The sequence below is a fragment of the Excalfactoria chinensis genome, chromosome 3, assembly GCF_039878825.1.
Source record: "Excalfactoria chinensis isolate bCotChi1 chromosome 3, bCotChi1.hap2, whole genome shotgun sequence".
Classification (NCBI taxonomy): Eukaryota; Metazoa; Chordata; class Aves; order Galliformes; family Phasianidae; genus Excalfactoria; species Excalfactoria chinensis.
Window position 1 is genome coordinate 1,792,685 of NC_092827.1, and position 55,062 is coordinate 1,847,746.

General features: G+C 43.6%; 2 protein-coding genes across 2 annotated transcripts; both read right to left on the minus strand.

Moving 5' to 3' along the window:
• Positions 1-9,857: 9,857 nt before the first annotated feature.
• On the minus strand, positions 9,858-40,464 carry CDC5L (cell division cycle 5 like). Its single transcript, XM_072331672.1, has 16 exons — positions 40,306-40,464; positions 37,966-38,069; positions 36,307-36,468; positions 35,426-35,553; positions 34,638-34,737; positions 34,162-34,380; positions 32,628-32,772; positions 31,671-31,859; positions 30,616-30,764; positions 28,443-28,605; positions 26,947-27,111; positions 25,596-25,676; positions 25,028-25,273; positions 23,051-23,248; positions 12,368-12,580; positions 9,858-11,201 (listed from the first exon to the last, which is right to left on the minus strand). The coding sequence occupies exons 1-16, from the start codon at positions 40,348-40,350 to the stop codon at positions 11,097-11,099; spliced, it is 2,412 nt and encodes an 803-aa protein (XP_072187773.1). The 5' UTR covers positions 40,351-40,464; the 3' UTR covers positions 9,858-11,096.
• A 432-nt stretch (positions 40,465-40,896) lies between these two features.
• LOC140250395 (uncharacterized) lies at positions 40,897-47,018 on the minus strand. Its single transcript, XM_072333097.1, has 3 exons — positions 46,771-47,018; positions 45,997-46,587; positions 40,897-45,406 (listed from the first exon to the last, which is right to left on the minus strand). Exons 1-3 carry the CDS (start codon positions 46,814-46,816, stop codon positions 42,822-42,824), a joined length of 3,222 nt encoding a protein of 1,073 aa, XP_072189198.1. The 5' UTR covers positions 46,817-47,018; the 3' UTR covers positions 40,897-42,821.
• Positions 47,019-55,062: the final 8,044 nt, after the last annotated feature.

The following is a 55,062-nucleotide window of genomic DNA, read 5'->3' on the forward strand; positions in this document are numbered from 1 at the left end:
CTCTGTTGGGTCTCCAAACTCTGTGGCTAGTTATCTGACCACCAAACTGTTGTGGGGCTTACAGAGATTTGGGACCACCATAGAAATATGGGTCCCCTCTATGAACCATGGCCTTCGGATAACTTTAAATACTTAAAATTTTCATTCCAAGGCTGTGTGAGCTGGCAACCTGCCCCCGTGTTGTTTGCACACAGTTAATGGACTAATTAGGTGATTCAGCAGCCGTGGATGGTCATGGATGGGGCTTGCACTGACGGCAGTGTGTGCACAGCGGCGAGCACACGGGCTTTACATGCAGTGTTGCTTCTGGCTCCCCAAATCCTGCTCTGTTTAAAAAGGCCAAAGGAAGCACAAATGACATTTTGTTTCTTCTCTGCGAAAAACACTTGCAAACTCCGACCGGGCAAGAATGGATTGCATTTCAGAGACTTGTTTATTCATCCCGAGCTCAAAAGATTTAAGAGTTTAAATAAAATGTCTGAATGAGGCTCCGTGAATGGGAGCCTCTGAAATGCTCTTTTTAAGAGACAGACGTCTGACGCCTCGGAGCAGCTTGTCAGTGGCACAGAAAGCTCTGGCGGCTTCAGTCGTGTGTGCAATTAAAGCTGATCAGGGCTTCGGACTGGTTGACAACACAGCAAATCGTGCCCAGCACAGCCCTCCAAAGTGCTTCTCTGCTCCATGGATTCCTAACTGCTTCAGCTTCAAATTGCAGTGTGAAATATCGGGCCAATCACCAGGTTGAGGAATAAAAACGTTCCTAGGAATTCACAAACATTACCAAACTGTTATTCTGACTGCTTTCCAGATTCTCCTTTTTTCCCTCTTTTCCCCTCCCCTTACAAATATATATATATTTTATTCTCTCTCCTTCTTTTGGTTTCTTTAATTTTCTGGAGGAAGCAAAGGCAAATAGTTTAATCATAACCATCCCTAGGGGCAATTTAGAATCATTTTCTCATTAGTGCATATAATGTGCAGTATAAATAATCTTCAATCAGATGGCTGCTACAAATGGCTGAGCAGACACTGGAACAAAATGCATTGCAGGGCTATGAATAGCTAGATGGGATTTATCTTGTCTTTTTGCATCTTGCTTCTTTGTTGGTGGGTGAATGAGATCTTTCCTGTTTTTCCTTCTCTTTCTCCCCATCTTTTTTTTTGGGGGGGGATGAGTGGAATCAGACTTTCTTCTGAGTGTAAGCAAAATCAGATTATAAAAGCAGAGGGACTGCCAGACTATTTAAACTGCAGGGAATTCAACCAGGGGCAACCAAATGCAGGGAGCACTTGAAGGGGGAAAAGAAAAAGCAGAATAAAGCAGGGAATATGTGCTCCATCAAGATGGGTAGAATGGGAGACGTCCCACATCCACACATCAAACCCACAGAAAGGGTTCAGTGGGAGAATTTAAGGATATTTTTGGAGAGGTAATTGTTTCATAAGCTCCTCCTGCCCCAAAGTTATTTGACACATGATGCAGCACCTCCCCAGTTTCATCATCCCACCTCCTTCTGTGGGCCAGAATTTAAGCTGGATCATGGAAAGGTGGAGGGAAGCTGTGAAGAACAAAGATGGTGGGGGCAGGAAATTCTTGCAGCTTTTCTCCTACCAAAGCTAACACAGCTCAGGACTACAGACTGGGTTTTAGGTAAGCAATAGTAAAATGCTCATTGGTTGGATGGCTGGGCAGGTCCATGTTCACCACATAGCATCCATCAGCTGGGTTGGGCTGCTCAGGGACAGCTACATCCCATAGTCAGTATCTCGTGGAATCATAGAATCACAAGGTTGGAAAGGACCTACAAGATCATCTAGTCCAACCATCCTCCCATTACTGTTGCTACCACAATGAAGACTACACTACCATACAGACGACTCCAGAGCCCTGCCTGTGATTTCAGATGAGGAAAGTAAATGCTTTCCTCTTTCCAGAGGGAGGCAGTAGGATTCCCAGCTCTCTGCATCTCCCAGTAAGCTCTACTGGTGCTCAGGGTGGTACCTGCTGCCTTTGGTGGACCCTTCCCAGCAGAAGGGTGGACTCTGGGTTTTCCAGTTTTCCAGCTGGCTCCAGGGCAGTGGCTGGGATTGGGTGGTGTTTTTGGGACATGAAAGTCTTTGCATAAGAATATACGGCTTCGTGGTGGCTTCACTGGCCTGTTTTTTGTGTGTTTTTTGGTGTTGTTTTTTTATGTAGGTTGGAGGAGACATGAAAGCTGCTCCCAGCATCTGCCGAGATCAAAGGCATGAAACAGGACTCCAGAGCAAGGGGTTTTGCAGATCGTTTTTCAGGATCATTCAATGAGGGTTCGAACCTCCCAAGTTTCACTTAATTCTTCATAACGGAATAAAACCGAAAATTCAAACTGAAATTCAACCCAGGAATCCACGTTCAGCTCGGTTTTGGATGGAAACCAAAGGAAATCATTTAATCCCAACATGGTTTCCACCAGAAGCTCCGTATTGGTTTGGCTTTGGTTGAAGCTCAGCTTTTGCTTCCCTTTGCTGAACGGTTCTTGTGAGCTATTGGATAAGAAACAAATTCAGGAAATATTTGTGTATTTTCCCTTAACGGCTTTTAAAAATCTCTCTTTCTTTTCTATCAAACACACCAGTTCCATGAAGCTCTAGGAAACGCATCGGTCCAAACGCTCTGTAAACTGAAAGCAAGAAGAACTTGTCTCTATCTTCAACACAAAAGCAGACATCCCAGCACTGAACAAATGCAGCAGTAAGCAGCCTGCAAATTTCTCCTGTAGGTGGAGGAAGAAAAAGGGCAGCTCCAAAATACATTCTTTGTTTAGATAAACAAGAACAAAATGCCCCAAAAACTAACTATTCTCTTACTTTGTGGAGGAAGAAAAAGCATCGCTCTCGTTGCTACAGCAGACCTGGATGATGTCCCGTTGTGTCTTATGGGATAGTTTGGATGTTGTGCTAATACTGACGAGTGGGTACCAAAAATAGATGCTTCTTATTTTAGGATGTGCAAATCCTATGAGAGGCTGTCACTTTATGGCAAGTTTACTAGACAGGCTTGTCTAGCTTATATCCTCTAGACCATGAGAACATCATGTTTTCACAGGAAGGGACGAGAAACCATAATTTATACTTATAGGATGAGCAGTACCGTGCAGAAGCATTTTGTTAAGCCAACAATCAGGGGTTGCTTGAACTCTCAAGTATTTGCTCCTTGAAGCTTGTGGATGAGTTTTTATCAGCACGTCTGCACAGCCATCCATCAGTATTTCCCTTTAGGCACGTTGGGTGACAAACATGAGTCACCAGAGTGTGGGGGATGGTTGTTACCACATGGGGAGCGATGGACATCTGCGAGCTGTGTGCAGGGCAAGCTCACAACCTTGGAGAGGTTTCATGGGGATGTCATGCTCAAAGACTTCCTGGTTGTTTCTCCTCAAATTGGTCGTTCACATATTCTGCACTAATAAATCTTTTCATTGCTCAACCAGCCCTGGAGAGATGCAAGTACTGCTGGGGGAGTGTTTGACTTTTGTGTAAAAAAAATGATTATTAGCCAATAAAGTTGGCAGTTAAATACTGGGAGTGGGTGCTTCCTCATTAGATCCTCTTGAAAAGACTTGAATTAGGTTTGCTTTTGTTGTCGTTTGATTAGCTCTTGTTTCAAAACCCAGACAGGTGGAGCAGTGGGCCCATCTGAACCTCATGACAATCAACAAGTCCAAATGCAAGGTCTTGCACCAGGGTCAAGGCAACCCCCACTACCAATACAATCTGGGGTATGAAATGATTGAGCAAAGCCCTGCTGACAAAGACCTGGGGGTCCTGATGAATGGAAAGCTGGGTGTGAGTCAGAAATGTGCCCTTGCAGCCCAGAAAGCCAACTGTGTCCTGCACTGCATCCAAAGCAGGATGGCCAGCAGGATAAAGGAGGTGATCCTGCCCCTCTGCTCCACACTGTTGAGACCTCACCTGCAGCACTGTGCCCAGATGTGGAGACCTCAGTGCAGGAGAGAGACATGGAGTGCATCCAGAGGAGGGCCACAAAAATGATCCCAGGGATGGAACAGCTCTACTACAGGACAGGTTGGGCTGTATATAAGCGTATACATAAGCATATCTTACAGACATGTAAAATAGGAAACATAAAAGATTAAAAATACAGCCATGCACACATGGTGCTGTTGCACTTCTCTCCTTACTCTGTCTGCAAGAGCACGATGTGCTTTGGCCAGACCATTGTCAAAACAGACAGAGATTAATTACCACGGCCATTTGTTCTCTTATGAAAGAGACAAAAATAACTCATGAGTCATGACAACAGCAAATACTGTGGAGCCAAATCCTGAGTCCTGTTTGCCATTTTCTAACCTCCGTAACTTGGGGAAACGATCTGATGCTATCTTTAGTACCTCTGCAGTGTTTACACAGCGAGGGCAGGCAGTGTCTGGCATCGCCTCTACCACTTCTGAGGCTGCTGCCCTGGTATTGCTAGCAAAAAGAGGATGAGGAGATGATGGGTTTCACCTCTGAAGCTGTTCCATGGGTACAGATGGACGATTTTGCAAAAGACCACTGAATTCCCTCAGGACATATCGCCATCTTCGGTCTTGGAGCTCAGAATCCATCAATGTTGCTAGCTACAGAAATGCAGAAATGCCATAGAAATATCAGCTGGTGAATCTGTGTCCTACCACCGTGGGCTTCGTATGCTGACAGGAGGTGGGACACAGTGATGGTCTGGAACAGGTTGCCCAAGGAGGCTGTGGGTGCCCCATCCCTGCAGGCATTCAAGGCCAGGCTGGATGTGGCTCTGGGCAGCCTGGGCTGCTGGTTGGTGACCCTGCACACAGCAGGGGGTTGGAGCTGGATGAGCACTGTGGGCCTTTGCAACACAGGCTGTTCCTTGGTTCTATGATCCTATGATCTTGGCCCAAGGAGGCTCCTTGGCAGGTGATGGGCTCACCACAAATTGCACAGGTCATCCCCATCCCACCTCCTCTCTTCTGTAGGAGAGTGATACCTGACTTACTGAGCTCCAAGTCATGGAATATTCTATCACTGTTTATGTTTTATGGGTGATTTTTGTGGTTTTTTTCTTAGGGGGCTGGAGGGGGTGTGGAGAAAGAAATCAACCAAGTCTCAGGCAGGTTGCATTAAGCAAATGGGCTGATTATAATAGCGGCATTTTAAAATGTAGGACAGGCATGTGTGAAACCAACAAAAGCCTCTAAGCCACGCTAGGAAAATAATCCAATGCAGTGCTTGATTTTGACAGTTCTAGCTTTCTAACAAGCATCAAAAACCATGCTTTAAAAGAGCTGAGTCTATCAGGAGTTGATTGTGTGCATGCTACCTGCATGCAGTGCATGATCTGCTGAGATGGACAAAGATTGCCCATGCTGTCCCTTTGGCAAATACAAACACCATGGGAGCCTCCTAACCTCTTCCTTCCAGAGTCTGGAGGGAGGAGGATGAGTTGAGTGCCTTGTTTATCTGGTTTAAATTGGGCAGGTCCAGGTGCAGGCATTGCAGTCCAGCAGATTGCTCTCAAGATGAGTCTGTTTGAGCTTCATGTCCCTCTTGGACTCTACAGATCAGGTTCTCCACTGAAGAACTTGAGCCAGAGACGACCACAGACCATATGTCACCCAAGTCCCATCAGCTCTGGGGGAGTGGTGATGCTCGACAGAAGGCACTTGAGGTCAGCCCCGCTCGTGTGACACGAGCAGAAAAGCATCGGGATGCACTTTTAGAAGCGTTGTTGGCACACATCTCACGTGTCAGGTCATTCCTTCACACCTACACACGGGTGTGCTTCATTACAGCCGCGTGCCTCCCTGCCTTCCCCTGCTTTCCCTGGCTCCCCTGCAGCATCCTGGGGTGGCACTGATGGAGCCGTGTCTGTCCCTGTGCATTGCAGGGAATTGGACTGGATGACCTCCAAGGGTCTCTTCCAACTCAAATGACTGCTGGTAGATTGAAGGATGCTTTTTGCCTGGACTTCCATAGCACTGCTGTTTCTAAGACAGACTAAAGTCTTTTGAGTTGTAGCCAGGATGAGCTAAGGACATGAAAGAAGCATGGCTTGGAGGGAGGGTATCTTTGAATGAAACAGCTGGAAAAGGGAGGTGGGGTTCTAGTTTCAAAGTTCATAACTTCATAAATATCTGTGTTTTCCATGTATACGGTCCAATGAAAGAGCCCACCTGCCCCTGAAGCCTTGAAAATCTTTGGAAGAAGATCAGGCCAAGGAGAGGCAAATCCTGCCCTAAAGATTGATTTGGTTGAGTTCAAATTAAGAACAGAAAGGGGGGGGTGGGATCATCTAAGGAATAATTTTTCTTCTATTTATAGCCACCTCATGGTCTGCCGTGCAGATCAATTAATGCAGCCAGTCAACTTGTGCTTTGAGATCCAGCTACAGTTCTGGTCCTGCCCAAGCCTTAAGATAACTCATGAACGTGAATAGATAAGAGAGAGACAGCTCTGAAATCAACGCTTTACACGAGGGTTAGATATGATCGAGATCAGTGCAACAATTAGTTACAAAAACCCATAAGCTGGATGACTGCGGGGTGCCTTTCTGTCTGAGGTTCAGCCAGTGGATTCAGCCCCTTCAATCAGAATTAGCCCTGGAAAAGCTTTTGTTGGCCATGTAGTAGAGATGTAATCCCAGCTGGCTGGTTCAGCTTCACTCTGCCTCTGTGACTGTTTGTCAGAAGAGGATCTTTTTCTTCTCCCTACAGAAAGGATCATCCAGTTTCTTTTGAGGAGGATGGAAGGGAAACGGCCTCAAGTTGTGCCAGGGTTAAGTTTAGGCTGGATATTAGGAAGAACTTGTGTACAGAAAGGGCTGTTAAGCACTGGGATGGGCTGCCCAGGGAGGTGGTTGAGTCACCATCCCTGCTGTGTTTAACAACCCTTTGGATGTGGTGCTCAGGGCTGTGATTGAGCGGAGGGCTGTTAGTGAGGGTAGGATGGTTGGGTTGGGGTTGGACTCGATGATCTTGAAGCTCTTTTCCAACCTGAGCAATTCCATGATTCTAAGTGAAAGAGAGAAGAGGAATCCGGTGTGCTCTCTAGTCTGATGCTGAGGCATCGGCCTGCAGCATGTATTTGGCAAGGGATCTGATGTATGAGCTGTGTGAATAAGAAAATAGTCTGTGTCTCCACATGTCACAGTTCATAAATGCTTTCAATGCACATCAGTGATCTTAAAGGAAGCACTTCTATCTCCTTTGAGGAGTCTGAATGCATCAGAACCACAGTTGTAACGTGGAAACCTGAAAGTGACTTGATGAGGCAGACCTGTCTCACCCAATATGCAAAAGATTGTTGACTTGGGAGATTTTTCTAACCATGAAACTAAGGCATCTCTTAATGAATTGCAGAGAAGACCAAGAAAACACATTCGCTGTTCCCTATCACCTGGGGAACAATCCAGAGGAGAGGGGCCAGAGGAGATTCAGGTTGGACTTTAGGGAGCTGATGGGGTCACCCAGAGGTGTTCCAGAACCACATAGATGTGGTACTGAGGGATGTGTTCTAGTGGGTGAATAGCGGTGGTAGGTGGACCTTTTGTGCTGGATGATCTTGAAAGCCTTGTCCAACCTTGGTGATTCTGTGCTTCAACACTGAGGACCCTCTTCTTACCCCCTGGCTCCTCTCCTTCATTTCAAAGTCATGAAGGGCCTTATTCAACATGGTCCACATGTAATTTTTAACGTGATCAGACAACTGTATGCACTACAGGGGAGCTGCAGTGATGGGTTGCCTTACATCCACTTTAAGCACGTGCTTTATGTCCTTTCCTGAGTCAGGAGCTTCTCTTGCTCCCATGGGAGTCAATAGGAGCACAAGACTTCCAGACAAGGAGAACCACATCTTCAGTTGTTGGTAATCAGAAAGAAAAGCTGCAGCCCCAGAAAAGCAGAAAACACAAGTCTGGAACCACTTATTGGGACACTCTGCTTTCGGATGAGTGTCTGGCGATTTTTCAAAGTGCATTTCAGTGAACTAAGAGAACAGGGGAAATGCTATTTAATACTTTGCTTTTAAATCGTGCTCGGGAGACAGGTGTTGCTTTGAAGCCGCAGAGTGGAAGACAACTACATGCCGGATTCCTGAGATGGATGCGAGGCAGATGAAGTCCAGACCGCAGTAATGTCATCTTCCCCAGCACTATCGCTGTCCCGGGACACCGAAGGCAAGCCAAAGTTCACACACTGCTTGAAGGCAGCGCTAGCTAGTTTGCAGCCAGAGCTGAAAGATCCATCATGGGTTTTGACACCTTTTATTTAGAAATCACCGAATGGCCTGGGTTGAAATGATCCACAGTGCTCATCCAGCTCCAACCCCCTGCTGTGTGCAGGGTTGCCAACAAGCAGCCCAGGCTGCCCAGAGCCACATCCAGCCTGGCCTTGAATGCCTCTGTGTTCAGGCCATGTTTGCAAAATGCATCGCGTCTCCAGTATTTACCATCAGGGGCTCAGATAGAAGTGCCTAATTGTGAGCATGTGCTTCGTATCAGCCTCTTGTCTGAGGGCACTGAAGACCCCACTTCAGTCTCTTTACCCACACAACCAAGCGGCACAGCCTCTGGAAGAAGCAATTCTGCCCCACTCTCACAGCCATTTTCCCACTTTCAACCTCAAAAGTTGGCCCCAGCTCCTGGCTTTACAACAGATCAGACACCTAATTTGGATCAACACATTTTAAGGGCTGCTCCAACACACCAAGCAAATGAGGGTGCAAAAACAGAAGCAGCATCAAGGGGCAAGGAGAAGATGCTGTCTGGTGGCACACAAACCCTCCGCTCCACATAAGCGGGGAATCAGCTCATCCAGGCATTACTGGCTGCAGTGACTCATCACAAGGTTAATGGGATGCTCCTTTCTTTGGATGTTTGCCACGTTCTGGGAGCTGGCTCCAGCTCTGTAGGATTTCTCACAGAGAACCTCCTGTATGTTAGAAGCCTCCCCCTTTCTCCCAGCACATCTTTTTGCTGTTATCAGCCACGCTAATTTATGCTGTCCTATTAACTTTCTCAGGTAACTGAGTCCAATTTCATTGAAGTCCAGGACAGTCGTATCAACTCCACCAACTTCAGAAGAGCTCCAGCTGCAGGACTGATCCAACATGTGAGCGCCGGGTCCTGTTCCAGGGGAGGGAAGCAAATCATTGGCTGAAATTCCATACAGACTTGCAGATATATCCTGTGTGCCAAATGGACGCTCCCTAACCAGGGAGGTGGTGGGGTCACTGTCCCTGGGGGTGTTCAAGGAACATTTATGTGATGTAGTGCCACAGACACACCTCATCCTTCCCACTTTACTGTTAAGAACTACCTGCTAAGGCAGAACACCAAAACACTTCTCAAGTTCTGAAGCTGTCAAAAATATTCAAAGACATCACAGGTTCTCCTGCAGCCTTAAAAAGAAAAGAAATAATTGTAGTTGTGGTGTTGGTAAACCTACAAGGGTTTTCTCTTAATACTTCTAGCTACCACACAACCACGAGAACTGTCATGATATGCATTTTCCCCTTTGGTTATAAGCCATACAAGCTATCCCATATGCTAAAAGATTGATGCTTAATATCTTTTTCCAGATGTGCCCTGGGTTAGCTACGTATTTAACACATACGCAGTCTATAACTGCACTAATACTTCACACCCACGTCCAGGTGAGTAAGGCTGCTTGCATCACCTGCTCCCATCGCTGATCAACAGGGATCTGACAGGTTGCCCTTACAAACCACCTCTCAAACCTCCCCGACTGCTTGCTGATAGCTATGGAGAGCATTTAAGCAGCTACACATCCCCAACCCTGCTGATATGTGCAATCTGGTGTTTAGCTGCTGAATTCAGTGCTGTTAATACACAGTTTTACCTTTTTATTTCCCCCATGCATTTCCATAAACATCCAACCTGTAAGAGCTGAATTGGAAGATCGATCCCTGTAACACCTTTACAAAAACACAGCACACCAACTCAGCTCCTCTCCAGGAGGGACACAAAGTACAACCAAAGATCTCAGAAGAACTGTGGGCTCAGCATGTAACTCCATAAAGCCCTGCATAGTGGTGTGCAAGGCTGAACATGAGCTATGGCACAGCATGGACATATCCACACAATTCAGCCAGCAGAGCTGCTCAAGTTGTCACCACTGTACCTTTCACTGGTCCACCTTAACTTACACAACACGCCTAAGAGATGTCTGAAGATGAGCATGGCTTGAAAGAAAAGGCCAGTTCTTAAAACTGGACAGAAGAAATAACTGATGATGATCGGAGAGTCAGTTACACTGACTCACAGCATGAGCATTTGAATGTTCTGACATAAAGAGGAACGTTTAGCCATATGCAAAGCAGAGAATCAAAGAATGGCTTAGCATGGAAGGGACCTTAAAGACTATCAAGCTTCAAACCCCCAGCTCAGGTTGCCCACAGCCCATTCATGGCCCTGGGCACCTCTAGGAAAGGGGCATCATAACTCTGGGCAGCAGTGTCAGAGCCTCACCGCCCTGAAAATGCTGTTTTACACAGACCAGAATTACCCTGCATGAGCCCTACCTGGTATAAGACACAGTTTTTGTTTTTTTTTTTTTTTGGGGGGGGGGGGGGAATGAAAAAGTGGAAAAGAACGATAATTAACAATAATTAATTCAGTAGTATGACTGAGATCTGGCTTGGGGTGGATTCTGTTTTAGTCACGAGACAGACATTTCGTTTCATCATTCTTTTTGACATTCCAGGTTTATTCAAAAGACATTACTCTGCAGGCATCTACCTTACAGATCTTAAGACTGATGGAACATCAGGAACAATGTGATGAACCTAGTAAATGAAGACATGGCTAAAATCATACCACTGTGATGTTCTCCTTTTAATGAAGCGTTGGAGATTTCAATCCTTTTTTTCCCCCCTTTCCTTTAAATCCTTGATGAAGCCATTCATACCTACAGCATCAGAAGTAGTCCAGTAATGGAAAAAAAAAGTGGATGAGATGCAAACAGCAGACTACGTTTGCTTTCTGCAACTGATGGCAAAAGCTGCTGGAGGAGTATCTGCATACTTGAAAAACATTACATCAGTGATGAAAGGAATTTTGTGCTTTAATACTTGGATTGAAAAGTCTCTTTATCCAACATGAAATCAGCAAATCTCTGCTGGAGCTCCTTTTCTCTCTCCTGCTGTCGCTGCACATCTTCCTTCAGACACTGAAAGGAAAACAATTAACCAGTCAGTCATACCTATGCAGTTCTTCAGCAAAGGTTACATTTCAGTTCCTTCAGAGGAAGCTGAGATACAAGAATACAAAGTTACTTTAAAAACTACAGCATTTAACATTCTGGTCATCTTATTTCAGCATCCTGTTTTTGACAGAAGCTGATATGAAATGCTTCAAAAAGGGAGGTTTCATATTAGAAACCAGCCACAAGCAGTTCCCTGTACATAACAGTTATCTATTATTCTTCTCTTCCATGTGTTTGTTCAGAACCTTTTTTTTAACCAGCCCTTCTCATTAAAATCCTGCAGTACTGCCTTCCACAGGCCCTGTTCCACTAATGCTGCAGTGTGTGAATGACAGCTACTGCTAGTTCTGAAACTGCCAGCTGATAGCTCATTTTATATCCTTTCACTCTTGTATTGCTCTTTGGAAGCTCCTCTTTCCTCCTCAAAGTCATGCTGATCAGTTAGAGCCAGCAAGGCTGGCTGGTATTACTCAGGGGCAATGGTCAATATTACAAAAGACAGCCAGCCAGGAACAGGACTCCAGGCAAAGAGCCCGAACTCTGAGGACAGCTCAAAACTGAAATGACACGAGTTATTCAGCTTCTGAAACTGTGGGCCATGTTAAAAGCCAGCTCCAAAATGACATCCTGGTATCAATTCATAGAAGCTCATTTATCTGCAGATCTGACACCACCACAATTTAAGAGAGGAATACAATCAAGGTTTAAAAAGAAGACTTTCACCATAAATTAGGGCTCACTGACTTTTAAGGTAACAGAAAGCTTGACATAAGAGTAGATCTGCAAGTTAAGTTCTAGCACTAATTAAAAACAAAACAAGCCAAATTAAGACAGACACAGAACCTTCTGCGTAGCAGAAGATTAATAAAATAAACCACACGAGGATATAAAATAAAAAACAAAGTTAAAGAACAAGCTAGTAGATTAGTACCAGCTTGTAATATGTCACACAACCTTTGATAGTCAAATGTGCAGCAGAGGAGCCTGGTAACAGGCAAAAGTATAATTTAAGACGACCACTCAAAACTTGGTACAAACTCAGGCTGTGAACTTCAGAGTTTGCTTTGTAAAAATATCCCCTCCACAAAATGGCTGCGTTTGATCTAAGGCATCACACTGAGGAATCTCACCTCCAGTCTCCGTGGAATAGCAGCATCTTCGTGTTTCTTCAGTTCCTCAAAAGTACGCAGCTCCAGGTGTGCCTGCTCTATTTGGTCCCACAAATCATTCAGCTGTTTGATGAGGCCCATTGCTCGAGACTGATAACCGCCAAGCAAAATCTTCAGCTTCTTCTCCATCTTGGCAGCCCTCTTTGCTTCAGTTGTCATATGACCTCTGTTTATCTGTCAGAACGAAACCAAGAATTGTTTTAATTACCCAGAATCCAGAAGTTTAAAAAGGTCAGAATCTGCTGCACAGCACGGAGTTGGAGTCCTTTTGATTCCTATTAACACATCATCCACTGCACATTTTACAGCAACCTAGAAGAGATTTCTAGATTAACATCTGTGCAGTGCAAGCAGTCTTTGAAGGAGCGATTACACATTAAGAGTACGGCTTTAGATAGGAATTGTTGCTGTTGTTAAACAAGCAGCTAAGACACGTATATGACAGCTTGTTATGCCACCCCTCAGTCACACAGGAGATGCTCTGTGCCTCAGCAAAGGAAAACCGGATGAAGAAATAGTGTTCTTCTTTTCATATTATATTCTTCATCTACAAAAACAGACACGTTTCAGTTCATGAGTATGTGGGTATGAGACTGCAAAGAGGTGAAGCCGGCTATGGCTTAAAATAAAGTGACCTCACCTGTCTATCAGATCTCCCATTCAGATTTACTGTAGCACTATAGTGTTGCAGTATTATTCCCTCCTATGCCATATTATAAGCCTGCTAACTCCTCAGTGGCCTCTCAAGTAACACTGCTTTTTACACAGGGCTTTTCCCTCATGGATCTCAAAGCAAGAACGTAAGATTATCTTCAGCTATCAGACACTGAGATAGCACGACAAATCAGCTGCCTCAGGTGAGTGGCAAAAGCCAGAAGCGAAAACCCCACAATTTACAGTCCAATACCATACACAACAGATGTGACAAAGTGAGGAGCTTAAAAAGCAGTATCAAAACCAGAAAGGAATGGGTATGATGGAAGTGAAACTCTCCTTCCTGTAGTGTCTGCTAACTGCAAGCCGGTGCATCCTGATTTCAAAGTCTACGTTTCCCCAGATGAGTTCAAGTTCTCTAAAGCCACAACCCAGTGATAATTCTGTACCCCAGGTGGCAGAATTTCAATGTGAAAATAAACAAGCATAGCCATGTTAGCATCACATAAATGTTTCATTTTACGCGGTACAAGAAAGAACCCTTTGCATATTTTTTGTATGTATTCAGTTGGGCAAAACCAAAAGGGACCCAAAGCATGAAATGGCCATCAGCAGTTTTTAAGCCTGATAGAGAGAACAGAAGAAATCCTTAACAAAGCTGCAGGTAACACAGGAACGTAAAACAGAACAAAGTTTGGGAGAAGTGCAGCATTTCACACCTCTAAACACAGACATAAGGTTACCTGGCTACTTTCTTCCATGCTATCTCATTTATGGGAAGGAAAAAAAAAACAACAAAAAAACAACACACTTCATAAAATCAAATTATTAGGAGGAAGATTTTCCCCCAGAGGGTGGTGATGCACTGAACAGGTTGCCCAAGGAGGCTGTGGATGCCCCATCCCTGCAGGCATTCAAGGCCAGGCTGGATGTGGCTCTGGGCAGCCTGGGCTGCTGGTTGGTGACCCTGCACACAGCAGGGGGTTGGAGCTGGATGAGCACTGTGGGCCTTTGCAACACAGGCCATGCTATGAAGCCTTGTGTAAAAGAATCCTGACTCAACAAAAGGACTTTGGCTTCTCAAACCGTGATCAGTTAAGCGAATCTCACCAACCTGCCCACAGCCTCACAGTACTGAAGCACTTACATAAGAACCTGGGGATGGGGTAAGTCTTCACACCTCCCCCAGCTGCATGATTCTTTCATATATCCTACTCCTTAACAATTTATTCACTTCAGTTTTAACACACGGTGCAGAGATTAGGAAAAAAAAAGGGAATGGTAATGAGAGAAAACTGCTAATGGGTGAGTGAAGGAGGAATGTGACCTTCTGAGCAGCCTGGTTTGCTCCTGGGGAGACAGATGCAGACTGCTACCCTTTTCAGTTTTTGTTTGCAATGCAGTCTTACCGTATGCCCAAGGTGCTTTAAATATACAGAAAGGCGCCTCTTTTTCAATATTTACATTAATCTAGAGAAAATTAAATAAATAGATTAGGGATTTGTGAGGATACTCTCTGATGGAAAAGTATGAAAGCTTTAAATGTCTTCACTAGTAAATAATATGCTATTACAGCAACAACAAATACAGCTGTGCGGTAAATGAACTATTTTCCAATTACTGCTTCTTGGATGAGAAATGTGTGCTGAGATCTCCTGACATTTAGAGATCGTGGAATAGATGGATGCACAGGCAAACAGGATTTTATTTATAACAGAGGTCTAAATGTAACACAGACCAACTGTCCCGTGTTGTTTCGCAGCACTACAGATGATAGCGTGTGCTCGGTGGGACATGAAACTCCACTCATTATCATTGAATGGCCTGGGTTGCAAAGGCCCACAGTGCTCATCCAGTTCCAACCCCCTGCTGTGTGCAGGGTCACCAACCAGCAGCCCAGGCTGCCCAGAGCCACATCCAGCCTGGCCTTGAATGCCTGCAGGGATGGGGCATCCACAGCCTCCTTGGGCAACCTGTTCCAGTGCATCGGCATTCCCTGAATGAAAATGCTGTTATTCTCAAAACAGGTTAAGAAAGACCATGTAGAAAACTTCCTCTGTCTTTTTCTTTCTCCATTAAAAAACAAACACCAGTTCAAATTTAATGCTTGTTTAAAAAGATCAGACCTCAATTACTCAAGAATTCTGAAGTTTTCAGACACTGACTTAACACGGACTTAATATATCTGTGCTTTTACTGGAGACAGATCCTTGCTTTTACCTATTGCAGCTCTTACTGCTGTTCAGCCCTCGTTATTCTGCTCAGCTCCTTGTCTATCACAGACTACCACAGGCCTCACTGCTGTGTTAAAAGAAGAAAAATAAAGTTCTTAAAACCAGAAATAACAGCCCTTTCTTCCTTCCCTACTTACACAGAGCAATGTGAACACTCACCACCTCTCCTCCCCTCTCCCACCTACAAGGTTTTAGGACCTACTAGCAGAAGGTCAAAAGGAGGTCTCTGCTTTTGTAACAAATGCTATTTATGAAAAATTGCTGACTGCTGCATTAATGCCAATAACTGCATATAATTTTAGTTCAAGCTTCGTAAAATTTTAAGGCTCAGATACCAAGCGAAGAATTCCGAGCAGTTATGAAGAGCTGTGTTTAAACAGTAGTCTACATTATTTGCTTAAAGCTAAGAAATGGATTTCAGTAAAATCTGACAACCATTTCCCCCGTGAGCCCAGCAGAAAAATGTAAAGACACTGCAAAGATTTCTCCACTTAGTTATTTATTTTGTACTGCTTCTTGGCCAGCCTCAGTTCCGTTGTCTATTGTGCCAGTGTAAGTAAAATGGGAACAGCGCTCACAGAAATGAGTGAAACAACCCACCGTGTCAGGGGAAGTGCTGGGACTTACCCCATCCCAAACCTCTTGTGTAAGCGCCTTCCTCCATGCCTACCCACCTAGAGAATAGTGACCAGTTTCTGACACTGGACTAGACGGAAGAGCACTCTGAGCAACAGCAATAACCACAGGCTCATAAGAGCATCATCTAGAGCAGAGAGATTGACTGAAAAGCAATGTTGTTTCATCTAACAGGGAGAATTTCACACCATCCCAGGGCCACTGATGACTAAACAGCAGTGAACCTTTTATGCTCATTTATGTGATCTGCCTAAACAAGCTTGCAGGTACCCTGAGAGCATGCTTTTATACAAGAACTCATTTATTAACTGCTCTGTTTCAAAATACTCCATCATTTAATGATCACTTACCAATATGATTTACTACTGCTATCAGCAGGCCATTGTCTCTATGCATGGACAAAACCAATAACCCATGGGTAATCTCCATGTGAACTACATTTGCAGAAATAATGATGCCTTGCAAGATCACAGGAAGAAAGAAGTCAACAATAAGAAAACTGCTATGAAATCAACTATTTGCATTGTTCTCTGAAGAAAATGTTTAAGAGCAAAATGACAGTACTGTTAGCCAAGGCTGAGAGCCTGAGCAACACCATCACTGTAAGCACTGAAGTCCCAGGAAACAGCTGGATTTGAGTAAAACTCCATCTACTTTCCTCCTTCCTGCTCATGGCAATGATGGTATCAGTGGGGTATATGGTGAGCTGCTGGCCTTGAGTGTAATTGGTGGGGAAGCCAAGGACTCATTAAACTGTCAACATAGAATCACAGAATGCCTGTGTTGCACAGGCCCACAGTGCTCATCCAGCTCCAACCCCCTGCTATGCAGGGTCACCAACCAGCAGCCCAGGCTGCCCAGAGCCACATCCAGCCTGGCCTTGAATGCCTGCAGGGATGGGGCATCCACAGCCTCCTTGGGCAACCTGTTCAGTGCGTCACCACCCTCTGGGGGAAAATCTTCCTCCTAAGATCCAACCTCAACCTCCTCTGTCTCAGTTTAAACCCATTTCCCCTTGTCCTATCACTGCCCACCCTCACAAACAGCTGTTCCTCCTCCTGTTTATATGCTCCCTTAACTAAAGGATTTACCTGTTTTTCATTCCAGACTTGTAAAAAGCAACAATGCAAATCTCCACACAGCAAGCAGTGAACTGATTCCTTTCCAGGTATTACAAGCAGACTTCAAATTTAGCAGTTTTAGGAAGTGATTTTCAGACACAGGTCTGCAAGTGCCCTGCAAACAAAACTTCACAGAATTCCATAAAGTAATCTTTAATCCCGTTCCACAGACAGAGGAACTGAAGGAGACATTAAGACCTAGTTTTGTTTCACTTATCTGAGATGCTCTAGGTGCCTTTGTAATCAAAAGAGAAAAGTAGAAGCCTCAGGAGGGAAATACAACTCCTAGGCAGGCTGAGCTGCTCTCAGGAGGTGCCTTGTCTCTCCACAGAAAACAAGGGAAGCCTAAGGCAACTGCAGTTTTGTTTTAGTTAGGAGGCTACAATGAGGTGTATTGAAGCTGAACTCATGGGACTTGCTTAAAAATAGGCAGTGAATACACACACGCTAGAGAGAAAGTGTATTTCTGGCTAAACCAGTTATCTTCTCAGGCAGGGTGTTTTTTCCTTACTGCAGACATAAGTTATCCTTGGCTACAGAAGAACTTTTATTTATTGCATCACAGGTTACAGACAGCAGCCTCATTACGGATCTCACAAATAATCCCAAATCCTGCAAGTGAAGGTGTGATGTATCACAGGTTAAACTGCCCTAATAGTCAGCTGCTACAGAAAAGGGTCTGGTTCTTCATCTAAAAATAATTTATCTGCTGCCAGATCAAGGAACAAGATCAGATTAATGTGGGGTTGCAGAAGCGCTGCTACAAGGTGAGAAATCATTACAGGGAGCTCCTGGAGACAATGCAGGAATGCTGCTGCTTTACAGCAGGAGCAGAAGCATTAGAGCATCCTACTTACAACACGGACTGCCATTCTGTTAAGTAGTTAAAAGTAGTTTTAGTCAACAGTATTTTCACACAGAGGTGAAGACAGCTCTTAATGGATCTGCTATCCACTTGTGTTACTCAGGAATAAAGTATATACCCTACAAAACTGCATTGCTGTATGGACTTGTAATCTGTGATCGGTGTAACGAGGACATAACTACCATCATGTTAAGAAAAATACCTGAAAGCAGCGAAGCCAACATTATGAACTCCTCAAATACAAAGTAATGCTGGTTAAAACACCTCACGCTCTGAATTACAAAAGGAAGCAATTAGCTTCAATCGATACCTCTACTATCTCCTTTTGCTTGATAAGGTTCCTGGCTTAACAGGTAACCCAGGGTAGGACTAGTCTGCTTTATAAGTGTGTTGCTTGGAAGAGAAGCAAAAGCAAGATGTTGCATAGAACTGAAGTAGCAATTCAGTGCCACTGTGCTTGAGAAAACTCCTATTTCTGAAAGGATTAACCCTGCAGGATAGCCAGCCTGCAACAAATACACCACACAGACCAGGAAAATCCTACCTGGATTCAAGCAAAAGCAAGCTGCACCACTGACTCACAGTGAAATCAGGGGATTAACCTGCATGGACACAAAGCACTGTGACTTGAAAAAGTTAAGTCGTACCCTCTTCACATTTACAGTGTCTAAAGTATTCAAAGGAGACACAGAAAGAATTAGTAATACATGGAAGTATATTCCAATATTCCAAGCTATCATTGTATTGTGCATTACTAGAGATGATGCCTGGGCAAGATTATCTAATCAAACAGAAGCTCCCCACAAGTTGCCCTGCTTTGTTTCCTCAAGTCCATCAGTAACAGCACAGATCAGTTGGTATCACCATCAGTTTCAAAAGGATGAATGTTGTGCCCACATATGCAAGGCTGCCACCACTAAATCACAAAGGTACCAAAACGAAGCCAATGAGAGAAAGGCACCCATTTGTCCACATCATCAATCCAGCCAGCAAGCACTGAGCCATAAAGGTGGTGCTGGAAATAGCTGTCATTTTCACACAGGATCTGCAGGGTGTTAGCAGTCCCATGGGGAAGTAACACATGGTGACTACACAACAAGCAGCTGCCGCCAGCACCTACCACTGAGCAGTCATGGCTTTCTCCTACTGATCTTAGTGCAGCAGGAAAGGGAAGAGGAACTGACCAGTATCAGTTGTTGTTGCTGGCAGATCCTATTTCAGTTTTTGTTCTCTCATAGGAAGACAGAGCACAAGCAGATACCTAGGGGTACTGAAAGCAGAACTAATAAGCTTACTTTTTGTTACGGTTGTCTGATACTTCCCATTAGAATAATGACTTCCACTGATGCTGCTTTCAGACAACATTCCTTGGAAAAACCTTAGAATAAAGGCAGGTTTCATCATTTCTGAGGGAGAGGGGAAAAAAAAAAAGCTGTGTTGATTTTTTCTTATTTCCACTGTATGCTCATTTGTTCATTGAAGCACTATGCTTTCCATTTACATTCACTAAAACAAGTCAGCTGGTTACCTATAACATGTATAGTTCTCCAAGTATATCTCTTTTAAGAGCTTCCCACATTGACCAGGCAACAGAGCTGCATTGGACCATCATCTGCATACACCTGCAGAGCTCTTCAGCTCCAAGTAAACTTTGCAAAGTCCACCTGCACTCAACAAACACCATAGAAGGGCAACCCAGTCCTATCCCTGCACCTGCAGCCAGCCTAATTAGGGTGTGCTGAAGGCATGAACAAGCTTGCCCTCACTTCACTCTAAGTGTTCCAAGCAATTATACCCTTGTCTAGCAGGGCTCAATGCTTCCAGCTAATCTGAAGCTGTTACCAAGATGTGGAGATGATGATCACAGCAATTGATCGCAGCAAAGCTGGCTGTGCTTTGTCACCTGTCTCTTTGGTGGTATCCCACACGATGCTGGTAAGCAAATGAAGGCTTTCTTCTTGACACAGCTTCCAGTCTGTGCAATACTGCTGACCAGAGATCAACATGTACTGATAGAATGAACAAATACAGCAGGAGCTGAATAGATGATTTTTTATCTCACCCTGCTTCACTATCCTTAACACCACTGGCAACCATTTATTCAACTACTGGGAGAAGATAAACAGAGATGAGCACCACAAAGAAGCCCACACAGAAGTAACCAATACAGACCTCGGTAATAATCTGCAGCATAAAGGCAGAGGGCCACACACCGAACAATGATGAGAAAACAAAATATTCAATAGCTACTCATTAAGCAAATACCATCCATCCTGCGCAGTAAATGAGTCTATGGAAAGAAATAAAACTAGGCTGTAATCACAAAATTAAAGACTGTCGCATAATGCATAAGCACAGGGAAATGAAGGCTGCTTGTGCATTCCCTGGCTTTGACTGTTTGACTTTGCAGCTTTAATAATGCACTTCTAAAGCGGTTTTGGGTGTAGAATATTTTAATCTCCCAAGTATTTGTACACGAATTTGTTACAGCCCTTTGATTGGTAATGGGATGCCAGCACTGCCCCTGCTGCCATGCAAGCTGGGTGCTGCTGTGCTTGCAAAGCTGTCAGGAAAATACAGAGCACACGAAGCAGCAGGCAGCATTAGGTGGGATGGTGGTGCTCTCTGCTGGGCAAGCAGCAGCATGGCAAGCACTCAGCGTTAAGGCCAAGCTGCTTTCAGCCACCCAGCTCCATGGTGATGACTTGCTTATGGCCCAAACGGTGGACCAACACCTGGGGAGTCTACATGTAGACTAAATCCTCTATCAACAGACATTACAAAACACGCTCATTCTGCATTTCACATGAATCAATTGAAGATTCAGCCCGACTTCTCTCTCAGGTGTAGTTCCCATGGTAGGAGGTGTTTGCAGCAATTCACTTGTAGATACACTGATAAATACAGGAAAACTTAAGAAAATGCAGTTTCTTTTTATCATTAAAAAAGTAATAATAATAATAAGCTCATGCTTGCATAATTTAAATAATCTTTTAGGTTAAAAATGTATTCTGGAAAACAGCAAATGACATACTGCAACTAGTTTACCTTTAATCATAGAATGGCCTGGGCTGGAAGGGACCACAAGGATCATGAAGCTCCAACCCCCCAACACAGACAGGGCCACCAACCTCCACATTGAATACCAGCCCAGGCTGCCCAGGGCCCCATCCAACCTGGCCTTGAACACCTCCAGGGATGGACGGGGCATCCACAGCCTCTCTGGGCAGCTGTTCCAGCACCTCACCACTCTCACAGTAAAGAACTTCCCCTGACATCCAACCTCAATCTGCCCTCCTTCAACTTCAAACCATTTTCCCTTGTCCTTCTGTTATCAGTTTTACCATGAAAACTATCTATTTTTGCATTTTAGAGTCACAGAATGGCCTGGGTTGCAAAGGCCCACAGTGCTTATCCAGTTCCAACCCCCTGCTGTGCACAGGGTCACCAACCAACAGACCAGGATGCCCAGAGCCGCATCCAATCTCACCTTGAATGCCTACAGGGATGGGGCATCCACAGCCTCCTTGGGTATTTCATATCGTTTGGGCAGGGCAAAGGAAATCTAATGAGCACAGCATACCTCAGATGATTTCTTCCCTACACACACCCCTAACTGATTGGGCATGAGAGTGAGGGAGTCTGATAATTGTTGCTGAGACAAAAAAAAAACTGTCAAGTATCAGAAAATGCACTGTTATGCATAGGACCACACAAAGTCAGGGCACACACCAATCAACAAACTGCTCCAAGTGTAAGTTGTCTGTAAAACTCTTCTTTTTCTCATGCAGATCAGAACTCTGATATAATTGGACAGCAGAGTGAGTGTGTGACTGAATATTCCTTGCAGCTGACTTTCCAAACGAGCTCTGTGAACCAGCTAATTGCGCTTACACTGCATTTTACCTACGAGCAACATATGACAGAGGCTGGAAGAGCTCAGAACAGAGGATCTGAGCAGAGCTGGAATGAAGATAAGAAAGTCAGATTGGTAAATGATCACAAGAAGCAGTCTATGGAGCAATTCAAACAAAGAGCAGCAATCCAGGAAGGGTAGAATTTGGCTCAACTGTTGGATATTTCATCAAATCTTAATGCCCATGACTGCTGCAGTTTGACTAAGTGCAAAGAAGTTGTCACTGGAGAACGCTGCACCATCCAACTCAGAAAGCAGAGAAGTGGTCTCATTTCAACTCTTGGTCCCCTGGTATCAGTACACTCCCATAGTAATAAAACTACATGCAGACACACTGCTAAGATGTTACTACCTGACCTGTCATTCTGAACTTGCAGGAAGTACTTGTTAAGCAAATGCACAACACCAAACTCAAAATGTAAGTTTAAAATACACATATAAAGAAGCCTGATTCTTCCTGAGAAATGGGAATGGAGTCACCACTCTTCTCTTTTTGGGGCATCACTGGAACTGGCTGAACCTTCATCAATGTAACAGGTAATGGTAAAATATCTGATAAAGATACATCACAAAATTCCATCAACCAGAAAACAAATCCTGAGTTGAAATGAGAACCTGAGAGAAGTTTTGGGACAGCGTGTTGTAAAGCATCATTACCCGAATACCTCATACTGCCCACTACCAGACACAAAGCACAAAACCAGAGACCAGGCATCTGATCTGCTAATTGCAGAAATTCAGGCAAGTGCAAAGATGCCATCCTGAACTAAAAGAGGGCAGAGCCTGATTTGCTCTCTAGTTGAGAATAAGGGGAGTAACATCACAAAATCAGGGGCTGGAAGGGATCTCTGGAGATCACCAAGCTCAGCTGCCCTCTTAAGCAGTTCCCCACAGCAGGTTGCACAAGGAAGCACCCAGGCAGTGTTTCGACAATCACCAGAGACTCCACAGCCTCTGGGCAGCCTATTTCAGTGCTCTGTCAAGCTCAAAGGAAAGACATTTCTTCTCACATTCAGAGAATATTGTGCCAGAGAATCCTGCAGAAATACCTCTAAAGAAAAGGGTCGATGGCAATGCATACACCCCAAAAACACCTCTGTAGTTGCAAAGTAATGTCATCAACAAACCTGAATGACATGCAAATAAATAACACACAATGAGAAATAAAATAGAAAAGCAGGTGCAGAAGTGTGCCAGCAGAAAAAAAGTGACACTGACCTCAAGCCTCTTTTCAAGTGACTCTATCCTGTCTTTCTTGCTGGCCAAGTTAGCTCTTGTGTAGCGGCTCTGTCCAGGCAGATACAACACTTGGCTGTAACATTCTTCCCACACCTGGTTATAAGCTTCGCTTGAGAGCTCTCCATGTCCCATTCCTTGCTTCACCACTTCCATCTCTTGTGCCAGTAGATCCTGAGCCTGTTGGAAACGATGAGAAATAAAACTGTAATTACAAAACACAGGATACAAGAAAATTCCTTGTTGTTTTCAGTCCTTCAGTGTGCAATCCACAGGGGCAGTTTATCTTTTCACACCAAAAGCTCTCACCATCAGGTGAGGCTAACTATGAGATCTAACAAAGATGCTGTGTATTACAAATGAAACCCAGACTAGGAGGCTGCTTAAAGCTCAACTATCCTTCATAATCTGGCCAAACCTGACACTGTTCTGCTGTAGCTAGTGAAAGCTGTGGCACAACCAGGTATTTTACCTTGCTGCAGAAGAACAACGATAGAAGCAGGGACCCTGAGGGGCAGGAGAACTTCACAAGACAGAAGCAGCTGTTCCACAACACAAAAATCACTTTTCATTTCCTTTTGCATGTCCCTCTCCATACAGTGCAGAAAATCAACACTAAGCATTAATGGATGAGCTGTGCAAGCATCAACAAAGGAAAGACTAACAAGCAACATTCTGTTTGCTGAGAACTACTATTGAGATATGAGCTTTCTCCTGATACCAGGTCAGTTTACCAAGTACAATACGATCAACACATCAGGAAAAGGAAGGAGCACTTTAGGAAGGGATTTTAGTAGAAACATATTCTATAAACAACTGAAGAAAAAATCTGAACAATCAATCCCCAGATGAGAGCTCAGAGATAGGAAAACTACTTGGTTTCAATTTGATTTTAGACAAAGAGGGGTTGCTACATTAAGAATTATGCAGCAAGTAGGAACTGGGCTGTGTAAGACTTCTGATCATCAGGTAGGAGAAAAAAAATTCGAGGGATTCTGAAGTTCCCAGACAAAAATCCCTTGACTACCACCAGTCTTTAAGGGAAGTGACAGAAAACTGAATTCCTCCTGCACTCAAAACGAACCAGAGAAAGCACTCAGCAGCCCTAATGGAACAATCTGACATTGGCAGGACAGTGAGATTCTTGATCTAGCTTCATTTTCCATCTTTAATTTCTCCTGCTAAGATGTTTTCAAGTATAAGTTTTCACTTAACAGCAATTTGGAAGTACATACTGTACAGTGTTTCTCGTTTTAGGCTCTTGATTCAATGGTCAGATACAGTCAAGGCTTTAAAATCTGCTTATTTATCCATCAACATACTTTGAAGTTTAGGTGCTGAGATACAACAGCTAGTGTCAGGATGCAAGTTGCAGATAGCAGGAATCTGCAGAAAACAGATGATTTGGTGGCACGTGATTTTACCTTTATTTTTATCATCATCCTTCTAAGCATTTGGTAAAAGGTTAGTGGCACAAGTTCACAGGGGAAGTTCTTTGAAAGAGCTAACCATAGCACTGTGTGTCTAAACTGTCACCTGGCAGCAAATGCAACATCTGTAGCTGCTTCCATAAAAGAGCCAAACTGGAACCCCTGCCTCAGGACTATTTAGCTTGTAATTACAATGCAGAAGACAAGAGAACACTCAGACAGCCTCCTCATTTAGCCCAGTGACAACCTGCTCTGCTCACTCAGCACTTTAGGCAGGCATGCTTTAAGATCAGTTGCAACAGCTTGGCAGGCCCTGCTCCATCACAGCACTGTTTGGATCAAGTTTGAGAAGCATAATTGGATAACTCTACTGCTTGATGTGGTAGGCAGGGTACCACTGTTGTATTTAGTCTGTACTAAAAGGTCACCCAACTCAGCACAGGGCTGACTCCACCTTATACTGTAGTATTACAGGATTGTGATGTAAGACGACCACAGGTCGGTGGTAATTATGCCGTGCAATTCTCACCTTCTTGAGATCCTCTTTGGAGAACTTCTCATAAGGGTTTTGTTCCAAGTAAGCCATATGCTCTGCATTGTTGGTTCCAAATCCTGGGCCTTTCCCCTTCTTACCAGTAGGCTGTTCTCCAAATGGGTGGTGTAAAAGATCAAAGTGAAGCATTGTAATCATCTCTTTCTTTATTAGCTCTTCACTTCTCTGCAAATCTGTTAGAGGTGGCTCTACATTCACGGGTCTCAATACTGTTTCATTAACCTGCATAAGAATAAAAACAACAGGTTCACAAACATTGTATGTTACATTCTGTCTGAACAAGAGGGTTTTTTTCATCGGTTAAATCAAACAGAAGTGGTGCCAAAAACCCTTGTTGTGTAACACTGATAGAGCAACCAGAATCCAGTCATATTTTCAGCTGTGCATATGAAAACCCTCTTGATATTTTCACTGTGAAAAGCTGAATTCAGTATAGTAAAGTAAGGATTTTATTATTTCATTATGTACTTAAACTGTATTTCCTCCTATAATGATTAAAACCTTTTTTCCCCCCCTCTTAAAAATGAACATTACTTTCACTTACTTCTGAGGGTCTTGGTAGATTTTTCTGAACTGCTTTGTGCATTCTCTTCAGTTCCTTGGCTCGCTCTGCATCTCGGAGAGCCTACACAGACATGCTAAAGGTTACTTCAGCTACTGCAATAAAATCAGATGCTTCTCACAAATATATGTGATAGAAATGCCAATTGATTACCACAGCAAAGATTCCTTAGAGAACAAAGACCTCACATTACAAACCCAGATCCAAGCAAGAGCTCACGCTTTATGTGATGATGTCATAATCAATATCCACTAATGTTAATGAGTAAGCAAACCAAGAGGACAGCGGTCCTAACATGCCTCTTCAAGCCATCACATTTTCCTTCATCCTAAAAAGACAGTTCTTCACCAGTTTCTCAACATTTTTAATTCTACTGTAACTCTCCAGACAGGGAATCACAGAATCCTTAGAGTTAGAAAGGACTTTTAAAGGCCATCCAGTCCAACTGCCCTGCAATGTACAGGGACACAACAGCTCAATCAGGTTGCCTAGGGCCTCATCGAGCCATGCCTTGAAAGTCTCCATGGATGGGACATCAATCATATCTCTGGGCAGCTTGTGTCAGCACCTCACCACCCACAATGCAAAAGATTTCTTCCTTATATCCAATCTAAATCTACCCTCTTTAAGCTTGAAATCTGCCAGTAAGAGAGAGATTCTTAAATCTGCAGCCAACACTCTGTCCCTCTCTATGACATACACGGTATTTTTCCCTACGTTTCAATTTCTACATATAAAGGCTGCATATAAAATGAAAATACAGGCTACTACAGCTATCTAAGAAGCAGAACAGAGATTCAAAGCTATTATTTTCTATAGGCTTCTATAACTCCGAAACAACAACAAAGATCTATTCACAATTTCTCTGTCTGGATAATCCTGGAGTAATCTCCTATAAACTGCAGCCAATTCACTGCACAGTAATCTCTGTATGTTCTACCAGCCTGCCTGAATTTGACTGCACCTCTTTTAACCTTGAGTATAACCTGACACTGAAAAAAGCACTATAATCACATGCTTAATTTTAAGCATGCACCTCTGCTGAAATATGTTTTTAGTTATATGTTTTTATCTTGGGGAACAAAAAAAGACTATCATAAAAGAGAAGGAGCACTACATAGCATTAACCTGTTAGGAAAATGACTCAGAGTGAAAACTGACTATGCCTGCATGTCCGTGTTCACTCTGATGGCAGGGTAGAAAGCAAGTACGTTTTACTTTCTTACTCTACAGAAGCTGTATGACTTCCACTAAACATATACAAAACTATGAGAAACATAAGAGGACCACATTGTATTTTAAAGAAAAGACTCTCTGTGTTACAAGTACCTACCTGCTTGCGGGCTTCTATATCTGCAGTATCTTCCACAAAGGCTTCATCTACTTCAGGTTCCTCGAGTTCTTTTTCTGCATTTTCAGGCAGAACAATCTCAAAGTCATTCTTTGGAGCAGGAAGGGCCATGAGCCCCAGACGCAGGTTTTCACGAGACTCTCTCTCCTGTTGGAACAGTGTTAAGATGTGTCTGAATTCATGCACTGAACAGTATGACAGAATTCAATTCACCTGCATCAAAGGACATTAACAATGCACAAGTACTATGCAAAGCCAATAAGGCCTCAATTTTTGAGGTCTGACATAAAAGGCATGTTACCAAACCAGACTAGACTACAAACCTCTACCCAGAACGTATCCGTATAAAAGCTCTCTGATGCTAAAAGACACTCTTAGCCATCTTTAAGAAAGCTCTATGTTATCTCCAAACAGGCTGAATTATACTTAAGTAAAACAACAGCATGGCATATTCACCTTCCAGCAGTATCAGAACCAGGTGTGGAGACTCACAGAAATGCCTTTTAAGAAGCTGAAAATAGGTGAAAATGCATTCCCACTCACATAAGCCTAAATTTACTTTTTTCTCATTGCTGTTAATCCCAGCTTTGCGGATTGTTGTACTGAAAGAAAATGGAAGAAATGCCACCAGATCTGGAAATTAATGGAGTTCATCAAGAACCCAAAGTCCCAGCATTCCTTCTAGCAGCAAAAGGCTTTACTTCAAACAGGCTAAGAAAGAACCATAATATGTACAAGAATATTAAAGAAGCCTTGTTCTTCAAGCTATGAGGAATCTCTGATGTCTAAGATTTATTTTATGAGAACATACCAAATACCTGAGATGGATATTCTATGCTAACCCAAAAAGAACAATCAATAGCTCTTGTGGGAGACATCCAGTTACGGTTAAGGCTGCACAATCAGCCACATAAAAGGAGTTCCCAATGTGCTATCTATTAATTAAAAGCTGTTTTTATATCAAGACTAATTGGCAGGGTAGCTCCTGCACAATCTGCAGGACTGGAAACATCCGTTGCCCAAGGCAAGAGTCTGGATGGTATTCAGACCACTGGACATCTCCAAACCAAGTGCTACTAATGACAAAAACTCCTTTAGCTCAATGCTGTTAATGGGACAGATTAAAAGGTCCTGTAGGTGATGAAGCATTTGAGGGCTGAGCCTAGCTGCGAGAGAACAGAATGTTTCTTTAAGGTGTATTTCCTACTCAGCTTCAGATTCAAGTAAAACTGAAACTTAACTCTGTCTTCTTTGATGAATAATTCTGGAGTGCAATCAAAGCTGTTTTAATCAGGAAAAAAAACCCTGTTTCTTAAAGTAAGTTATTGATGTTATAACAGTGCAAAGACTTGAGTTTACCAGGTGATGATCACAGACAAGCAGCAGAAACAACAGTTCATATAAAATAAAGTTCTGTTTAGAAGGCAACAATTAAAAAAACCCTGATAGTTAACAGAGCATTTAACTTCATTTCTTACCATCTGTTTTGCATAAGATGGGTCACTGTAATCTGCCATTCCCTCTTCTGGGTTGATGTTCAATTTATCACGCAGTGGAGTTCTACCAGGAGTTGTACCAGCCACAGGTTTAGGAGTCAGTCCTCCACGAGGAGTTAATCCTTCCTGTCCCTGAGAAGGTGTTCTGAAGAAAGTACAAATATAGTTTTGTTTTGTTTCATTTTCCCCAAAGAACTCAACTTTCCAATGGCTGAGCACCGCATAAAAGTTACATGACACAAGTACTCAATTCAAACTAGTTCTCTGTATGTCCACAAGGCAGTGAAAACTTAATGAAGAAGAATAAAATAATTTGTTTAAACCTATCAAGCTGTAACCAAAGCTCTGTTAAGCTGAAATCCAAATACATCATTCCATTAAGAGAAGCTTAAGGAAACAAATCAACCTCTACTGAAAAGCAATTATTCCTGTTGCTATCTTACTGTAATCAGGATTTAAATGCTACCCCTTATTTCCCTGCCACCTGGGCCATATCATTCACTCTGAACTTCTGTAGTGTAACAGCTGTCCCATCTTACAACATAATGAATCTCTCTGAAGGTGCTGCTTCCCTTTCACTGCCAATTCAAGGATAACTGTATTATATTAATTACTGTTAAGCACACATGGTCAGGAAAGTTTAATTATGTCTTGAATTCCATGAGCTTTACTTGCTTCTCCTCCAGATTACTCTAGTAACCTCCTACATAAAAAATTGCAGGATATACAGACATGGCCTTGGATAGTTACAAGTTTTCTCTTGCCTACTTAGGATGAGGCTTCTTGTGGTGACAGCAGTTTAAAAGCAAAAATAAAATGTGATAAGGCACTGTTAAAGAAGCAGAAAAAATCATCTTCATGAGAAGCAGATGGTTGGACTAGATGACCTTGTAGGTCCTTTCCAACCTTGTGATTCATGATTCTATGAAATGAATGTTTCATATTATAAATTAGCATCCAGATCACTCCAGGAAACTTCTATTCACCTCAATGATTCCAATGGATCGTTTGTGTAGATTCATTAAAAGTACAGGGCTTTTGCATACAGCTTTTAACAAAACAAAACTGTTTTTGAAAAGCTTCCATAATGGTCCCTTTTACTTCATTCTCTACTTCTACTGGCACGATACAAGTCAAAATAGAACTTAGGTTGAAAAATTTGACAGACAAAATGTACCAAGCATATTATTTTTTAGCTCTATGGTATTTGGCTCTTGTGGGATATATATTTATTCAGGACCCACACTCAGAGTTAAACCAACAAGCCCACACTATTTAGATTGGCAATACAAGGAATATGTAATTTTGGATTTATATGGCTTATAAAATACTTACCCCAGCTTTTCAAGAATTCCAAATGGATTTGGCTAAGGGACCTCCCAAACCTTCAGTTCAGAGCTAATACTTTGGAAAAGCTAGAATCCACATATGGAATGACATGCCACCTTAATATTTATACTGATATTTCTCCAGCACAATTTATATTGCTGCACACTGCAGAAGAACCCATCTTGGACCTGACTGAGTTTGGAGCACCTCTCTTATGAAGAAAGGTTGAGGAAGCTGGGCTTGCTTAGCTTGGAGAAGAGAAGGCTCTGGGGAGACCTCATTGTGGCCTTCCAGTACTTGAAGGGAGCATATAAACAGGAGGGGGAATGGCTGTTTGTGAGGGTGGGCAGTGACAGGACAAGGGGGAATGGGTTAAACTGAGACAGAGGAGGTTTAGGTTGAATCCTAGGGGGAAGATTTTCCCCCAGAGGGTGGTGATGCACTGAACAGGTTGCCCAAGGAGGCTGTGGATGCCCCATCCCTGCAGGCATTCAAGGCCAGGCTGGATGTGGCTCTGGGCAGCCTGGGCTGCTGGTTGGTGACCCTGCACACGGCAGGGGGTTGGAGCTGGATGAGCACTGTGGGCCTTTGCAACCCAGGCCATTCTGTGATTCTGCAATTGCACACAGTAGAAATACCAATGAAGACAACGTGGCTGAGTTTGCAAAAGCAGAAAATTTAAAAGTTGTTCAACATATGCTTGAAGTAAAAGAGTGTTGAAATTTGTTTTGTAGTACTGATCTGTTACTTCACACAGTCAGCCACTTCCCCATCCCATCAGATACGTGCTCAGCCAAGCACCCACTGGAAGAAGAGTTTGCTTTACCTGAATGGTGTGGAAAGCACAGTATTTGGAGTCTGAACAACCTGCCTCTGCGGGGTTACCCCTGAGAAGTCACTTTCATGCAGGGGGGTGTTAAGACCTCCTTTCAGCGGCGTATCCACATTGGTGAGAGCCATAAGATTCTGTGCTTCCTGTAAACCACACAACACATGCAGTATGTTAATAAGACTTTCAGAGCTACACTCCACTATGTATATTTAAAAGATACACTAGCAGTAAGAATAACTGGAGAAGTACAAGATATCAGACTACAAGATATCTGAATATCAAATCAATTTGTAGAAAATATTCAGCACATCTATTACACGAGTAAACTGGATATTAACAAACCGTACTATTCTGCTGAAAGAGATTTTAATCTGCATTTCCATTTTGGTTTGCTAGACTCCATAAATTGAAAAGATTCATCAGTTATCTTACAGATGCTAAAGATTCCAAAGAAATATCACACTCATACCCTGAAAGTTCACATCAATGAAGGCCTAAGGCCACCCAAACTGCACTTCAAAGATATTTCCCCCCCACACTTCTAATTTTGCCTGTCACCATAAAGAATGAAGGCACACCAAAAATAAGCTGAGGTAATGAAACTACTGCATATAGCAAAAAATAGTTCACAGGATACTACTAATCCATCTACAGAGCTTTGTAGTTGCATGATACTGCAACTTAAGTCATGTCAGGTTTGTTCATCTGAAGGAGAACGTGGTCATTCCTAAAAGCACTGCAGAGAGACTTAAAAGAACACATCCCACATGCAACAAAACATGACCTGGTGCTACTAAGACATTCAGACAATCAGTGCAACACAAATGAGCACTGTGGGCCTTTTCAATCCAGGCCATCATATGATTAATGCTAAAAATGTAACAGCTGATCAAACAGGAGAAGATCTGCATCCATACCTTTCACTGTATCCTGCAGAGCGTGTACCAGCTCAAACCCCAGTAACACACGTCTAAGGAATGCTTTCATGCTACTTTCCCTCTTATTCAGTTGATCAATGCAGAAGTGCAATCTGTGCATTTAAACCATACCTGCAGGATCCTGTCTTGCGCTGCCGGAGTTTTGGGAGTCCTCAGGGCTATGCTGCTGTTGGTCACACTATATTCAGACAGAAGAGTGCTGGAGGCTGAGTTTGTAATTCCAGATTCCTCAGCAGTCTGGCGTGCAATCTCACTCGCCTGGCCTACTTTAACAACTTCTTCTAGTTCTATATCAGATATCTTTGAAAGGAAAACAATGAAACAAAGCTTTATCTTTAGAAAAACAAAATTCATATTGCATGTCAGGAGGTACTCCCCGTTTGTTTTAATCGCGCTCTCACACCATTACTCCCCAGATATGCATTGCATTAGTGCACGTTGAAACCAGCTAAGAAAATGTCATGTTTATAAAATACCACTGTCACAAGGTACATCCCATCCCCCTGATGCAGAATGCTCAAACACACAACAGTGAAATGTATCTCCTTCAGACATTTCCCACCAACTCTACTTTAAAAATCAGTCCAAAACCAATGTCCGTAGGTAGACCTATTGCTTCAGGGGGCTGGAGCACCTGTGCTATGAAGACAAGCTGAGGAAGCTGAGTTTGTTCAGCCTGGAGAAGGCTGAGGGGTGACCTCACTGCAGCCTTCCAGTACCTAAAGGGAGCCTACAAACAGGAGGGGAATCAACTCTTTGAAAGGGGACAACAGCAGGACAAGGGGAAATGGTTTGGAGCTGAAGGAAGGTTTAGGTTGGATGTCAGGGGGAAGTTCTTTACTGTGAGAGTGTGAGTTGCTGGAACAGCTGCACAGAGAGGCTGTGGATGCCCCGTCCATCCCTGGAGATGTTCAAGGCCAGGTTGGATGGGGCCCTGGGCAGCCTGGGCTGGTATTCAGTGTGGAGGTTGGTGGCCCTGCCTGTGTTGGGGGGTTGGAGCTTCATGATCCTTGAAGGCCCTTCCAACCCAGGCCATTCTATGATTCTATGATTCAATGCACTGCTTACCTGAGGTGCTGGAAGCACTAGTTTACTTCTTTTTTTTGTAAACTCTGATACCCCGCTGGTCTGCAGAATAGCTGAAGGCAAGTCTGATTCTTTCTTTCGTTTCATGTGTTGTTTGTCCTTTTTGCGCTCTCTTCCCTCCCTTTCACTGTTATTACAGACAAAAAGATCATTTTAGAGCAGCTACAAAACAAAAGCAATAACAACAAAGCTCTACCCTAATCAAATACGCCTAAATGAAGCATGAGTCAGGAGGAATTAAATGATTTGTGTAAAAGTTAAGCAATTAGATATGCTCTACAGATCCTGCAGCAGAACCTAAAAGAAAGCAGCCTTAAGCTTCTACATTACAAAATTAGGCAGCAGGTGGTTGGCTGTTTAAGCTATCAACAATAGGGTCACCAAAGCAAGGCAACATGTCAGTGCAAGAACTGAGATAGCTAGAAAGTAGATGAGAACAGTCCCTGCTCCTTCAGCAGCTGCTGAAGGAAGAACATTTCCCATGGGACATGGGAACCACGTTTCCTTTAGCACTTAATAAATACGGTATTTTTTTCAGACAGCAACAGATTCAGCCTGTGAATGTGTAATTCAGTCATCCATAGCAGTTTGAACCTTCTAGCAGACCCACTGAACTAAAGAATCATACAGAAAGGATTAATTACATCACAAGCTAAGAAGCCAAGCTGTATGTAGTACTGAACTACTCTCTCACAACAAAGCTCTTGCTAAAAGTGACAAGGAATGTCATCAAACAATTAGATACATGTCATATGGCTTCTGCTGAAGACGTGCATTTAATCACTCATCTGAGCATTTGGGGGTTTGTGTTGGGAAGGCAGGGGAAGTAATGAAGCTTTCAAGGAAATTCTACTTAAGATTATTACAATTATTACATCAAAATACTCAAATTGCATCAAAAGTAATATTGCAAGAAACAGAAGTTTCTCCTGTAAGTAGTACTAATAATGTTTGGAGAAAGGACTCCAAGTAATACAAGCCAAAGTAAAATGAACTTTAACAAACTCAAGGATTTCCATTTAAAGATCACAGATGTGTGTAAGAACTTTGATTTTCATGCCTGTTCCATGGAAAATACAACATTTACCTACACAGTATTTCAGACTTTTCATGAACCTAACAAATTACTTATCATTATTATTAAATTATTGTTCATATTTAGTATTTATTATTTAATTATATTATTTTATTACTTCTATTTATATGTTTATATATACATATGTGTCAATCACATCTGTAATCATATGTTTTTATTTATATAAACAGAGAAATGCTGTTTAAGTACTTGCTTGCACATTTATTTGTTATATTTTGTTTGTATCTGATAAGTATATGCATATATATAATAAATATTATGGTACATACTGATTTATTTTTAAATTTATATTAAATATATATATACAAACATATACATACATACAAAAAAATGAGCACACAAATGTATACACATGTGGTTTTCGTTTAACTGCTTGTTTTCCAACATACTGTTCCCTCCCAAAGCATAACACATACTTACGATCTTAATTCCCCATCCAGGTCCTGCTGACGTAGCTTTCTGAAATCTGCATCCAGAATCTGGTAGTTTTCCTCTGATGTATCATAAAAACCAGGTGCAGGCTTCTTTTCAAATGGGATTTCTGCATTGTAATCCACACCCCTCTTCTTTTTCCTTTTTTTCTGGATCTCAATCCCAGCAGCTCGAAGTTCTCGTCTTTTCTGGAGGGCAGCAAGCCGCCTAAACAGACAGTAATACTGTGTGATTTGTAGTGCCCATCTATAGGTGGCTCCTGTAGCCAAAGACCTGGGGCTATTTAATCAATTGCTGCTGGGATAGGGCTGCATATATTTATACAATAGGAATTAACTTGTCATAGGTAAATATCAAAATGTCCAATTCTGCAAAGGCTTAAGCCTGTGCCTGAATTTATACATTCCATATGCTCCAGAGTCCATGGAAGAAGTCCCAGTCTCTAAAACTAAGCACATGCTTACCTAGCTTCTTCCAGCTGCTTCTCTCTTGCTTTTCTTTTTGCTTTTTTTCCCTGTGTATTAGCCAGACGAGCTCTAGCTTCAGACAGCATTTCAAGTTCATCTGCAAAAGCACAGACAAATACAGCTGTTATTTTTGCTCTTAAGAACAGCAGTAATAATGAGAAAAAGTGACATTAAGATTAGCAATCTTTAAAAACTGAATCAACCAATGTTGTCACAGGATTTCTGATCACTAAACATTACTTTTCTCCAAGCTTCTCCACTATATTTTCTAAACAGTCAAATGAAACAAAGTTTTCAACTAAAAATGCCTCCTGCTAAAAAGAAAACTAATAGAAAATCAAAATATATATAGAAAGATGCAAACTGATTGCACTGCTGAAATGAAATTACTTCAACTGCAAATAGGCTCAACAGCATTGTGTTGGTTAACACATTCTGTTTACATTCAGATCCATGAGTGCCACACTACCAAACCTCTGACTGTTCATGGAATCATACCAATGTGCAATTCTTAGCTCCTAACACTGTAAAGTGCCAGGAAAAAAAGATGTGTTTTGTTGTGCTTCAGTGGGGATGCAACGAAGATGCAAGGAAAAAGATGAATATACAGAATGAATAATAACCCCCAACAGGGCATTTGTCAAAGAAATGAAGCACCAGTCCAGATAACTAACATAAATGAGAAAGTCAGAAACCTACAGAGGAGGAGAAAATGATAAAAGTTCAACCAATTGGCCAGACACATAATTAAGATGTCAAGAACAGTGAACAAATTTCTCTCTTACCTTCATCCATATCAATAGGATCTGGCCTGGCCGGTTTGGTTTCTGGATTTGGATCAATTTCTCCAGGTTTAAGTTTCCGGGGATCATCAGCAGTTTCTTCCTCATTGTCTCTCTGAGCAGCTTTGTCCCTAAAAATGCATTGCATGCATGTTACAATGGGCTTTGTACTCCTGCAGGCACATAACAAACACCCCTTCCTCAAACCTCCTTACACATGGATCAAACCAGTAAGCTTGTACCATGTATCACGCATTACACTTACCACATAATTCATAACTGCAGAAAAGATTTATGAACATGGTAAATTCAGATGTTAAATCAGATGAGAATGAAAAAAACCAACATATTATAACAATAAAATATTATATATTAGTAGTATTATAGTAGTATTAGTAGTATATTAGTAGTATAACACTGACAAAGCTGATGGCAGAGAACTCAATCATCAGAATTAGAGAAGTTTACAGGGGAGAACAACTTTTCCTGCTCTTCTCATGGTCCAAAGAAACCCTCTGCAGCACACAGAAGTGATGGCTGCACTTTCAGTCATTACAACAGCATGCATTGTCTGCTGTTTGTTACCCTCCTCTCTCACGTACTCACTCATGCTTATCAGAAGGACAAATAACACCCACATGAACCTAAAACTGAAGCTCAGAAAGTGTGTCAGCCCTGATAATACTCTATTCAAGCCCAATCCCTTGAGTTCCATGTGCTTCTTTCTTCATGTTAAGCACATCAACAATAAAGAAACAGTTCTTAAGGACTCAGTCTACTAGAAACCAGCATTCTTCAGCATAAGGGAAGAAGAGAATGATGCATCAGTGCAACCAGTAGTACAGATTTTCCTGCTGTGCATCTCGAGTAAAGCAATAACTCACAGCAGAAACTCATAGTGCTCCAAACATTGCGCAGCTGTTCTCCCAATAATCGGGGCGATGGTTCTCCACTGGGTTGGCATTAGCTTGGCCAGATGCAACAGTTTCTCTTCTTCTTCTCGTGACCACTCTGTCTTTTTGATGCTTGGATCTAACCATTCGTACCTGTTGGAAAGTAAGAAACCATTAAGAGGGACAGTTCCAGCTAATCCATCAGAATGTCTTGAACTAATTCAATGTAGTGTTTTCTTGAATCATCACAATGAGATTTCATAGAATCATGGAATCACAGAATGGCCTGGGTTGCAAAGGCCCACAGTGCTCATCCAGCTCCAACCCCCTGCTGTGTGCAGGGTCACCAACCAGCAGCCCAGGCTGCCCAGAGCCACATCCAGCCTGGCCTTGAATGCCTGCAGGGATGGGGCATCCACAGCCTCCTTGAGCAACCTGTTCCAGTGCGTCACTACTCTCTGCATGAAAAACTTCCCCCTAGGATCCAATCTAAACCTCCCCTGTCTCAGTTTCAAACCATTCCCCCTTATCCTATCACTGTCCTCCCTTACTAACAGCCATTCCCCCTCCCATTTATACGTTCCCTTCAAGTACTAGAAGGCCACAATGAGGTCTCCCCAAAGTCTTCTCTTCTCCGGTGTGCTGATGAACAGTCGGCTGAATATGAGCCAGCAGTGTGCCCAGGTGGCCAAGAGGGCCAATGGCATCCTGGCTTGTATTACGAATGGTGTGGTGAGCAGGACTAAGGAAGTCATCCTGCCCCTGTACTCAGCATTGGTGAGGCCTCACCTCGAGTACTGTGTCCAGTTTTGGGCACCTCAGCACAAGAAGGACATGGAGGTACTGGAGCAGGTCCAGAGAAGGGCAACGAGGCTCGTTAAGGACTTGGAGAATCAGCCCTATGAGGAGAGACTAAGGAAGCTGGGGCTGTTTAGTCTGAGGAAGAGGAGGCTGAGGGGAGACCTTATTGCCGTCTGCCAGTACCTGAAAGGTTCTTACAGTGAGAGTGGGGCGGGTCTCTTCTCACTAGTGACATGTGACAGGACGAGGGGAAATGGCCTCAAGTTGCGCCAGGGCAAGTTTAGGTTGGATATTAGGAAGAACTTCTTTACAGAAAGGGTGGTTAGGTACTGGAATGGGCTTCCCAAGGAGGTGGTTGAATCGCCATCCCTGGATGTGTTTAAGAGCCGTTTGGATGTGGTACTCAGGGATATGATTTAGCAGAGGTTTGTTGTTGTGGTGTTGTTTTGTGGTTGTTTTTTTTGTTTTGTTTTGTTATGTTTTTTAAGAGATAGGCTACTGGTTGGGCTGCGGTTGGACTTGATGATCTTCAAGGTCTTTTCCAACCTGAGTAATTCTATGATTCTATGATTCTATGAAACAAGCCCAGTTTGCTCAACCTTTCCTCATAGCAGAGCTGCTCCAGTCCTCTGACCATCTTAGAGGCCTCTTCTGGACCTCTTCCAAGAGTTCCACATCTTTCTTGTGCTATTACTTTCAATCAATAGGAATTTGTATTATTCACAATAAAAGAAGCCCATCAATCTCAAAACTGCTGTTTCTCTGCAAACATAAAATTCATCTAAAGTTACTTCTAAATTGACACTAATTATGAACCTTGTTTTCCCACTCATGACATTCCTCACTTACCATCTGGCTTTGCACTGCTTCGCTGATTTCCGATGCAGTAAGGAAGCAATACGAGACCACTGGTTTTTGCCATATTTCATCACAGCTGCTTTCAGAATTTCATCCTTTGAACAAAAATAACGTATGTTGTTATGAAGAATGACAACGGGCAAAATGGCAAGTCTGAGCTCAAGATGACAAAGGGTTTCATCTAATGGGCTGCCCAATTGGAACAGCATAGCCTCACTCCTTCTTCTAAACATTCTACTTTCCATATACATGAGGGTTTGCATTCCAAAGACTACTAAAACCAGTAACAAGGGAAGTTATGAAAAAGACAAGGGATGGTTACTGTGGCCTACTTCACAAGACTTCTGGAATGGCTGCTTTCAATGCTCTCTTAAGCAGTTTTTGAAGGCTCTGTACATCTTGCTTGAGTAACAGGTAAAGAGAGAGTGAGGTGTTTGGCAGTATGGTAATGTTGAAATAAAAACAGATGCCTCTGGGTGGCTTCTTTTAAATAATACCATAACATTACTTTTTTATGGCATGGGTTCATTCAATTGAATATGCCACTATATACACAACACAAAAACAAAGGAACTTTGTCTACCTTGAAATATATCACCTCATCGTTTCAAATGTTACATGCTGAAATCCTATTCTAAATCCTAATAAGCACTTGTAGTTGTGCTCAGAATCTGTTCAGCTGCATGGTGCAAATGCTACTCGTCAGGGACAGATTCTCCAGCACAAACAGCTCTCAGAGCACAGGAGCACACAGCAGCTTTAAATCCAGCCGATGATGAGCTCTGGTTTGAGCTCGTGCAGGAAACAATTCATATCATTTCTATTTAAAGAACAGCATTGAACTGAACATCTCTAAATCCTTACTTGGTTGCTGAATTTTCCCTTGTGTCATCTGGCAATGCAAAAGCATTGTGCAATGTGATTACAATAATGGTGGGGTTGGGGTTTTTATGCAAACAATCAGTCATCTTCCTAAGGACCCGACACCACCCTTTTCCACTCAGAGCATTTTTAATGACCATACAGTAGGCACCCTCTGCTGACCTCCAATTTAGAAGCAATTAACAAGCTGCCATACACCTCAAGTGGTTAAAAGCACATCAAGTACACAGTATATTCATCTTCCACTCATTCTTCTCGTTGCTTTCTGGAACCATGTATATGTTTGATGTTTGCAGTATACTGCAGTATTCTGGATTTTACTGAGTCAGGGTACTTCCCTCTGCTCTGAACATCTAATAACAAATTTTCACACCCTTTGTTTTGTTGTTTTTTCTGAAAGATGGGCTGCAGATGGTGAGATCACAGCCATCTTCATCACTTTACAGAATCATAAAGTGGTTAAAGTTGGAAAAGATCCCAAAGATCATAAGGAAGTTTTTCATGCAGAGGGTGGTGACGCACTGGAACAGGTTGCCCAAGGAGGCTGTGGATGCCCCATCCCTGCAGGCATTCAAGGCCAGGCTGGATGTGGCTCTGGGCAGCCTGGGCTGCTGATTGGTGACCTGCACACAGCAGGGGGTTGGAGCTGGATGAGCACTGTGGGCCTTTGCAACACAGGCCATTCTATGATTCTATGATCATCTAGTTCAACAGTCAACCCACCCCCACCATGCCCCTCAGTGTCACATAGAATCACATCACATCTACACATCTCATTGAAAACCTGCAGGGAGAATAACCTCACCACCTCCTGGGCAGCCTGCTCCACTTTTTCAGATAACAACTTATTCCTAATATCAAACCTGAACCTCCCCAGGCCCTACTTAGGGTCATTACTCTTCATCCTCTCACTGTCACCTGGAAGAACAGGCCAGGCCTCACCGTGCTACACAGCCTTTCAAACAGCTGTAGAGTGACAAGGTCATAGAACCATAGAATGGCCTGGGTTGAAAAAGATCACGGTGCTCATCTCGTTCCAACCCCCTGATGTGAGCAGGGTCACCAACCAGCAGCCCAGACTGCCCAGAGCCACATCCAGCCTTGCTTTTGAATATCTCCCCTCAGCTCTCATTTCCATATATTAGTAAGGGTTTTCAGGTCACATTCCCACTCCTCCAACCACCTCCATGGAGCAACAACTCTACCTATGCACTAATAGGCCTGCTCCAACCTGGGAAAAACACATCTCCGAGGGCAATACAACCCATACATGTCTGTTATCCACCTAGGCCTCCTGCGCATGCGCATCTCCACCTCTCAGCCCGCGCCTGCGCACTGCTGCCGAGCAGCCAGCCACCCCCCCCCCCCCTCCCCCCCCAGACAACCGCCGGGGCCCTAACCGGAGCGGTGGGACGACGGGGATCGAGATGAAAGCGAACCGAGTCCTACCTCGGTGTTCCGCCACACACCGCCTTTAATCATAATCCGCGGCATCTTGGCGGCGAAGGGGATCGAGTTCCTGCGGAGAAAAAACGGCGATAGGAAACGAACGCCGCTCGCTACGGCGGGGCCGGCCCACCCTCGCGCAAGCGCCGCTAGCGCTGTGCGCAGGCGCACAACCGTGAGGGCGGTGCGGGGGGAGGGAGCGCATGCGCACTGCGCGATGGAGCAGGTTGGGCTGTCTGCGCATGCGCGTCAGCCTCCTGAGGTGAGGTACCTCAGGGTGGAAGCTGGGTCTGGGGGAGGGCGGGGGGAACGATAACGTCATCTTGTCAACTATTCTCCTATTTACAATGATCTTCAGTGCCGACTGCTGGCTCTTCGGGCTTAAATCTCCTTCCTGGCCATCACAGCACCGAGACTGACCACTTACTCAGATCAAACTCCTGCTTGCTTCACTGTATGGCTGCCCATCGCATCACACCGTCGCGTTTGCAGCAAAAGAATAAGCACTTCGATTCGAAATGCCACAAAAATCCATAGTGTGAGTACAGCTATTGCAGCTATTTCCCCCCTCAAACAAACACACACACAGAACAAAGCAGAATATGCTTTTATTTTAAAAACGAGCACACCTTCGCCCTCCAAACGTCTCTGAGGTGGAAGATACAGAATCATTTCTGCCCCCACAGTTACAACACACATTCATTACTTATTAGCAGCAACCACCTGCAATAAATGTTGTTTCACAACCTTACATTCCACCTGCACGTATCTTCTCGCCCCTACATGCAACTAAATGAAACTTGTGCTCTTTACAAACCCTTTAAAAATGTAGATTCTTTGTATATGTACAACATACTTACATAAAACGTCACTTTGCACTATATTTAGCTTTCCTAGCCTTACACATACGTGTGCTTCCAATTCACTTCAATGCTGCTTCTTTGCATCTGTTCTTCTGTGGGGCTTTCTTCACCCAAGCAGAACTTAGGTTAAAATAAACCCTCCATATCTGTACAATAGTGGCCCTGCTTCCCAGGAACACCCCTATCTATTCCTATTAGAGTTGTTTCTTACAACTGTGTCAGCTGGTTGGCTGTGTTCATCGTTCTCTCCTTTCCAAGCAGTGCCCTCCCAGCCTGTAGTCAGAACATCAATCCATGAGCTTCTATCCGCCTTTGGAAAACGGTTTTCCTGCGTTACCAGAGAGCCACTGCAAAACACTATCAGTGCTTATAAAGAAAATCATTAAGTTTGAGGGCAATAATAAAAGCAATGGTAAATTCATGTTTAAATTCTCTAGATTAAGCTGCAGGCTCATGCTGCTGTTTCACGGGATGAACTGTAACACTAAGAGAAACTACCACCACTCCTTTTGCAGTATTCTTTTCGCACACAAGAGGGTAATGGTGCTTTCATCAATACCTCTGAACATACATTCACTGCTGCCCAGTTTCAAGCACAACATCACTGTAAAACATGCAAAAACCTGTCTCAACTTCAACATAAACTGGAAGAAAGAATCTTTACCACGTGATACAACTGCAGTTTGCCACAGGTGGTCCTTAGATGTATTCTAGATGCACAGCAAACCTTTCTAACAACTTAAGTTTTACAGTTCAAAGGCTGGATCAGACAATCTTACAGGTCTTATCCAACCTTAAGGATTCTCTGATAGTGTTTTCAATCTCAGTTGTCAGCAAATACATCAGCAGAAGGGCTCTTCTAACAGAAAGACATGGAGTACTTCAGGAAACAAAGAGTACAGCAGTTATTAGCCTGAGAAAAGACAAGGCATTTCATACTAAAAGTAACCTTGGACATCTCCACAAAGTTTGTGAAGATCAACTTAATAATTTACAATACTTTAAGGGAAACACTACTATTCCTGTGAGACTACTCAAAGAATTACCAGGAGCAGCTACAGACATAATGAACTATCTAAAAACCACTTTACATTTACACACATACAGAAGATACTTCCGTAGCACGCCAACCAGCGATGACATTATTATTTTGTGAGACACTAATCTGTTCTCTCGTTAAGTATTACAGGAGATCCTGGCAGCAAGGAGCACACCTTAGAGCAGATGGGAGTAAGCTTCAAATTGCACTTAACTGAAAAAATGAGTACTATGCAATACATTGTGCACTTTCATCCCTCCTTTTAAACATTCCTGCAGCTAGACTTGTTTTTAAACACGAAAGTAAGTGGCACTAGACTGTTTATGCTGAAGAACATACCTAATTCTGACCTTACAGAACAGAAAAGCTACAGAGGCATGAAGAGGCGCTTCCATCTCGAGCTCAGCCTCCACAAGAAACAAGTTCACAGCAGGACCTGGAGAGAAGCAGAGTTCTGAATTTCACCCTTGACCAAAACATTGGCTTTGTCCACTAACAGCAACTTTTCTAGGTACAGCAAGAAAATGTACAGATATAAACAAACCTGGGACGTGCACAGCTCTCTAGAACTGAGCATCAGCTTACAAATCCCAAGCTTACGTCCTAAAATTATATTGCTACTTAGGATTTGCTAGAAGCTTCTCAGCGGACGACATCACATCACACTTGCTGCCCTTTTGCTTTTTTTCCTTTCTATGCGTTTTTACGTGCTTTTGGAAAACGCATTTACCTACTGCAGAAAAATCACACTTCCTGCAGTGAATCTTCACGTGAGTCAGCAAGTGGCGCTTCAGGTGGCTGGATGAGCGGAAAGCAACACCACACTGCCCACACTTGAATGGTTTCTCCCCTGTATGAATTCTCTGGTGCTGCTTGAAGTTTCCACTGTGAACCGTGGTATAGCCACACTCTTCACATGTGTATGTTTTGACAGGTAGCGGCTTTTGTTCATAGAGAGAGTCAGCAGATGAGCTTTCGTTCACTGCGTGTGAAGCCAGATGCTGTTTTAAGGACAGCCATTTGTTTGTGGAATAGTCACACTTCCTGCACTTGAAATGCTCCGTATTGCAATGCAGGACTTGGTGCCGCTTCAAGTGACTGGAGGTACGGAACGCCTTTTGGCAAACACTGCAGCTGTAAGGTTTCTCACCTGTGTGAGTCCTTATGTGTAGTCTGAGGTTGCTTAAGATGTAAGTAAAGTACTCGCACTCCGCACACTGATAGAACTGCGGCTGACTCTGTGATAGCAAATCATCTTTATCCCTCTTGGTATCTGTCTGTTCTCCATACATTTCTGAAGCAAACATCGAACAGACTCCACTGAAACCCTGTGAAGAGTCAAAATCCCTTTCTGGATATGTGCCTACCTGCATTTCACGATGCAATCCACGACTGTCCAGATGGCTATCTGCATAGAAGTAATGGCTGAATTTATATTCGTCCTTTACATGAAGCAGCCTGTGTCTTTGCAAACAGCGTGAACTTTTATAGGTCTTATTGCACTCCTGACACACAAACAGTTTTTTATCACCATGCATTTTAAGGTGCTGCTTAAAGCTGCTCTGAACAGTGGTAGCATAGTCACAGTGTTTGCACTTGTACAGCTTGAACACAGACAAACTGGAAGGCCACATATCCTCCGACTTATAATACGAAGCATTATTTTTAGTGTCTTGAATCTGTGAATAAGAAGTTTCAGGGTCGTCTTTGTAAACTACAGTGTCCATTCTGTATGAATCCAGAACTTCTGATCTACCCCCAAAAAGAGGCGCATTGTTCCTCATATGGCTGTTTTTGGTGAATGCCCTTTGAGGGCACATCATCTTACTGTCCTGCACGTCACCTGCCCGCACAAAGTCCATTTCTGGCACTAGAGTTTTACACATTCCCCCAGTGAGATCATCATCTTCATCAGAAAGAGGTACAGGAACACAGCCCTTGGAATCGCTTTCAATTTTGCATCCTTTGCTTTTAAGATACTCACTGCCCTGAGTCATATAACCATTAGCACTCCCCTTATGCTGTTCATGACATTTCTTATGAAAATTGAGATGACCTCTGGTGTAAAACAGCACGTTACATTCATCACATGCGTAACTCTTTGAAGTTCTCCGAGTTCTCCTTCCATTTCCAACGTTGAGTTTGCATGTTTCTTCACTCACGTGTAATCTTCTGTGCCTCTTTAACCCGCGGATGCTTGTAAATGCAGATTGGCAGAACTCACAGGTATATGGTTTAGGCCCTGTGTGCATGTAGCTATGCCTAACCATGCTGGCAAAATACAGCGAAAAAAAGGTGCAGAACCTGCACTTGTACAGCTTATACCCAGCATGCCAGTACATGTGATTTAACATATAAGATAAGCTAGGGCTGGAGTAATCACACTGAGGACACTGGTAAGGTGGTCTCTCTTTATGCGCCTTCATGTGATGAATAAATATCTTAGGATTGGGTGAATCAAAAAAGCAAAGTTTGCAGGAAAAAATAACCGGAACGCCCAGAGATGTAAAATCTCTTTCAATTTTCATGAAGTATTTCTCATATTTGCTTTCTTTTTTCTTCCTTTCCGACTTCCTTTCTTCAGTTCTTTGCCTAACTCTTCTAGCGCTCATCCGATTTTTCCTTTCCTTTTGTACCTTAGCCATCTTATGGAGCTTAAGGTGCTTCTTCAGGTTGACAGAAAAGAAGAAGGTTTTCTTACAAAAGCTGCATTTATGTATTTTCTTATTTTTATGAGCCGAATAAACGTGTCTCTTCAGAAGCACAGAGCTTTTATAGGCAGAACTACAAAGCTTGCAATTAAAACGGATTTTACCACGCTTATTTGTAGAACGAGATGCTTTAGGGAGAGGTTTGATGTTCATGCTATCACTCAACCACGCCAAATCTTCTTGCTGGCCTTTAGTTTCATTTTCACAAGGAGAAATGACACGTTGCCGTGGACATCTTTTCTTTGAAAACGGCGTTAATGACCTATAAATATGCTCTTCAGGAGTAGCTGATACTGCAGAAATAGAAGCGCTGCTCTCCAGTTTCCCTACATCTTCTGAAGTAGAACACCTGCGAATAAACCAATCAGAATCCAGTTCTGGTTCTTTCAAATCGTGCTGCAAAACAGAGCTTGGAGTTTCATCTTCAGATTTGCTTCCCTTATTTGTTTTGCCGTTCGCTTCACTATTTCCATTCTGCAAAGAATCAGCATCTGAGGGGATAGAAGAAAAAAGACTTTAGAAACTGCATGGCATTTCCAACAGCAACCAAAGCTCGTAATGAATCGGTACTAATAATGTGAAATAGCCTAATATGCACTTCCTTGCTCTTTATTCCCTTAACAAACGTTGTCTAATCTCCAGTCCTTTCTAACGCCTCTTTCCAGTCACCCCCAGACGTCTCCCTCAATAACGTTTACTACTGGCTTAAGAAAAGAAGCAGTGCCAATTTCTTTTTGTCTCAGTATTTAACACGTCAGTCTGTGAAAGCATTACAGAAAGCAGATCCAGAAAACATCTTTGAATGCCCCATCCCTGCAGGCATTCAAGGCCAGGCTGGATGTGGCTCTGGGCAGCCTGGGCTGCTGGTTGGTGACCCTGCACACAGCAGGGGGTTGGAGCTGGATGAGCACTGTGGGCCTTTGTAACCCAGGCCGTTCTGTGATTCTACTGCACATGAATTAATTTATGTTAGCATGATTAATCTGTAACAAACTATTTTGCATTCTTCTTACGCATTTTCCCTGCTATTTCAACCTTGAGATTTACTTCAACTCTTGAACAACTCTTACGAATAACTTACCTTCCACTTCAAGGGCTGTCTCCATCTCCTCATGTGGTTGCTTCTCTTGGTTTTCATCAGAAAGATCAGCCAGAGCACAGGCAAGTTCTTCATCTCCGCACGCTGCTGGTAGCACCAACTGGCCGCCAGGGTCTGTGGTCTCATCTCTACCCTCACAGTCAGCAGCAGAGAGGAGAGGAATCTTCGCAGTAGCATCACCATCATTACACTCTTTCCTGCCACTCACTTCACTCATCTCTGCCAGCTCCGTTTGACACGGCGACGCCGGCAAAGCAGCACTGTGACTCTGTGCATCCTTGCCTATAGATAACTTGGAACTGTTACACATACTCTCAGGGATCCCTTCTTCTTCTGTGTACTCCACGCTGCCGTTCTGATCCGCAGTCCCGCTGTGCTCCTCCCGAACATTTAACCCCTCACTATCACACGAGGGCCTCAGGCCGCCTTCAGACAAGCAGCAGCTCCCAACAGCCTCCCCCTTCTCCTCCGTCAGCTCCGGAACCTGCGCCGCCTGCTCCTCCACCTGCAGGAACTCATCATCGCTCAGCACAAACACAGTGACCGGCAGAAGGATTTCGAAGACCTCCGACTCTGAGGACAGAACAAAACGCTGCATTACCTCCCCAAACTCTCTTAGTAACCCATTAAAAGGAGAGATGGACACATAAAACAGCGCCCGCAGCCGCCCTTCCCCCCCTGCCCCGCAACGGTGCCAACGGAACGGCCGCTGCAAGCACGATTCGAGCCCTGCTGCCTCCTCAATAGAGCACCTACCGTTAACCTCCTCCTCCAGCACCGCCCGCTCCACCGACACCGCCATCCTCAGCCCAACCCGGGCCGCCGCTGCTACGCCAACAAGCGAGGTCCGCCTCCCCCCACAGCTCCACTGCGACAGCACACAGCGCAGCTTCCGGGACGAAAGGTCACGTCTGCCTCCGTCCCATTGGGCGGAGCGTTGGGATGGAGGCGTTACGGGGCTGAGCCCAACCGGCCGTGGGTGCCGTTTGTAGCCCAGCGTTCGGTCCTCGTGGTCAGCTTGTGGTTCTCATCAGCGCAAGGCTGTGGACGCCCCTCCCTGGAAGCACTCAGTGCCAGGCTGGATGGGGCTGTGAGCAACCCTGCCCATAGCAGGGGTTGGAACTGGATGAGCACTGTGGGCCTTTGCAACACAGGCCACGCTGTGATTCCATGATGCTGTATTTGCTCTGAAGAGGTTGCTTACAGTTGTTCTGATGAGACTTCAGGTGCTGCCAATCAACTGTCAGTCCCTTATAATAAGGTAATTAAGTAACAAATCTCTTACGTAAGGCTGGAGAGAAGAGTGTAACAGGAAAGCTCCTCAAGCCAAAACCATCTGAACCTCCACAGGAGGGCTCTATGGCCACGGCTATATATATATATATATCTGAGCTCATGCTCAGATAAAGGTTCTGCAGTGAGAGAATCAGAAATACTCAAGAGCTTGCAAACAGCCACGTCCCTGTTCAGCTCATTCAGAGCATCCCTTGTGAAAAAGGAGGCAGATGAGATCTGACCTTTAGGCAGGAATTAAGGAAGCATACTTCACATCATCCCTGCAAATAATACCCCTGTTCAAGGGGTGTCTGGATAAGGGAGCTAGGAGATATGGTTTAGTGGTTCTCTGTAGGAATGGTAAAGGCTGGACTAGTTGCTCTTGTAGGTCCCTTCCAACCTTGTGATTCTATGATTCCAACAGCTGAACAGAATACACGTCATAATGCAGACAGCTGGTGTTGCCTTAGTCTGCATTTGACAAGATGCAGACAGCGAGGAAAAGAACTTAATTGGGAATATTCAAGCTCGTATATTCTTGCTGAAATAATTGTTTACAGGCATTAAAATTGAAAACCAACCAGAAAATATGATAATCAGAACTGGATTGTTAATCCACCTCACCCAGAAGGGAAAATGTTCTTGTTTTTGACTGGATATTAATCGTTCAGCTGGCTCTTGACATGTTTTTTTGCACGTTGCAACTTGAGCCCTTCTAAACAGTGCCAGGGCACAGCTCAGGAGTGACCTTGCTCTGGAATTGTTCTCAGTGGGCAGTTTGGACTTAGTCGCTTCTTTTTTTTTCAGGGTGATAAAAAAAAAGTGAGTTTAAATGGTATAAACTAAATGCATTCCATTGTTACGTTACTGCATGGCCAATGGAGGCTCGTAGGCCTGTCGTATTGACAACTTCAACCTCCTCTTCCCATAGGTTTATTCATGGAATCATAGAATCACAGAATCTCCAAGGTTGGAGAAGACCTCCAAGGGCATCCAGTGCAACCGTCCACCTACCACCCATAATTCCCCACTAAACCATGTCCTTTACCACCACATCTACTTGATTCTTGAACACCTCCAGGGATGGTGACTCCACCACCTCCCTGGGCAGCCCGATCCATCCATCCATCCATCCATCCATCCATCCATCCATCCATCCATCCATCCATCCATCCATCCACCTTTCTCTGCTAGGCTATGCCAACAGATTGAGCTGTACCAGAGACCAGCCCAGGCAGCAGAACTCACTCCATCAAATATTCAGCAAGGTGCTGGCCTGCCTTGGATCCAAAGCAATTCCCTGGCGCATTTTGAAAGCTAGCATCAAGCAGGCATGATTTCCTAGTATAGAGAGTAGAATGGGGGAAACAAACAGAGTGATCAGAGAAGACTCATTTCCCTAGTAAATCAGATGAAAATCTCAGCCATCAGTGAAGTCATCCAGAATCAAGGCTGCTACCAAATGAAACGGGGCCAGTTAGAACAGCATCCACCTTCTTTTCTCCTCTATTGCGCACGCTTAGAATAATGTATTAATTACATCACCTATTTACCTTCTATAAGTCTTCGTTTAAACAAGACACCTTGGGCTTATGGATATAAAAGAAATATTCATCCTTAGTGTGTGATATGGATGACCTTTATGTGTCTACATTAAAAGACAGCCAAACATACCTCCATCATTTCCTGAGGAGCTGCAGATTTAGCCCACTTGTCCTTGAAAGCCAAAGCTTTCTGAGTTTGCAGCCTTATATACTTATAGTAATGGAAAAGTGAAGTTACAGAGCATGTCAGAAGTTATACTGAGGCTTTCATCAACTGCTAGGGACTTCTTAGTTGAGTAGGGCTATTACTGGGGTGACTCATCAGTCAAAACACACCATATTTGCAAAGGATGCGTTGTAATTAAGCACAGATCACAACCCACAAGCAAGTATTGCTTTAAAAACGAGGTCTCATGTAGTGCTGAACTGAAGGAGCGTTTCAAGGGAAGGTACTAAGGAGAAACTTCTTTGGCCTTGAATTATCCCAAGGCACCACCTTGTGTGGCATCCCCAGAGACCATGGCGGAATGCCATAGGAAGACACTTTATTCTTCCCCCGGCAGACAAAAACAACACTTGTTTTGTTGTTTATTTTTCCACGGGGTCATTTGCTGTGCCTGCATTTTAGCACGTCTTCCAGCAGCAGCAAAGTTCACACTGACGCGCTTCTCCTGCGGTCACTGTTGTTCAATCAGAAACAAAGCAAAATGCCCATCCATTAGGCAGGCTTCTCGTCAGAGATGTTACAAAGGAGAGGTCTCATTTCACAGACAGAGAAATGAAAGCACCAAGGATTTTCCTACCTAAACAGAGAAACTGGAATGCAGTGCTGGCATCCCAAGCTCAGTGGGAATACAAATGGGAGTTAATGCTGTGTATTGACGCAGACGGTCCCACAGCCCATGCTATCTCCTTCCTCCACTTCACTTGCCTGATACTGCAGTACTGCTCTTCTGAACCCAGTGCCATCTTGTAGTGCAAAAGAGCTAAATTTTGCTTACTGCCTCTCATTAACATAGAAATTACCCTCTCAAAATTTAAGTATAGTTTTTAGGCAACGCTCTGAGAGAAAAATCCATGTTCAGCATAGCTAAAAGTCCAAGCTGGGCTCACCATTCAGCAGCCTGCCTTCATGCCTTAGCTGTATTTCTTTAGAGAACTGCTGAGCACAGAAGTCCTGTTCCTACCCCAGAAAGAGCTGCATAATGGATGGTACATGTCTGCACATCTCAGAGGACTCTGTTCAGTTCACAGAGTGCTCTGAGGTTTACAGCTGTTATTGAAATGGCCATTGCTATTCTTGTTTTTAATAGCTGCTGACCGTCGGGAGGAAGGAGTTGTGTTCCTGAGCAGAACTTTATGTGAGGACTCCATTATATGTTTGGGGTAACTTTTAAGAATCTTTATGTTAATGTGCCTGGATTCACGCAAGAAACTACTGATGGAATAGAATCAGACTGATACAACAAAGACTGGCACTTGCACGTCTCCTTGTGGGACCAGTTTGTAGCATGACAGAATGGTTGGCACTGCAAGAGACCTCTGGAGACCATCTTATCCAACCGCCTGGTTACGTTAAAGATGTTGTATGCTTCATCTTTGCAGAGATAGCTTGAGTTTACTTGAGCCTGAAACTGAGCATTTCCGTTCCGTGGCAAATGCAAAGTTTCACACTGTATTTTCATTCTGAGTGTGAAAATGTCCCCACATGAATACAAATGAAATTGTTGCTTCAAAGCTTATTTTTCTTCTTTCCATCTTTGTGTTAAGTCACTATCTTGTGACATAACAGTCCCGTTGGCCCAGGATGTGGTTTATCTTACCACACAGGCATGATACCTTATCAAGATATGCTTGAGTTAAGGCTGATCAGTGGAACAGATAGTTTCCAATATTGTGGGTGGAATTCAGCTGCGGTTTCGAGGTATCTTCTTTAAGTAGTGTCTACATGGGAGCTGCTCGTTAAATCGCAGGATTTTCTGCTCCCAGCAGAGCCCAAGTTGTAGTCCGTTACACAAAGTAGGCACTTGCACTTAACTGAATTGTTTCCCACTTTCCACTGACAAGTTCTCCAGTAACTATAATGGGAACCCAGACTATATTGTGTATATTTCGGTTTGTAGCTGATAGCAAATTTCACTCTTTTTGCCAGTGCAGTGAGAACCTTCTGAGAGCAAAATAATAGCAAGAAAAGCCTTTTGGCCATTTCATATCTTTTAAGTATACCTGAGGCCATTTTGAGCTCATCATCCAGAACCTGAAAACCTGAGCAAAGTACATCAAATGCTATTTTGTCAGTGAGGAAACCTGACATACTTCTTTAAGTCATTATGGAAAGCAAAGCCTTGTAGTTCGTTCAGGGCAACCTAAAGTTGACTGAGATTAATCAAGGATGAAAACTGCTTGGGCCTGTCTCTGCTGAGATCTTATGTTGACAGCCATCTGATTTAGAGATGAAAACATGTTTCTGAAGCTTGTCAATGATGTTTGGAGTGGAATTCTTCAGACCACACGTGAGTATCTAAATCTGAGAAAATTACCCCAGGCTCCCTTTATGGTCAATTGGAAGAAGAAGACATGTAGAGTGTGAGTCATCTGGCCTATTTTAGATGTCCGTTTTGGAGTGATGAGTTGTTGATGAAATGCCAATTCTCTTCATTGAGTACCAAATGAGTAGAGGGCAATTAGCTCAGATACAGATGTCTAATGGGATTAGATGTACTCCTTCTATCCCCATTTCAGAGTATAATGAGGTTTTGCTTTGCCCTGTCAGCAGCAAGTAGCTTTATCACCCAACCAAACCCTGTAGCTAATATGAAATATGGCCCAAGTCTAATCTGCATGGAGATTAGAACAGCCAGCGGAACTGGAGATCCATCTCCGCTTGGGAATGATTCACAGCTTCCTGAGGTCAATGGAAATCTTTCCATTGGCTTCAGTGGGCTTTGTAAACCATGGGGTTTAGGCATACATTCATTTAGCAGATGAGTGCCACAGATTAAGATAACATCATTCTTCTGGTTTTTTTTATTCATGTTTTGCCACTCTCAAAGCAGAGCTGGCAAAGCAAAGTGAGTTTACAGACTAATATAGGGGCTCAATCAACCATAAAGGCTGGGTAAATGCTAGTCTGTTTGTATATGTTAGCAAGATAATCCCTTCCTTTAGTGCACAAATCTTCCCTTATGTGGTGGATCTAGTCCACTGTCTTCATTATCACAGCAATCAATATTTAATCCCTCTGTGTCAGAGACCCAGCAGTCTGATCAGTTGCCTCCTCAGAGAGGAGTAAATTAGGATTAGCTGGGATCTTCTTATGATCTGTAAAGGTCAGATCGACTGTGGTTAAATGGAGATGGGGTAATGTTTCACATGGATGGTGCCGGACTGTGCTTTACTGGGTCAGCCTGGAATGGAGTCATAGAATGATAGAATGATAGAATGGCCTGGGATGAAAAGGCCCACAGTGCTCATCCAGCTCCAACCCCCTGCTGTGTGCAGGGTCACCAACCAGCAGCCCAGGCTGCCCAGAGCAACATCCAGCCTGGCCTTGAATGCCTGCAGGGATGGGGCATCCACAGCCTCCTTGGGCAACCTGTTCAGTGCGTCACCACCCTCTGCATGAAAAACTTCCTCCTCAGATCCAACCTCAACCTTCCCTGTCTCAGTTTCAAACCATTCCCCCTTGTCCGATCACTGCCCACCCTCACAAACAGAGTCAAGTTCCTCCACCTCTCCCTCCATCTCATTTTGTCTCCCCACCTCGTCTGCTTGTTCTTTTCTGCCAGACAGGCAGAGGTATTGCTTAGATAAAGAACCAATAAGAATAACCGTATGCTTGAACCGATCCTGAAACATCATTAACCAATAATAAGTACCGTAAAAGAACACTGTAGATTTTGGGGCAAGTGAAAACTGTGGAGAGTAAATGTGAGTGTTTAAGCATTAGTTTTCTTTTGTGGTATTGTGGGTTCTTTTGCAAGACTTTTACTCACCCCACTGCTCCAATCTTCTTTTTTGGTTTCTGGGAACAATTGCTCTATTGTGCGTGGAGAATGCCCAAGAGAACATGCTATTGCCCACTGGCAGAGCCTTACAGGTACGTACAATGCTCTGTGGCAACAAAGCAGTAGCTTATGTTGTTCAGGTCACCGCAGTGACTTTCTCACTCATACTGGGATCGTTCAAGTATAGATGACATCATTAGTCCTGATTGTGTTTATATAGGAAGGAATGGATCATAGAAAACCTTTGAGAAAATAATGAGAAGGTTACACTGCTAAAATATATATCAAAATGGGATACAGTTCAAACATGGTTTGAATAAGGCAAATAAATGTACCTAAAGGAAGTCTGTAAACAGGAGGGGAGGCAACTCTTTGAAAGGGTAGATAACAGCAGGACAAGGGAAAAAGTTGAAGGAGGGCAGATTGAGGTTGGATGTCAGGGGAAGTTCTTTACTGTGAGAGTGGTGAGGTGCTGGAACAGCTGCCCACAGAGGCTGTGGATGCCCCGTCCATCCCTGGAGGTGTTCAAGGCCAGGTTGGATGGGGCCCTGGGCAGCCTGGGCTGGTATTCAGTGTGGAGGTTGGTGGCCCTGCCTGTGGTGGGGGTTGGAGCTTCGTGATCCTTGAGGTCCCTTCCAGCCCAAGGCATTCTATGAATTTGTGACTCATTGTCACATCAGCAGGCACTTGCAAACAGCACCTGTCCTTCTTCAGATTAGATGCATCTCCATCCAGAGCTCCTCTCTTTCACCACTGAGTCTAGTCAAGGTCTTTAAGTGGTTGAGTTTAGCTGAAATCTGCTTCTAATGTTAAGGTTATCAAATCAATTAAGGACACGTGGTGGACAGAGATTCTAATATGTTTAGCAGGAGACCAATTAAATAAACCTTGTTTCTTATGTTAGGGTTGTAAGTACATGTGATAGACGGTTGGATATTTAAATATATTCCATTACAGGCCAAACCAAACTAATATTCTCCTGTCAGCTCCACACAGTGAAGTAATCACAAGTCAGGATCACAGAAATGATGAGTAAATAAATCATCTTAATCGTAGCTCTTGACTTACCTCATGGATTGTGTGTTACATTGCCGTGGAAGGGGTTTTTTAGATAGATGACCCAGAATTTTCCGTTCTGAAAGAATAGAGAAATTCTCTTCTAATAAGGAAACGGGGCCTACAAACAAACAAACAAACAAGTTTGCAACACAGATTGAATAGAAAATGCTTCTGGGGAGGGATGTTCCACCTATGTGCGAGCAACTTGATGGGTACAGACAAGAAGAAAGCTTTATTGACATCCATAGCTTAATCTGGGGGCATGAGGCACAGAAGAATTTAATCACTTGCCAAACAGCCAAGAGGAAGGCTGTGGCAAGGCAAGGAAATAAACCCAGCGCTCCCCACAGCCCCCACCCACCACAAGGCTGGTTTGGTTCTTTTTCCCAGGCTGGGTTTATCTCTGGTTTTTCAGTGTAATTGAGTGCAGAAAGTATTCACAGTTGCTGATGTTGTTTTTAAGCATGGTCTACTACAGAATAATCTGAACCAGTGTCTTAAGGGTGAGGTAATATTTTTTCCAGCGTACAGAACATGCTTTAAAAAGCAGAGAAAAATGGATCATGCCAATCTAGAAGCTCAGCAGCAATGCCTAGCTTTGCTGAGACCTTTCCTTTCCTTTCTTGTTTTTCACTACAAAGTGGTCCTTGAAACATAATCAGATGGGCAGCCCTATTAGCAAAGCATAACTGAGATGTGGCTTCTTTCCCCCACAGAAATGAAGGCTGAGAAAGAGACTTGAACGGGAGGTTGTGGATTTGATAAAGAGCCCCGAAGTGACAGAGGGTCTTGAGATGAAGCTTTGGGTGCCGTCCTTTGAACTCACTCATCCAAGCAATATCTTACACAAGAAGATTAGAGCTGGGGAAGTTGCCTTAGCAGCGGGATGCATCAGCAGGCAACTGTACCCATGGCTGTCCTTAACAAGGTCGTTTTGAACGGTCCTCTTGGTGCCACCACAGCTTGTTGTAGAAGTTTTGTCTTCCCCATTCCACATAGAATTTGTTATCATCATTTGTCTCCGTTGTGTCTTTGTTTCTCAGTCTTTCTGTCCTCTTTCTCTATTAAACATGTTTCAGACTGAACAAGGATCCCGTTCTTTTCCATCCAATAGAAGCAGCTCCATGTATTTCCACTTACAGTTTTCACTACGGCTTTTACGG

Coding starts and splice junctions, on each gene's coding strand:
- CDC5L (XM_072331672.1), bottom strand. CDS start 40,350: ATGCCGCGGATTATGATTAAAGGCGGTGTGTGGCGGAACACCGAG. Junction 34,738..35,425: donor TCCTATTGATATGGATGAAG/GTAAGAGAGAAA, acceptor GTGCTTTTGCAG/ATGAACTTGAAATGCTGTCT. Junction 30,765..31,670: donor CGCAAGACAGGATCCTGCAG/GTATGGTTTAAA, acceptor TGTGGTTTACAG/GAAGCACAGAATCTTATGGC.
- LOC140250395 (XM_072333097.1), bottom strand. CDS start 46,816: ATGGCGGTGTCGGTGGAGCGGGCGGTGCTGGAGGAGGAGGTTAACG. Junction 46,588..46,770: donor GCTGGAGGAGGAGGTTAACG/GTAGGTGCTCTA, acceptor TTCTGTCCTCAG/AGTCGGAGGTCTTCGAAATC. Junction 45,407..45,996: donor GACAGCCCTTGAAGTGGAAG/GTAAGTTATTCG, acceptor CTATCCCCTCAG/ATGCTGATTCTTTGCAGAAT.